The 70,946-nt window shown below is 50.9% G+C and overlaps 1 protein-coding gene across 1 annotated transcript; it reads right to left on the bottom strand.

The window, feature by feature from the left end:
- Positions 1-22,765: 22,765 nt before the first annotated feature.
- On the bottom strand, positions 22,766-48,853 carry LOC135460863 (hydrocephalus-inducing protein-like). The gene is made up of 11 exons (XM_064737817.1): positions 48,722-48,853; positions 45,557-45,789; positions 43,652-43,752; positions 42,268-42,403; positions 41,656-41,820; positions 40,700-40,791; positions 40,020-40,182; positions 38,501-38,727; positions 36,558-36,669; positions 24,065-24,353; positions 22,766-22,803 (listed from the first exon to the last, which is right to left on the bottom strand). Exons 1-11 carry the CDS (start codon positions 48,732-48,734, stop codon positions 22,766-22,768), a joined length of 1,569 nt encoding a protein of 522 aa, XP_064593887.1. The 5' UTR covers positions 48,735-48,853.
- Positions 48,854-70,946: the final 22,093 nt, after the last annotated feature.

The raw sequence follows: 70,946 nt of genomic DNA, 5'->3' as shown, positions 1-70,946 counted from the left end.
TATGAATAAAATCTAATTTATTCTGAGAATTGTGCTATGTAAATATATACAGACATCAACTTCAGTGAAAAAAAAAATATTGCAACCCTCTGCAACAACTCACTGTACACAAATATTGAAGTTACTGAGTTGAAGTTTAACAATCAAATTTATTACATATTACTACAACCGTACAGCCCATATACAAATACAGAAACATCAATATCCCTCTCTAAAGAATCTCAGATCCAGAACTAAATAAATAGAATTTTAGAACTATACAACTCCATACATAATAAATAGAAGTAAATACATATATAGGCATAACAATATAGAGATGTAAACATGCATTACATATTTCATGACATATAACATGACAATATAATACAAACATAACAAACCTGTCCATAAATACACAAATATCAATGGACCAATAAAACAATCCATACAACCCCAGCAACAGAAATGCACAGCTACAGAGCTGTACAAGTATGTAAACAGATGAATATACACGCATCAACATAACAATATACATACATAATATCCCTATACAAATATCAGTCAGTGTATGTAAATATCCCTATACTTGTAACTATCCAAATCTAACTACACATCCATAAACAGCGCTAGATCAGGAGGGATTGCAGCCGCCGATGTTCCCAGGCTCTCGCTCGGTCTCCTCCTCCCGAGCAGAGCAGCTCTCCTGGACAGGGACAGCCGATGGGACACCTGGCAAGCAAAGGGAACGCTGAGTGAGTGTGGGGACGTTTCCCTTGGCAGCAGCTGCGCTTCCATCAGGGAAGAGGAAATGTCAGAGCCTCCCCAGGAGGGTCAGAAGGAAAAGCAGCCGAGCGGGCCAGGCTGTGGTGAGCTGTTCACTTCTTTCTGGCATCCCAGTTGCTCTGAGGGAACTCCCTCATGTCAGGTTATTGAACCACCTCTGCACTTATCAAGACTGTGGCCCCCAAATCAATCAGCATTTATGTCTCCAGCTGCTTGCACCAATGACAGGGAATGTCCTCTAACAGTGCTGGGGCACAAAGTTACCTTGCACAGGTCATCTGACAGGGCCTTGTTCTTTCTGTGCTTCCTGTGTTTCTCCTTACCTTCCACTTGGAATTGTTACAGCATTTCTTTTTCTTTCCCCTTGATCAGTGCTGAAATGCATGTTTCTCTTCCAAGTTTCAATTTGTTCAGTGATCCTGTCAAGCCTTTTCTCAGAAGCTTTTATCAGGGAATTGAGTGTTAATTTCAGCAATTTTGGTGATTTTCTGTGAGATTTATGCAAGTGTCCTGTTCATTGGGCGCCATTTAGGAAGGTACGAAGAGAAAAGGATGTTCTGTATGTCAGTTCACTAGTGGAATATTCATGGATAGAGAGAGTGATTTGCTGAATTTTACATCTACTCCTAACCTGAAAGTACAACAGGTAATTTGGGGAGAAATTAAAGCCCGATTTCTCCTTCTACCAGCCTGTATTCAAATGTAAAGTAAATAGAGCAGGGTGAGAGAGAATGTCAGTGTTCAGCTCCTGAAGTGCCTTATTAAGGTGTTCCTAAAGTAATGGAGATAAAAGCTGGGTGGGCATTCTTAATTTCCAGACACTCATTGTAAGTTTCATTGACTCTGAAAACAGCAGAGATGTGCACATCATACCTTATCAATCCATTTGGGGATGTTTTAGGTACAGATTCTCTGATGCTTTAGATTTTTAGATCTCTAGACAATGCTTCCAGAAATCTAAATAGCTTTCAGAAATTCAACTTTTCTCCTTTTTTCCTCAGTCTTTGCACTCATGTGCACCAGAGACCTTCAGAGAATGGATTCCTCTCTAATCCATCTCCAAGCTGAATCTCCCAGCTGTGTTCACACTGGTGGTTTGTGTGTCTCTTCTTCACAGTGCAATTTGAAAATCTTTGTTCCTTATTACCTCTGCCTTTTTTTTCTGTTTTAGCTTGCAAATGCATGCAGATGTATCAGAAATGATACACCTAATTTCTGATGCATCAGTTCCTGTCTAGCAATTTCATTTTATCCTGTTCTGATGTTATGCTAGCCTTATATGTTTTATTCTAAGTGGACTCCTGTTTTCTTGCATGTGGAAGTTTTACAATGCAATGCTCTCATTCACCTGCTTTCATGAAACCCTTCATTAACATTAGCACAAGTAATTGTGCTAAAAAAAAAAAGTGTGATTCCCTTCTGCTTTGTAGAAGATTTGGGAAACTCAAGTCCTGCTCAGCTACAGAAAAACATACATGGTGCTTGGTCATTCCCCTAAGAGCTTAAGTTAATGGTAAACAACTGCAGCTTATTAATTTCACAGAAATTGGGAGAAAAGACATTGCAAATATTGAGGAATGTAGTGCAATATTGATGGGCATCCCTCAGTTATCCAGACAGACTGATGTCACTGGCAAAATTCCCTCTTTTCCAAAGGTTTTCATTTGCTTTGGCTGTACTTCGTATGGCTGCACGTCACATTTCCCTTGATTTAAGGAAGTATCTTGGCAGGTATTCTTGGTGATATGTCTTGCTAATTCTGCCCTTGGAGGAATTACTCAGTTTTGCAGTCCTTATTACATGCCCAGTTCTAAAATACTTTTATGCTATTTTCCCACTTTGTGTTTTCACACTTGTTCAACAAGGTTTTCTTTCTAAGAATATCAGTGACAATATCCCAAAGGAGTAAAAAATGCTTAGGTATTTTTTCCCTAAATATTTACTAAAGAAAAATAATAATAAAAAAAAACCCTGTATGCATGCTGGATGTAAAATACAAACAGAAATAAACTTGAGAGTTCTCCCAAAAACCTGAAGAAAAAAACCCCACGTATTCTATAAAACCCAGAGTATTCATCTACAGTATACAAAAATGGGCGTGTTCTAGAAGACAACATTTGTGCAACGGTTCTGCAGAGAATTCTATGCTTTCAAGCTTTTTGCCCTTCAGGGGCAGTGCCATTCTCTGAACTGTAATGCTCTGAGCACGTTCTGCTCACCATGGCAGCTTTCTGCTCTGCCCTGGTACACATCATCCTCCCAGCAGAGGGGCAGTGCTGCCACCACAACTCGCAGCACCTTCCCACAGAGCAAGAACCTGAAGGGGAGAAATGGCTTTCACCAGCTGCTGCGGGTTCTAATAGTACCACGTCTCAGCTGCTTAAAGCCTGAATTTCTGTGTTGCAGTGTGTTAGTTTATTGAGCCAAATGTTCTGTTATATAGTGGTATGTTCAAGTGTTCCACGAGTTATTACAGTTAGTCTCTCCCCTATGTTATCCCCTCCTACCCAAGTGTCCCTCAAGGAATCCCATCCCTCCTCACCAGATTTTTCCCTGTCTGTCAAGACAACCCAGCCCCTTTGCCCCATCCCTCAACCCAATCCCTACCCTTTGTTCCAGAAAGTTCCCTGTCCCTCACCCTAACATCCAATCCCTATGCCAATGCTCTCTCTTCTCCTTGTTCTGATTTGTTGTGGCCCTCAAAACCACATCCCAAGAGTCGTTTATTGGTTACTATATGGTGTCCACCTCTTGTTTTGAAAGATTTTAAAAACCCATGCACAGGAGTGTTGGGGCTTCTTTCAACATCTGTTCTCTTTGGGAATTCTCCCCTGCAGAACTTTCCCCTTTCCTCTCCTGATGAATTTGCTGCACTTCACACCGCAGAAGAGCCTCCTCTGCTTCCTTCAGTCGGCCCTCCAGGGATCTTTGCTGCTGGGCATTTGGGCTAGAGGTTCTGGCTCAGGCAAAACCCTAACCTAGCCAGTTCCCCACTCTTGCCTTTTTCCCTGGAGCATCACAGAGATAGACAGGGCTGCGGAGGGCAGTGACAGTGACCCACGTCCAGGCAAGTGACCCACGTCCAGGCATGTCACAGCCCCCAGAGCCACACCTGCCAGGCCACAAGCCCCAGCCCTGGTCCCCACTGCGGCCTCAGTGGTTCCTGGGCATCCTCACCCTGAGTGCAAAGGCAGCCTCAGGAGCCCCCCAGGGCGCTCTGGATCCAGGCTGCAGACACCCTAAAGCCAGCACTGAAAGGGACATGGATGGGGACTGCAGCTGGATCTTGCAGTGCTCACCACTCCTGACTACTCTCTAAGTGAACCCAAACCTCATTTGCAGCACCTTGAGCACATTGACCCTGCTTGCCCCTCCTGGAACGTGGTGTTCTCGCATCATACACCAGCCCTTTGCAGGGAGTGACCAGCTCCCAGCTGCTCTGCTACCCTGGCCTTACTTTCTCTTTGCCAGCAATGAACTTAACGGATACACTCCTGAGAAACATAGCACAACATTTGCCTCTCAAGAGCTCTGTGGCAAAAAAACTCCACTAATTCCTAGTTTTTGCACAGAGAAGGAGGTCCTGACATAAGGCACAGGCAGGGCTCTGGCATACGAATTACTGAGCCGCAGGATTCCACCCGTTGTTCCCAGCTGCTTTGCTGATATTTTAGAGCCAGTTCTGGACAGGGGCTGCTGCTGACAGGGTAGGAAAATTTGAAGAAAAAAGGTGTAGGAGACAACCAAAAAAAAACCAAGGGGGGAAACCCTTAGGAACGCAGAGCACAACAGAAGTCCTTGGAGATGGTTCAATAGAAAATGCCACCAGCAGTGAGCAGAGCCCGAGGTTGCTCACTGCCACCCCAGGGACTCCTCAGTCCCCTGCTGGTTTGTGTCTGATGCAGCCCTGCCTGGAAAGGGCTCCAGGCTCTGGTGTTCCCAGCCTGCTCCAGGCTACATTCTTAGCAGCGCTGAAAGAAGAGATGAAACAAAGAGCCATTTACTGTCCCACCTGCAAACTCTTCTCCTTCAGTGCCACTGCCAGAAATCATCCCTCTGTCAGCTTAGCACTGTGCACAGCATCCTTGTCCCTGACCCTTGCATCAGCTCCTGCACATCATCATCACTCACTGTCCCACATCATGAACAGAGAGAGCTGTGTCAGAAGAGCAAGGATTGCATTTTCTTGGCCTTTCTAACAGACACAAGAAGCATGAGTCCAAATAACTTTTTTATGTGTTCCTGCCCTCCTTTTCGCTAAGTCTTTTCTGCTTTAATGCAAAAGCCTCTTTTCCTATATGCATGGAATGATCTGGAATTGGCAGTTGCTTGAGTCTGTCAGGCACCATGGAAGTTTTCTCTTGTCTCGGATGAGGATTTGGTGAATTTTCCATTGGTCACTTGGTGGTGTCACCATGGGCTGAGCTCAGCGGCCGACCCTGCTGTCCCCAGGGGATACATTGGGACGCCAAGCCCCTCAGGGCTGGAATTCGGGGTTGGGCGGGCTCGGAGCGCCCGGAGCCTGGGCCCGTGAGGAGCTGCTGCTGGCGCTGGCTTTGCTCAGCCCGCTGTGCCGAGCAGCCGCGGTCGTGGAGACACAGGCGGGAGCTGTGGCCGAGGCCGCCAGGCGGCCCGGGCCGGCTCGCAGCTGCGAGGACGCCGGCAGCCTGTGCCCTGGGGCCGGGGCCGTGGCGGGCGGTTTGCGGGCAGGGCTTTTCCGAGCCGGCCGCAATGTGCTGCCTCCCGTGTGGGCCCGGCTGCGGCAGAGGCCGGCGGGAGCGCGGCGGGGCCGGCAGCGGCGGGCAGAGGCCGCAGAGAGCAGCAGCCCGGCCGGGCCCGCTGCGGAGCGGCAGGGAGCTGCCGGGCAGCCCTCGGCCGTGTCTGTGCGCACAGGGCAGGAGCAGAGCCCGGAGCAGAGGCAGGAGCCGCGGCAGGAGCCGGCCATAGCGGCAGCTCGCCGTGCCCAGGGCCGCAGCCGCAGCTCTCCCCTGCCGGCCACAGCAGCCGCCGCTCGCCTCCGAGGCTCCGGCGCTTCCCGAAGACGAGGGGCCCGGCCCCCAGCACGCCCTGGAGGCCCGCAGCGAGAGGAGCCGCCGGCGCCGCAAAGGGCAGTGCAGAGGGCGCAGGGTGAGGAGGAGGACCTGAGGCTCGCTCTGGGCCGCGCTGGAGCAGCTGTGCCCTGTCAGTCTTTGCCTTGACCCCTTTGCTGCTTTTTCCATGAGCCCTGATCCCCGTCCTTGGCCAAGGGCCCCCGCCGCCCTTTCCAGGGCTGCAGGAAAAGCTGCCTCAGTCTCAGAATCACAGAATCACTGGCTTGGAAGATACTTTCAAGATGACCAAGTCCAATCTATGGCCTAACACCTCAACTAGAGCACGGCACTGAGTGCCACATCCAGTCTTCTTTTAAAGGCTTGCAGGGATGGTGAGTCCACCAGCTCTTCCTGGGACAGAGGGGTCTGTCCCAGGAAGAACCAAGATAACACTGGAGCCTTCTATCCCCTGGCGCTTGGAGCTCTGGAAGTTTGTCTTTCTGCTTAGGCAAAGGCCATGAAAAAGGACTGGGAAAAGTAGTCACAAATCGAGTAGCCTGCAGAGCTCTAAATGGATGTGCAAGGAATACAGAAAAGACAGAAAAGAAAATAGGCAAAACCCAAATGGCATCAACCAAGTCTTAGGCATGAACACATAGCTGCAAAGGGTCTTCTCCGCCCTATTTCTTTGTATTTCTGGGAACCAGAGGAATCCTGCTTGAGCCTCTGGGGAGATGGGTTTGGGAGGTAAAAGTTCATGCCTTGTTTCTCCTTGGGGCAGCTCCTGTTGCTAGCATCAGCTGAGCCTTTCTCCAGCCTGATGCCTGTTCTGATTGTTGCAGCAAAACCACTCATGGCAGACAGAAGAGACTGACACTTGCAGAGACGTGACTTTTTCCAGTGCCAGCTGGGAGTGGGAGTCAGAAGAAAAACTGAAAGCACAACTCCTTGGAAGATTGCCTTCCTTTTCATTGCATAAAGAAGCTCTAAATCCACTTGTGAATTGTCAGTTGTTCGTTAAGGATGGGAAGTTCTCTTTCATGATTTTTTTCATGTGGTTTGAAAGTGGATGAGACTCTCGTTCATTCACAAACTCCACACCAAAGTGCCTTTGGAAGATGGCCCACGTGGCAGTTTTTGCCCAGCCATGGTACTTGTGGATATAAGAAAGCAAGGGCAATGGTATTTGCAGCCAAAACCCAGCAAAGCTTGGCTCAGCCAAAATATCCTGGAGAGATAGAGGCCTCCAGCTGTCCCTAGAAATCAGCAGAGTTCCAGCCAAATGGTTGTGTAGCACTAAGGGCAAATCTCTTTGCCTGGATCAGAGCCTTGCTCAGCTGAAGAAGCAGAAATATCAGCAAGGAGCTCCCAAAGGCCCATCACATCATTTTGATTTTGCTCATCTTGTGTAAGTTTGCAACTAAACATGTGGTTGCAGTTGAGCTAATGAGACAAAAAAAAAAGTAAATAGAGGCTTTATGGTAGGGCCATGATATTCCACAAGAGGAATCATTGATGTGCATTTCATTGGACCTCTCTAAATCCTATAAAAGTATTGTAGCCCTGATTTAAAATAGGCCGATATGAACCAACTTGGAGAGGCAGAGACTAAAATGGCATATGGTTTTTTTTTAAAGAGAAAAACTACCCAAAAGGTGTTGTTTTGTTACATTTTAAAATATACTACCTCAAAATTGCCAACTGCAATAAATCAAGAGTTTAAAATGGAGTGTTTAGGTATATGAATAATTAAAACCACAAAAATGTGCAGATATGAATGCATGTTTTCATAAAAATCATGAAATTATAGACAAAAAAATACATGCCCTGAACTACAATGCAAAGGCAGGTAGAACTGTACTTGAATGATCTCTTTTTAGATTGCTGGAGTTTTTCCTTGTGAAGAGGAGCTAGGGTATTGCTGAAGAAAAGTGACACAAGCAGGAGGGGGCAGCGTGCTGTGCTCCGTGCAGAGGCTGCCGGGGCTGCTCGAAGAGCGCCCTGCTGCAGCCAGAGCCCTCCTGGCCTGGGGCCCGGGAGCAAAGGGCCAGGGCAGGCACCTCCTCCTCGTCCTGACCCTGCCACCGCTCCCTGCTGCTGCTGCTGCTGCTGCTGCTGCTGCTGCTGCTGCTGCTGCTGCTGCTGAGGGAAAGAGAAGACTCTCCTAAGGCCCCATGAACAAATGCACTTACACAGCCCTGGGGATGCCAGTGAAGGAAACCATGTGTCACATAATGCATGTGTGACCAGTCTCTCCAAACACCACCTAAACATGGAATTGTTGCACCTCTCTAGGACAAGCAGAAATTTAAAGAAATAACTGGGGACTTGAGGGCAGAAGAGGCCGGAGGAGGAAAACAACTCTGAGGGGAAAAAACCCACCATATCTGGAGGGAAAAACATCTCCAACTGCTCACAATTGGTCAAGGGAACATGTCTCTAATCCTCTCCTGAAAAGGATGCTTTCGTAGAGCTTTGCACCAACAGCTGCCTTGGACCAGAGCCAGGAAGATGCAATTATGTAAATGTTACATAGATAGATTAGATAGATAGATAGATAGATAGATAGATAGATAGATAGATAGATAGATAGATCTCATTACTGAAATCTCTCTTTACTGTCCTCTCTGTTGCTACACACATCAGAACTTGGTAGCCAGTGCCCCGCTCAACTACAATCCTGAGATTGCTCTCCTGTTGCCTCAAAAAAACACACTCTTGGAGAATCTGGAGTATGTAGGTCCTTAAGGAATGCAGACAGACCCAGAGCATTGCACTGGGTACTGGACTCTTTGTGCATCTGTGCTCAGGCAAGTTCTTTTCCTTGACTCGACCACACTGATGGTGCTGAAGTGGCTGGAATCAGAAATGCAGCCCAGCCCCTCCCAGCTCCTCTAATCTCTGAGCACCAGCTGGAATGCAAGGGCATTGATTTCCTGGTCAATTCCCAAACAAAACACACACTGATTCCCTGGGCTGCAAAAAGGCACAAGCACTACTAAGCTCAGAGTGATCTCTAAGGCCATACTGGCTGGCCTGGAACCACAACAGCTCCTTCTGCACCAAGGTCCCTGCACAGAATGATGTGTTCTCATGCAAAAATACTGTATTCTCCAGAAGTGACACCTTGGAAATTAAAATTCTAGCAGACCCAGTCCCAGTGCTATAAAAGGGCAGAAAATAATGATGAAAAGAGCCTTAGTTGGGAGAAAAAGAAAATTAATAAGCCTCTTCCTCCAAGCAAACAAAAAAAACTCAAGGTAAAAAAGGGGGTAAAGTCGCTTCCAAAAGTGGCTCAAATATTTGGATGTACTGAGGAGATGCTGAAGGTCCCTCATGAGCCCCCATTGTCCAGGCTAAAGCTCCCTCAGCACCTCCTCCCTGGCCTTGTGCTGCACCCCTTGCCCAGCTCCCCTGTCCTTCTGTGCACACGCTGCAGCCCCTCCATGACTTTCTGCTTCCCAGGGCCCACAGCTGCACACAGCACTCCAGCTGTGGCCGCAGCGCTGCCCAGCACAGGCCACGCTCACTGCCCTGCTCCTGCTGCCCCACTGCTGCTGGCACAGCCACCGTGCCCTTGGCCTTCTTGGCCCCTGGCCCCACGCTGCCTCATCTTCAGCTGCTCACGGCCGCCAGCCCTGCGTCCTTTTGGCCCACGCAGCTCCCCAGCCACAAAGGTGCCCATTTCACTTCAGATCCAGCAGGCACCATTGCAAGATGGCCTTCCTGTTCTACCACCTCATGTTCCAAGTAGATATCATAAAGTTTGATAGGAATAGGATTCTAAGTCCCTCTGTTTAAATTAAAATGATCCAATTCAACTGTACAGGAAATTGCTCTTAATTAAATTTTCCCTTTCTGCTGTCAGTAAGCATTGTTCTCTTTTCAAAATTAGGTTTTTAGTTCTTCAAACTCTGAGAAGGAAATTTACAAATATCTATCACTGCCTTTGTTACTTTTGTCTCAGGCATGGAAATGGATTTTCTTTCGGCCTTCCTATAGCTGGCCCTCTATACTCTACTGCTACTGGCCAAGCTCACTTCTTCCCCTGCAATTCTTAAACACCAGGAACATGAAATGTTACTTTCTAACTCACCTCAGGATCTTCAGCACTGCTGAGTACACGCTTCAGATGTTCTGTAGTGGGAAGGGAAAATGAACCAGATGCTGTCAGAAAACTGCCTGGGCTGCTGAATCCCACAGAACAAGTCAACCCAAACAGAGATGATTTCCCGTTTCACAACGTCCCTCCAGGAGACACATTTCATTCACACAGCCAGCAAGAGACAAGGACAATCTTCTTGCTTGTGCCTACAATTTGGCCTGTTTTGCCAGTAAATGAATACAAATATGACCAAAAAAATGCAAATTGTTCTTTAACACTCAATGCTCCTGTTCTACCAAACACATAAGACAGCTTCTGAAATCCTCTCCTTGAGGTACGTTTTTTTTTTTTTTTTCACTCAGTGTCATGCACTAATTCTGATTAACTTGCAGCAAACAGTTGCCCAGAAAAGCTTCCCCACACTCCCCCTGCAGGTGGTGCAGTTCTATTGTGGAGGAGCACAGCAGCACTTCCTTTCAAAGGGAACAACTATTTTAGCACTCAGTAAAAGGTCAAGTTAGTCAAATCCTTTCATGACAAAATTTAAAAAGAAATAATCTTTGTCTGAATTCTGGGAACAACTGCAGAGTTTTTGGAAGGCCTTAAAGAAGCTCTGCCAGTCTACATTTTCAAAGATGTCCTGCTTGTCCCAGCAAACTGAGGAAATGACAGACTCTGCTGCCACAGACTCTCCTGTGGAGGGAACGGAAGCCCTTCAGGTTCCCTTGCAAATGCTGCCCCTGTGGCTACAGACATCCCCTTTTTAGCTGAACGTCATGACAGGAGCTTTACCAAACCAGAGGCATCCTAATGCTCTTTCTGTTTCAAAATCAGAAACTCAGCCACCAAGAAAGAGCAGGAAGACATACAAAAGCCAGGTTAGGATACACCCTAAGCTAAGCAGAAGAGAAGCCTCTATTTACGTGCGAAATTCGTAAAATAATAAATGGAATAAGTAATGCCATATGCAGCAAAAGCTGCAGTGGCCAGATGGTTAATTATTGGCATTTCTGCAATTTTTCTAAAAGCTAAAAAAACAAGCCTCTTGTCAGTGGGCAGCTGCCTACTGACAGATGCTTTGACCAGGAAGGTTCTCCTGATCTGAGCAAGGCCTAGGGCTGCTCTGACCCTCAGGCCTTCTGTGCACCAAGGCAACATTCTGATGCCACTTGGACGACGTGGCAACCATGCCCTGACATCACAAAGGGACAGCTCTGTGTTGGTCTGTGAGTTTATGCAAAGCAATACCCAACCTTCCCTACAGCAAACACAACAGAGCCTGGGAAATTCTCATCTGTCACAAAGAAGCACAAATTCCCCTCATGGGCCAAACCCTGTTGTTCAGGGGATCCAAGAGGAACTCCAGGAGTGCCCCAAGCACCTACAGCCTGTACCCCAGCTGAGCACTCAGATGGGACACAAGAAAAGGAAACCAGACCGAGAAAATGGCCCATAGCATTGCACATTTGAGAAATTACTTTCATTTTTAACATTTTAAAAGGTATATTAAACATTAACAAAGGACTGAATAAGGAAAAGTTGCAGCATTGGGAGTCTCTGTGACTAGTAGCCATGTACTCATCTACAAAAAGGATGCTCTGCCTTTTATACCCTCAGCCCCTCTAAAAGTTTTGTCAGTCAACTCTTTCTCTGCTGTTCCATTACTTTCTTGCACCTTGACTGGAGGTCAGGTGTTGTTACACCCTGCCTGCTGGTAACAAGCCAGCCCTCCCCAAATGCCCTGACTACCAAGGCTATTACAAGGGGGATGGGAAAGAGGACTATGGGAGGATATATTACAATTCCATCACTACATATTTGAACATCCACATAACATCTACTTCTTAATTTTCAGAGCCAAATGTTGCATTACTCGTCTGGAACACACAGAACCAGGAGAGAAGCCACTGTTGGCATCACAGCTGAAATGCTTCCTAACAAATCTCCCCACATATTTGCACCTTTATTCGACATGCCCAGGGCTCCGGTGCGTGTACATCTCTGTCTTTCTTCCCCTTTGGCAGCAGTCGAACTGGCAGCATCTGCCCGCCAGCAGCAGCTGCTCCAAGCTGGGAACGCCACTGGCGGCGCTGATTTCCAGAGGTTTCTGTGTGCCAGGGGAAGCCAAGGCAGGAGCGGTTGAACGGTGCTGGCACTGCTGCTGCTCTGTGCCAGAGAGCCCCGGCTGGGCAGGGCACGGTGCCCACTGCGCTGCGGGCTCCTTCTGCTGCCACAGCTGGGCACACCTGGCAACAAGGCATGACAACTTGTGGGCAAGCCAAGGGGTTTCTGGGGCTGCACTGCTCTGCACACACCCAGGACACCTGCAGCACAGAATTTTAACCCTCAAACAGGTAAACCAAAGGGAAACAGCTGGAAAAGATTTCATTTCAACCATTCTTTATGCTTCAATAGAAATTACCAAAATGAAAGTTACCGAGCGGGGCCCGATCCACACTGCCAGCTCAGTGTGAGAAAAGAGGCATTACTTTATTTCAGTGCTGGGTGTGTGAGGAATCACTTCCCTAAACATGCACATCCACGTGTTAGTATCCATGGAACTAAGACATTACTTTCATTACTTTTATTCATTACTTTGCTGAAACTCACAGGCAGAACATTCTCACAAAGTATTTGACATGTTTAAATCACTTCCCCAGAATTACTGACATTTAGAGTAGGGGTCTCTTGAGGGTCTCTGGTGGTCATGTGGTGAACATCCCATTCCTCAAATTCTCCTTCCATGGTTAAGAGCCTTCTTCTCCTTGAATGCATTGCAGCTACCTCCTCAGTAGGCCCACTGTCTTTATTCTCAAGGCTAAGACATCCACTTGCACACATTAACCACTGGTGTGAGGGAAGGTACAACTAAGCACTGCCTGTTAAAGCTTAACAAATTCACAATTTGTTGCAGGTCAACACTTCCCCAACATCTCTCGTTCCTTCTCTGGGAATCAAACACAAGCATTTTGTGATCACTGAGCCCAAGAACGCCTCCAACCCTCCTGTCACCCAGCAGCCCTTCTCTCCTCACAAACAGCAGGTCCAGCAGTGCCTTCCCTCACTGGCTCAGTCACCAGCTGTGTCAGGAGTTCTCTATCACACACTCCAGGACCATCCTGGACTGTTTGCTCTCCGCTGCACTCTGTTGCCAGCAGACATCCCCACCCTGTTCCGTGCCCCTTGCAGAACCCTGCACCTGCTGTCCATGGGCACCTGGAAGGGCAGGCACTCACGGCAGAGATGCACCAGCTGCACTGGGCAGGAACCAAAACCTTCTGGCGGCACAGCTGCTGGCCTGTGTCTGGCACAACTCTGCGCGCCCCACTCCTCATGGGCTTTGGGCTGGAAATGCAATTGCACTTTCTGCCTCATGGAGAAACACCAGGGCTGCACAAACAACGGCCAGCAGGCCACATCCCAAAGGCACTGCAGTTGGAGTTGAGAAGGAAGAAGACTCTTCCCCAATTCCTAACCATACCAAAACCACCATCATTGGGACTTTTAATCCTCTGAATGTAGAGTTGATTCACAGGGTGACAAGAAAATCTTCCAATGGAGTTGAAGGTTGATAGAGTTTTTATTCGGAGTCCTACTCAGACTGTTGATTTGAAAATTTATTTGACAATATTTTTTAAAAGGCTGTGCAGTCATATGGTTTTGTACTAGTACCAAAATGGCTAGATGAAATGTACTGGCATTTTAATTACATCCAAACTGATTAGTCTGTAAAAGCTTTCCTGCAGAATACCCACTAAACAAGAAATGAAAATCTGTGGACTGTTGACTTTGCAAATTTCTGCTAAACTTATCAGACAATGTGGCATTTTTAGGTAGATCATAGAGCAAATAATTCCTATGGATAACTTGATTTGGATAAACTTGTTGATTTCAAATTAAAACTGCCAGCCTAACTAAGTGGAAATCTGAATACTCACTTCTATGAGCTCTGAAGTATTAGATAGTCATTGTTCGCCATATTAACAAAAATTAACATTCTGGCTGTTTTTTTTACTTACAGCCAGCTCTTCAACACTCTTTGTAACATCAGAAAGAGAGTTTGTAGCAATGTGAACCATGGGTTGGTGGAGCATTGCAGAAGGCTCCTATGCCAGGACTAAACGTTCACATTTTATCGTGACATCACTTCTTGCCTTTAATTCCAAGCTACAGCTCACTTCCTGCAGTATAGATTCACACTTGTAGTCTGTATTTGCAGCTGGTTCTTACTTCCCTGTCCAGAAAAAAATCATGCTGAGATCTCAAATCAAAATAAAACGAGGAGAGAGTCAGGTTCTGGATAGGTATAGCAAGAACTAAGAGATTTTTTTGCAAATATGTTGAAAAGTTGTTTGTACATGCTGCAAAAATGGCAGATTAAAGACTTGCACTCTAACTTGCAAGCTGAGGTTTGCCTGTTCTTTCTGGACTGATTTCTTGAGGCCAGACACTGAACCCAATCAGTAAGAAAATCAAAACCATAATAGTAGTTTGGAGAATATTGTAAATTATTCTGTCATGATGCTTTTTGCCTATAAGTTCTGGCCATCATCCAGTTGGAGTAATTAGAGGAGATCAAAGCCATCATATTGTGCCTGTGCACACAATTCCTTCCCAGGAGTAATCCACGAAGCAACGCTGACAAATCCACACCAGCAGCTGCTGCCACACAGTCATGAAGCAGAGAATATGTATTTCTGCTACACTTGGACAGCTGAAGATGCCTCTGCTGAGCTAATTTTAGTGACTGCTCACCACAGATGAGACTTTGTGGTCAGTCTCCAACAAGTCAGGGCAGTTAATATTCTGCCTAAATGAAGTAAGTCTAGCAATACATAGACCATGGGGCCTGAGGAAAGCCATCAGCTGTGAGAAATTTAATTTGTTTCCATATCTTTCTTTTTACTAATTTATTGCAGTCTATTATTTCAAGAATGGAAACTTTTGGCATACCATTGGCTGGAAGTTTGGTCAGTCTTCCATTCATGACTCCTCTGAAAGCTTCACCCCAATGTTTTTATCAGTAGCTCTTCCATCATCATGGCTCACACAGCATTTCCTTCCACAGCAGCTCTTGCTGGAGTCAGGGAAAGGCACCAGGAGAAGGGTGAGAAAGCTGGGTACAGAGACTGTGTCAGCTACAGAGACATTTGTTTCCTCTGATTTGGCTGAATGGCTGCAGGAACCTTGCTGGCACTGCTGGCGGGGTGGCCTTTTGCAGGGCTGGGCAGAGTTTGGGGCACAGGATCCCTCCTCTTGGTGGGACACCAGAGTGAGCAGCCCCTGTCCCAGGCACGAGCAGAGGTTCTGTGGCTCTGCCCTGGGCACAGGGACCTGCCACTGCCATGAGCTCCTGCCGCGGCTCCTCTGGGGCAGCTCCTGCTCTGCAGTGATGATGGGCGCAGCTGGGGGTGGCTGCAATGGAGGATGGCTTCCAGTGGGCTCTGTTGTTCTGCCACACTGGAGCCAGCAGAGCTTCTGGAAGGAGTCTCCTCTTGTGAGCTGCTGGAGCTGGAGCTGGCACTGGCCACAGAGCCGCTGTGCTCATCCCTGACAGGAGCAGAGCTCAGTAGCCTCTCGGCCTCCTTCTGCACGATGGCAGTGAGGAGGCCATGGACCAGAGGTTCAGTAGGTGTGACTCAGCTTACTGATAAACTGCTAAGAAAACCCTGCATCCCTCCTGCCAGATCTAAGACACTCCAAGAAATCTGTTGGCACATTGGGAACTCAGAACTGTTTCCATTTTGAACAATTGTCTTATGAGTGCTTTTGATTGTTTTTGTCATTTTGTGTTGATTCAGTTGATCCTTCAGGGAAGCTTTCCTAATAATATAAAACACCGGGAATTGTGGAGACCCTGGGGGTATTCCCTGGTCTAGGGAGACACAAGAAGGTTCCCTCAAAAAGCTGTTAGACCCCATTGGCTCCTTCCCCTGTTCCTATGTCTGTTCCTGTGTTCCTGAGTCACACCTTCCCTATTCCCTGATTGGCCCCCTTATCTTTGTACTGCCCTGAGATCAGGATCAGCCCCCAGGCCCCTGTGGAGACAAAGTAAGACTCTCTGTTTGTGGGTGCTGGGACCTGAAAATCTCCCTGCACAGCTGAATAAAACATCTGTGGAGATTATGCAAAGGCCCTTTTTGCTTCTTTACCCTGGACTATGCTAGCAGCAATTCAGACTGCTACAGAGGAGAAGCTGCAGTACTGGCACCAAGATTTTGGCAACTTGACCATAGGCACAGAGGGCGTGCAGGATGCTGCTCTATGAATTCCTTAACCAGCCATCTCTGGTGCTGGCATATTCCCTCCAGCTTCTGCTGCAGCCAGGGCCACCTTGGGTCCAGTAGATGACATTGTTATTTGAAAAATTCGGCCCAGTCCTTGGGCAGGAGGCCATCCACAGGCTCTGGTCCTGCAGCCCCTGCTCAGCTGGGGACAGTGTTCCCTGTGGGGAAGATGGAGCAGCCATCACAGGGTCTGGGGGGCTGTTTTCAGCAAGGTGGCCAGGCTCTCTCCCTGCTGGACTCCAGCAATTGTTTGGGGGAGCTGATGGCAAATTGTATGTAGTCCTGTTCATCCTACTCAGAAAACCTGACAGCTTCTATCATTCCTCTGCAGAGTGGGCACGCTGGATTTCTTTTTGCCCACTGCAGGATGCAGCCCAGGCAGAACTGATGGTGACAGGGCAGAGAAAAATTCAAATCCTTCTTAGTGACCTGGCAGATGGGGCAGCTCCATTCTGTCCCCATGGCCATGTCTGTCTGTCCCAGCAGCAGGGAAGAGCTGAGGACCATGAGCTGTTCTCATTGGCAATCTTGCTTGGCCAGAGCCCAAGCTCCAGCCGGAGAGCTCCAGGCTCTGTCAGTGCCCAAACATAAGCAGAAAGGGATGTTGTATCACAATCCATTCCTTGGTGAAGGAGGTCCATAGCAGCCTCAAGAGGCACCTCAGACACTCAACAGTCAAGGCAGTAACATATGGACAGGACACAGATGGCAGTTCATGGCTGGGAGAGCATTCATAAATATATCCAAGGACAAATTTCCCAGGAACTCTCCACAGCTCTGGGATCTGCCCATCAGCTCTGTCAAAAGCTTCAGCAGAACAACCAAAGTCCTAAAAAGCAGCTTCCAGACACTTTTCCTACCATCCTGCCTGAGTAGCCTGGTTGCTTGCTGCAAAACACTCTTTTTCTCCTCTTCCCCAATGCCCTGTGGACACTTGCAGCCAAAATAAAAAGCTTGTGGTCCTCTGTGTGATGTGATAATACAGTTTTAATATTTCCATGCTGGGATTAAAGAAAGCTGTGCTGTGGGTCAGGAGAGGCCAGGGCCCACTTGGCCTTCCTGCAGGCTGAGGTGGTCCCAGCAGACATCCTGCTGCTTTTTGGGGAATGTGTGAGGGGGAGTGGAGGGGGTGACAGGGAGGCCGAGATCATAGAGTGGAAACTCAGCTCCAGAGTGGCATTGCAGACTCTCCCTGCTGAATGCCTGTTGGGGCTGGCAAAGAAGGAAAATGCCCCAATAACAACCCGATGGCACTGTGTCTCAGGAACAGGTACAGGGAGGTGACAACAAACAGCAGCATGGCCCGTTCTCACAGCTTCTAGGAAGCAGTGACAGAGGGGCCTCATGTGCCAGAGATTTCAGAAAGGCTGTCTTCTCAAATGGCCACTCTGAAACCCCTCTCTTTGCCTCTTGAGTTTGTGAATGCTTTTGACAACCACAGGTGTCACATCTTTTCATAAAAATCCTTTCTTTAGGATATTTCTCCCCTCTGAGAAGCTGTGGCCTCAGCGACAAAATGTAAACAATGGTTATCTGCTGCTTTGGAATGTAACAGGTAGATCCGTCATTGGTGTCCTGTGCATGTTTGGATTTACTGACCACTCATGGCAGAGCTGATCTTGCTTTCTGCCGGGACACAGATCTTTGTTATTCATTCTTTTCTATTCTTAGCTGAGCTAGCCTTCTGAGAACCTTCTCTTCTATTCTTTTTAGTATAGTCATAATGTAATATATATATTGTAAAATAATAAATCAAGCCTTCTGAACATGAGGTCAACATTCTCGTCTCTCTCTTCACCTCAAAACCCTTGTGACCACTGTCACAATTGGTGAAGCCTGAGTGACTGAACGACAAATCATCAGTTGGGGACCCCTCGTCTGAAGAGCAAATCATCACTTGATGATACCTCAGAGGAGCAATGGCTGCACTGGGTAAACCCGAATGTGTGGCATTGATGGTTGCTTCACAAGTGACCACAGAAGTGGATTCTAGCCAGGAGCTGAAGAACTGAAGATCCGGATTTGGACAGAGTTCACAGCAAGGCTGACCACAAAGAGAACCTTCTGAAAAGCCTCCAGGAAGATGTTCGGACAGCCTAGCAGCACCATGCAGATGGCCAGAGCATGCTGGACTCTGTCGAAAGGTACTGTTGGCATTTCCCTTCCCGATGATCCTGGCCTTCGCAGATTATGGCTGCAAAGGTGGTGGGACATTCCCACCAGGACTGAGGTTCGATTCTCCCCTTCAGAGGAGAAGTTTATTGCCCTCTGGCAAAAAAAGGGTGAAGAGGATTGAATTCTGTGAATCTTCCTGACAGAAAGACATTTCTATGAGTTTTTCCGATGGGCAAGGATTTTGGGTTTTTTACGAATGTGCTGTATGCCCTGGATGTGTTTGTATGGCAGTGCATGGAATCCATTTTCCAAGTCCTTTTGGACCGTGGATTCGGACACCCCAGAATTTACCTAACATTTAAGGCACTCTTTCCGGTCTTGGAACGAAGAGCAGCTGTTTTTCCCTGGATTGCTAACTGCAACGGGCTCGCCCCATTTCCCCCAACTCCTGCAGGAGAAGACCCTTTGGAGGGAGATGATCTGCTGCCTCCCAGCCCCCCTGCATCCCGGCGGGGGGCCGGGAGATCTTGTCCGGAGCTGAAGTTTTATTTCTCTGCGTTTTTGGAGCATGCTCAGATGAAGCTGTCTTCTCCCCCCCACTTGTCTCTCTCCGGGGGTTGATGAGTTGCTGGCCTCCTGGACCCCACCCCACTCAGAGATGGGGGCGGCACCGGTCTCCGAGGCCCGGCCTGCCGGGCCGGCACGGCCACCTCCCGGACCCACCCCGCAGCCACCTCCCCGGGCGGCCCTGCCCGGGCCTGCGCTGGCTTCCCCGCCTGTGCCTGAGTCAGAAACACCGCTCCCTGCGGCTGTGCCAATGTTGCTGGGCAACAGCGATCCTCCACCGCTGTTTCCCCCAGCTGTTTCACCACTGCTCGTGCCGGCCCCGCCGCTGCCCGTGCGCACTCCGGCGGCTTCTGCAACTGCATCTTCCACTGAGCTGACCCCAGAGCCAGGGGCAGGAGACGCTGCCGACCCTGTGCCGTGCCCACCAGCCTCTCCCACAGAGGCAGACCGCGTGCCGGCGCTGCCGCTCCCAGAGCCGAGTGACACAGCAGCGGCGTGTTCCCGGGCACCCTCGCCGCCTCAAACCAAGCAAGTCCCTATTCAGGATGATGCTTAAAACAACGCTGAATCCGCGGGACCCTCGGAGCAGCCCGCAGCGGCTCCTGCACCCAGCGTGATTTCTCCCCCAAGTTTTTCAGGCTGTCCCGGGGCTGCCCCTGCGGGGGGAGCTGGGACAGGGGAAGAGGGCGCCAGCCTCTCCTTCCGTGGAGCTGGCTGTGAGTGCAGCCCTGTTGCTGGCGTTCCAAATCAGCGTTCTCGGCGGGTTGGGGGGTGTTTGGTCAGTTGCTGCCCCTTGGGGGGTGCGAATCTCTCCGCCGCCCCTCGCACACACCAGCGGCGAGGGGCAGGTGGGTCCCGAAAGTTCTGCCTTTGGTCCCCAGCCTGGTGGGGGTGGTGCCTTGAGGCAGATGGGAGACACACCTGTTGCATTTGCATTGCAGAGGAGAGGGCACAGCGGGAAGCGATCATGGCTTGCTTGCTGTGGGGAACAAACATCCCCAGACCCGAGATGAAGATTTTTGGTAAGGCTTCTATTTCCCTTATGCTGGCATGCCTTGGTGATTTTGGGTCATCACTCGTTCTGCCATTGTACTGGCAGCAGAGTGCACACCTGTGGCAAGGCAGAGCCTGCCTCGGGGGCTGGGCCTGAGCCGTTGGGCTTGGGTCCCTGGGCCAGTGCCACCTCCCAGCCTCCTGCTGGGTTTGGGGGTTTTGCTTCCCCCTTCCGGTCCTGGGCCACCTTTCTGATTGGCCAGGGCCCCCCAGGGCCTTTCTCTGGCTGCTCTGCTGCTGCTGGTCTTCCCAAAAAAAAACCCCAAAAAAACAACAAACAAACAAAAAAACCCTTAAATAGCTAGCAGCAGGTCTGAAGCATTGAAGGGCCAAAAATTAGCTTCAGCCCAAGTTGTTCAATAAAGGGCTCTGGCAAGAATTTCCAGGAATTGTCTGAAATTGTTTGAAATTGTTTGATGATTGTCAATAGACTTTTGATAACTATTGATGGACTTTTCTGCAGCAAGCCTGTTTCAGGACCAAAAGGATTTTTCAGAGATGGCAAAGAGGAACATCTTCAGGCCATGGACTTTTCCTGAAGCTCAGCTGCTTGGACTTAGACTTTCTTTGTATTGTTTTTGCATTTTCTGTTGCCTTCTGATGCAAGGCAAGGAGACTTGGTTCTGAGGAAACGGCACAGCGACCCACTCTCCAGGGTCGCTCAGGCCTATGAAGCATGCAGACACCAATGTGGTGGACGGTCAAAAGGCCTTTATTATCTCATCTCGTGGGGTTTTATAATCTAGGGGTTTTTCTACGTCAGAGGGGGTCTGTCTTTACCATCTATGGTTAGTAAGGAGTGGAAAGTTACTGGGTAGGGAATGGAAAGTTACTGGCACTCGGTTTAGGGAGGCTACATTCCTATGATAATTTCTTATCGAAGAGGAACAGGGGTCCTGCCTTCCTGTTACATCGCGTGATCTTCCGACCGCCTGTCCCTATCTACCACAATTTTCTTATATTGTAAGATTGTTTTAGTGATTTGATAGAATTGTAAGTTCTACAGGTGAACAAATTCCCTGTTCATTCCACACCAGCACTTGAGTGAGGTTTTGATTGGCAACAGATAACCTGTCAAGTGTTTGTTCTTTCCTCGGCATGTGCCCAGCAGAGAAAATTGCAAACACTTTTCTTTTTAATTAAACTAAACTTAAAAGGGTGACATGTCACAGACATCTTTTGTGAAAAATCCTTTCCTGGGATTTTTTTCCCTTCTGAGAAGCTGTGGCCTTAGCAACAAAATGTAAACAATGGTTATCTGCTGCTGTGGAATGCAACAGGTGGGTCCATGATTGGTCTCTTGTGGATGTTTGGATTTACTGACCACTCACAGCAGAGCTGCTCTTGCTTTCTGAAGGAACACAGATCTTTGTTATTCATTCTTTCTCTTCTATTCTTAGTTTTGCTAGCCTTCTGAGAACTTTTCCTTCTATTTCTTTTTAGTATAGTTATAATGTAGTATATATATCATAAAATAATAAATCAAGCCTTCTGAACATGAGATCAGCATTCTCACCTCTCTCTTCATCCTGCAACCCTTGTGACCACTGTCACAGAAAAGGGCAGAGGAGGGGCGGGAAAGTCGCCATTTTGGGGTGGAGGGTGGAAAAAAACTTGGATCAGGAGGGGACAAAATGTCTGGGCTGCCACATTGCCGGCACCATTTTGTGGGGTAATGGCCACTGGGGGAGATGAAAGAGGGTATGCGGGCATAGGAAGAAGGTTGAGGGGAAGGTCCAGAGCAGCATGGCCAGTGCCATCCTGGTAAGGGGAGAGTGGAGATCGGGAGGCATCAGGGAGACAGCAGAAACCCTGTGCTGAATAGCGATATCCACCTGCTGATTGCTCCCCAGCCAGGGAAGAGGGTCTAGAGGCTTGGGGAGAGGATGAAGGGAAGGGGTTTGGAACGGGAGACCCAAAACTTTTCCCAAATTTTCCCCTGATTTTTAAATTGAATCATAAATAGAACAAAAAAGAAGAGAAAACATTTTGCCATAAATGGAATGAAAAAGACAATAAAACTTCTCTACTTTAAAATTTCCCTCCATTTATAAAACAAATATCTTGATCCCAACCGTACCCCAAATCTCAAGTGATTAAACTGATTCCCTTGTAACATAAAATATTTGAAAAGATGAACAAAAGCTTTCAAATTCCCCTTTGAAAAATGAATTTCCCGAGCAACTAGGGCTAATGTAACTTGGATATAAATGTCCCATTGTGGAACGAGTTTTGTGCCCATTCTGCAGTCTTTCCACACACAAGTTAAAATGAGAAAACAAAAGTAAAGGGTGACTCTGATTGAAACATACTCACCCAGCAGTGCATCAACAAAGGGTCTCGTGGGGGTGTGTCAAGGAAAGCAATCCTCCAGCTGACGACTTTGGGAGGGTTCCAGGTCTCTCCCTTCAGCGTGCCCAGATAAAATTCAGAGGTTGTCTTAGGCTAGTGGCTGACTCAAAGGCAACTTAGATTGCAGCCATGCTGGAGATGCTCTCCAGGGGTACCAGACGAAGGTCCCTGTTTGGGCGCCACTGTTGTGGTCTGCAGTGGTGGTAGATGCAACTTCCCTGAGAGCATCTTGCACCAACAGGCAGGAGCCATGAGAGCCCCAGCACACACTCACACACTCAGACACAGACACACACACACAGAGACACAGACACACACATGGACCAGGTCGGCAGTGAAGACACCGGAGGTTCCAGGCATGGAGTTCCAATGTGCTTTATTCAGGCAACGCTGAAGAGGTCCAGGGCCAAAGACAAAGCCAAAGGAGGGTGTAGGTTATAAATGAGGAAAAGAGAGGGTGGAGAAGAGCATCAGGGATCCAGTGGTCTGAGGGCTCACGGGTGGTACACACGGAAGGGACCAATAGGAAATGCTAGAGTGGATAGCCAGAGACGTAAACCAATAGGATTACAGGGAAGGGAGAACTCACCAGAACATGAACGTATAAGGGTAAAAGGGGTGGGAAAGGCCAACGGGCCAATAGGGAGGAAAGAATTGGGATAAATTAATATAGTGGTGCAAGGCACCATGGGGGAAGCTTCTTTCCTCACCCTGAGCTGTGAGGAATGCTCGGAGTCTAAGGTGCATCTCTCCAGGGGATTGCTGTTGACCTCTCCTCAGTAAGCTCACAGGTCTGCAAACACACACTGGAGATGTCTGGGGCCATTCATCATTTCTCTGCTCTTCAGCACCGAGGCTACAGACTCTGGCTACAGCTCTGAGCTGGTGCCCATGGCAACCACCCCTGGAAATGGGGCTCCATGGAGCTGCTCTCAGGAAACCCCCAAGAGCTGGGGAGTGCCCCAAAACCACCTCAGAAACGTGAGATACCCCAGCATCTCCTCATGAACATGGAATATCCAAAAACTCACTCAGTAACAGGCTTCCCATCCCTTCATCATCCCCAAACTTTGGCCGTCTCATTCCAGACTCCAACCCACCTCCCCTGTCCCAACCCCAACCTTTCCCAGCAATCCTGGACATCAAGACCCCCTTCCCAAGCTGTATTTCCCCCATTTCACACCTCCCAAACCACATCCCACCAATCCTGCCCCACCCAATGCCCATCTCATCCCTCCTGATCTGCATCCCACTTCACCCAATCTACTTTCAACCCCATTTCACCCCAAGGGGATGTGGAATCGAGGAATTCTAGGGTGGGATTGAGTAGTTTTCAGTAGCATTGAGTAGTTTTGAGCTGTCAGATCAATGCCTCTCATCTTTTGGAGTGCCAAGAAACAAAGAAAACCAAACTAAATACCCCCAAAACCCCCCATATCCTCCCAGATATCTCTCAGAATCCAAGTTTCCCTCAAAACACAAGTAAAACGTGAGGCTTTTGGTGCCTTTGATGAATTGGGTCGATTTCTACCCTGATTATTGGTGTTTTGAAGGAAAGGAGATAAATCAAAAGATAATAAGAGGCAAAGAAAAAGCAACAAAAATCACTTCCCACTGTGTATCACAAGGAATGTGGGTCACCAGGGCTCTGACCATTGTGGGTCCTCCACTGGGGGTGGAGATGGAGCAGTGCATGAAGCTCCACCTGCAGGCAGGGCTCTCATAAGGCCTCCCTAACCGGTGCCTCTGTTGGTGTCGGTTAAAGAATGAGCAGTGAGAGAAGCTCTTCCCACACTGGGGACACTCATAGGGCCTCTCCCCAGTGTGGATGCGCTGGTGGGTGACGAGGGTGGATTTGTGGTTGAAGCCCTTCCCACAATCAGAGCAGCGGAAGGGCCTCTCATCCGTGTGAATCCGCTCATGCAGAAGGAGATTGGAGCTGGTGTGAAACCTCTTCTGACACGTGGGACACTGGTAGGGCCTCTCTCCAGTGTGGATGCGCTGGTGGATGATGAGCTTGGAGTAGCAGTTGAAGCCCTTCCCACAGTCAGGGCAGCAGAAGGGCTTCTCCTTGGTGGGAATCTGCTGGTGGTTTACAAGGGCAGAGCAGCAGCTGAAGCCCTTCCTACACTCCCCACACTCACAAGCCCATTTCCCAGTGTGGATCATATGGTGGCTGAAGAGGGTATTGCCCTGCCTGAAAATCTTCCCACACTCCAAGCATTTGTGGGGCTTCTCCCCATCATGAAGCTGCTCATGGGCCACCAGCTCCGAGCTCTGGCTGAAGCTCTGCCCACCTTCCTGGCTCAGGGTGGGTCTTTCCTCCACAGAGCACACTGGGCTGGGTTTGGAGCCCCTCCTCCTGTGGGATCTCTGGGACTTTTCCTCCCTGTTGGATTCCTGTGCTGTGGAGCTGCTCAAAACAGCCTCTTCCACGAGTTTCTGCTGTGGGGATTTTTCACCCCTGGTCTCCATTCTCAGCTCCTTCTCTGGGGGAGGAAGGACAAGGAGAGGATGGGATTTGCCTCCATGCAAGAGGGAAGGAGAAGGAGATCCCCCCAGTGCATTCCCGGCAGGACGGCGTTGACCCCGGGTTTGTCCTGGAACCAGGGGCCGTGCTGGGCTGGGAGATGGAGCAGGAGAGAGGGGGAAAGGGGCACTGACTTCCTCCTCACCTGCCTGGGCATCCCGGGGAATGTTCCTTTTCCTTGCAGCCTCCTCTTCCATCCAGTCAAGACTTGGGAATGGGAAATCCTGTTTTTGGTGAAAAAAACCAGATGAGCACATTGTTTTTTGTACTGGTTTGAAGGCAAACTGGGGTAACGGTCTAAGCCAGAAAAGCAATTTAAGAGGAAAATGAAGATCAAGGAAATGAGACAGAAAAACTGCCTTAAGCTGACAAAGTCAGGATATAATCTGACACTATATTGGCAAGGGTGGCACCTGCAGTCCAATTAAATGGTGGCTGCAGTCCTGTTGGAGTGATGAACATGATTCTGTCAGAGCAGTGATCCTGTAGAAGGGTCTGGTCTTCCTCTTGATGTGCAGTGGTGGTTCTGGAGCTCTTGTCCTCTGGGAATCCAGTAGGCAAGCTGATCCTGGTGTTGCCAGCCTCAGCTTATATCCAGGTAGGAATGCTTGTATCCTCCCCCTGGGTGGAGCATCCCACAATGGGATGATGGAATTTTATCAGTCCTGCAGTGACACTCAATGGCCCATTCACAGAAGATATCTCCCCTGGAGGGCGTTATCAGGGCTGAGTCATGGAAGAGATAAAGAACACTGCCCCACCTGTTTATAGCAGTTGATGAAGATGGGGATTGAAAACATGCATTTGGTTGCATCTTGCATTGCAAACTAAAACAGTGGGGTAATCCCTGCTCAGGGAGTGAACGCCACCCCCCTTACCCATACTGGCTCAGGTGTAAAACCCCCATCCTGGGAAGGGCACACACACAGGGGACAATGTCACACTTGCCCTGCCCCAGGGGAGGTCTCTGTCCCTGTCACTCAGTTTTTCTCCCCCCCTTTTCTCTTTCTTTTCATCTCTCTCTCTACCTCACATTTAGTGTTCCTCCCCAAGAGGAGCTTTTTTAGGGGGAGAGGAGCCGCGATCACCCCTCGGAAGGGTCCTGGGGGCTCCACGTGGGGATGGCCCGGTACCGACGGGGCAGGACATTGGTTTTGGGGATCCCTGTGAGAGCCGGGGCTGTGTAATGGGGGACCCCCGGGGTGGGGAGAGGGGAAGGGGCGATACTGGAGGTGGGGGAACCCGTGGCAGCCCGGAAATGAGGCGGGGACAGGACCCCCTGACCCTGACAGGGGTGTCCTGGGGTGACTTCATGGTGCTCGTACCCCACCGGTCTCTTTAGCCCAGAAATGAGTTCTGCACATTTAAGGCTGGTTCTGAGAGCAAAGGGAAGGAGGAAGAAGCTGCAGTTTGTTTTCGGAAACTGCAGTCACTCCTCTGCGTTCTGGCTCCTGGATGGACTAATATCAGGACAGAGGTCTCCTTTGATTTGAAACAGTTTTTAGGTCTCTGAGGCAGAGAAGTTCCCTGGATTTGATTCTTCTTTTTCTTTGGAGCTGTTTAAACCTGCTCTGGACTGAACAACCAGAATACCACCGGCAGCTCCCACCTGAGGCCCACCGGATGGGCCTGGGCCTAGGCATTTCCAGCGCTGGACAGACTGATAAGAGACAGATAATAGACTGAGAAGAGAGTGATAAGACACTGACAAGCCACTGATAAGACGCTGAGTGTGCGGAGCTACAACCCAAGGAGGGACTTTCGGAGTTTGTCATCTATTTTGGAGCAGCAGGAAGTTTTATTGCTTAATATTGTTCAATTTTTGTGCTGGTGAATGCTTTTCCTGTAAAGTAAAGTTTTTTCATACTTTTCTCCCCGGAAATATTTTCCCGCACTGGCTGAGGGTGGGGCTGCTGAATCGGCATTCAAGAGGAAACTCCTTTTGGAGGGTTTCTCCCAAATTTGCCCTAAACCAGGATAGGGTGGTGGAAAGAAGAGGGAACCCCAAGTGGCTGGATTGAGGGGAGGCTGGAGAGGGGGACCTTGGGACCCCAGAACCTCCCAGAATCCAAAAGCAGGACCCTGGAGAGGAGGGATCCCCAGGACCCATGGGATCCCCACCAGCCCTGAGATGGGGGACCAACCATAACCCAAGAGGGATGAGACTGGAAATGGGAAACTCCTGGTGGCTTTTTTTGATTCACTCTTGATTTTTGGACATCAGGTGACTTCTAGAAATGGACATGGGTTGGAGGAGTCCGCAGCCCAAGGCATTCACACCTTGTTTTTCCCCAAACCAAGATTTTCCCCAAACCTTCCCACTGTGACATCCCCCCTGTCCCGCTCTGGGTGAGCTCAATCCCAAACCTGACCCCAATCCTGGTCTCAGTCTCACTCCATGTTTAGACACACTCACAGTTCTGTATTATTCTCATCCATGTTCAGACACACTCACAGTTCTGTATTATTCTCTATGCCAACCACAGCCCAAAAGTTAATCCCATGTCTAGCCTTAACCCCCATCAAGTTCTAATCCAATCTCAGCCCCAACTCCAAGCCCAGCCCCAATTCCAGCCCTTTCCAAAATCCTCAGCCCCAAACCAAATCCCAGGTTCAGCCCTTCTGAGGGTTTGGGGGTATCTCTGTCCCTCTGACCCCGATGATGTTTGGGTGGGGTCACAGCAGGGCTGAGAGGGACAGAGACCCCCCCGACCTCCCCAGGTGTGAGAAGGTTGGAGAGCACCCCCAGCCCCGAGCACCCTCAGCGGTGAGAGGGACACAGAGCCCCTGGTCCCCAGCCCTGCACAGGCATTGCCTGAGGCCAGAGGGATGGAGACCCCCCGAGCATCCACCAGGGTGAGGGGACAGAGACCCCTGAACATCCCCTGGGCTGAGAGGGACAGAGACTGCCCCAAGCACCCCCTGGCACAGGGGTGAGAGGGAGGGAGACCCCCAAGGCATTTCCTGGGTGAAAATGATGGAGACCCCCTGGGGAATGGCCTGGGGTGACAGGGAGAGAGACACCCCTGGGAAATGCCCTGGGGTGACAGGGACAGGGAAACCCCCTGGGGAATGGCCTGGTGTGACAGGGACAGGGACACCCCTGGGAAATGGCCTGGCATGATAGGGACAGCAAAAACCCCCCCCAAACCCCTCCCAAGCATCTCCCAGTGCGAGAGGTACAGAAACCCCTTGAGCATCCTCTGGGCACTGGACAAAATAAACTTGGCAGAAATCAAACTTGACTCTGCAAAACCACTTTGAAGAATATAGGGTCTTTCCACAAGTAACTTGGGATGAAAGCGCAAACAAATCCCAAACATGAATAAACTGACAATCCAAGCAGTGATGTGGAAATTCCAATATTCATTGCTTCCTGCACAGCTCCAGCTCAGCTACTGGCCAGTTCCGATAACAGGAAAGTGGAAATTTGGCCCAATACAGATTTTTAAAAGGAAGGGAATGCTCTGTGTAGATGTCACAAAGGTGACAGGGATAAAGAGAAAAATGATTCTCACATTTGGTAAAGCTCCCAAACCTGGGAATTTAGGACTTATTCAGAAATTTTGCTACTTGAGCAAGGCTTCTTGTGGCACTTTTAGCTGCGTTGCGTTCCTCACCATGGGGTGAATGAACCTTGTCAGTCTCACTGGTAACGTTTGCTCTCTTTCCTCCAGTGATTTTAACAACTTTATAAGGAAAGACAACAAATTATTTTCTTTACACTGGCCACCCATAAAAGCCATTTTCCTCATCATTTCTCCCATAAGTTCCACAAGAGGAAGCAGGAACTGTGTCCAAGTTTCCAAGAGTTCTTCCAGAAAGAACCACAACCTGCTCTTTGGAGGGAACCATGCTGTTGTCAAAGGCACTGGGGGTCAGAGAACAGTGCCCTGAACTCACTGTGCCAAAATAATATTGCAATATGGTCAAGAAAATTTTTGGAGAGATGCCTCTGCCCCAATTATAGTGCTAATGAGGCCAAATCCAAGGTGGATTTTACTGAACACTAAATGTGAGGTAGAGAGAGAGATGAAAAGAAAGAGAAAAGATGAGAGAGGAAGGGAGTGACAGGGACAGAGACCTCCCGTGGAGGGGGCCAAGTGTGACATTGTCCCCTGTGTGCGTGGTCTTCTCAGAGTGGGGGTTTTACAGCTGAGCCAGTTTGGGTAAGGGGATGGTGTTCACCCCCTGAGCAGGGATTACCCCACTGTTTCAGGTTGCAATGCAAGATGCAACCAAATGCATGTTTTCAATCCCCATCTTCATCAACTGCTATAAACAGGTGGGGCAGTGTTCTTTATCTCTTCCATGACTCAGCCCTGATAACGCCCTGCAGGGGAGATATCTTCTGTGAATGGGCCATTGAGTGTCACTGCAGGACTGATAAAATTCCATCATCCCATTGTGGGATGCTCTGACCAGGGGGAGGATCCAAGCATTCCTACCTGGATATAAGTTGATTCTTGCAACACCAGGAGCAGCTTGCCTACTGGGTTCCCAGAGGACAAGAGCTCCAGAACCACCACTGGACATCAAGAGGAAGACCAGACCCTTCTACAGGATCACTGCTCTGACAGAACCACATTCATCTCTCCAACAGGACTGCAGTCACCATTTAATTGGACTGCTGCCTCCACCCTGACCAGCAGGGTGTCAGGTTATATCCTGACTCTGTGAGTTTAAGGCAGTTTTTCTGTATCATTGCTTTGATCTTCATTTTCCTCTTAAATTGTGATTCTGGTTTAGACCCTTTCCCAGGTTTGCCTTCAAACCAGTACAAAACTCAACGTGCTCATCCCTTGTTATTCTCCTAAAACAGGATTTCTCATTCCCAAACCTTTGCAAGATGGAAAAGGAGGCTGTGAGGAACAGGAAAGATCCCCAGGACACCCAGGCAGGTGAGGAGGAAGTCAGTGCCCCTTTCCCCCTCTCTCCTGCTCCATCTCCCAGCCCAGTACGGCCCCTGGCTGCAGGACAACCCTCCTGCCAACACCATCCTATCGGAGATGCGCTGGGGGGATCTCCTTCCCCTTCCCTCTGGCACGGAGCCAAATCCCATCCTCTCCTTGTCTTTCCTCCCCCAAACAAGAAGCTGAGAATGGAAACCAGGGAGGAAAAATCCCTGCGGAAGAATCTCGGAAGAACCGAGGAAGGGGCTATTATGAGTGACTCCAGGGCACAGGAATGCAACGGGGAGGAAAATCCCCAGAGATTCCACAGGAGGAGGGGCTCCAAACCCAGTCTGGGGTGCTCTGAGGAGGAAAGACCCACCCTGAGTCAGGAAGGTGGACAGAGCTCAAGCCAGGGCTCAGAGCTGGTGGCCCATGAGCAGCTTCATGATGGGGAGAATCCGCACAAGTTCTTGGAGTGTGGGAAGTGCTTCAGGCAGAGCAACCACCTGATCAGCCACCAGATGATCCACACCATAGCAACAGGGGGCTGGTGATGGTTGCCATGGAAACTGATCAGAGCAACAGGGGGTTTGTGATGGTTGCCATGGAAACTGACCATAGCAACAGGGAGCTGGTGAGGCTTGCCATGGAAACTGACCATAGCAACAGGGTCCTGGCCATGGTTGGCTGTTAAGGATCAGATTTGTCACAGGCCCTCAGAGGGATTCCATGGGGACTTTCCAGGAGTCTCCAGGCTGTTCCAGAGCTGGAATGTCACAGGCACAGAGAGGGGCTCAATGGACACCTCCCAGGACTTTCTGGGGATGGTAAGGAGCCCTGTGGTCAGAGGCAGTCACAGACATTCCATGGGGACATCCCAGGGCACCTTGGGCTGCAAAGGCACCGATCTGTCACAGGCACTCACGGGGGCTCCATGGTGACATCCCAGGAGTTCCCAGGCTGCCAAAGAGCCGGGATGTCCTAGACTGTCACAGGGGTTCCTGTCATGGGCACAGTGGGAGCTTCAGTCAAAAGCTTCATTTCTTTATTGAAGAAATTACTGCTGAAACCTGAGGTGCAGAAAGTACACCCAACAGCCACCATGGATCCTCAAACCTTTGCAAGGCTCCTAGACTGTTAACATTTCTTCTAAGAGAGGAGACTGGGAAGAGCTGGATCCAATCCCAGCTCAAGAATTTGCCAAAGGTTTATGTGTAAAAGATTGGACAGGTGGAATTGAACTTTAACCCAATTTGTCCCAGAGGATTAATGATGGAATACCAGATATATATATTTAAATACAGGTCTGATTGATTCTGATCATGATCGGACAGAAAGATTTTAACCCGAGTTATTTACTCTACAGTTCAGGAGCTTTATCAATTATTAGAATATAGTGCTCTAGGAAGCAATTTTGAAGTCAACAGTTTGGTCTATGACATCAGAGAGTTTGTTGTGGAAGTCAACAGCATCATAGAGGGGATTCTGTGACATCACAGAGCAGGCTGTGGCACCATGGCATGGCTGGATAACATCATAGAGCTGGCTGTGAGGTTCAAAGTATGTGCTGTGATATTAAAGAGTGCCAGTATGACATCACAGAAAAGGTCTCGTGGCATCACTGAGGGGTTTGTGACATCACAAAGCTGTCTGTGACATCACAGTGTGAGGCAATAGAGCAGACATTGCCATCATCGAGGGTGGCTCGGTGACATCAGAGAGTGGGTTGTGACATCACTGGGTGGCTGTGTAACATCATAGAGCAGGTTGTGAAATCACAGAGACTTCTGTGACATCACAAAGCAGATGTAGCACATCATAGGGTGACATCTCATAGTTAGCTGTGTGAGATCACAGGGGCTGTGTGACAACCTAGAGTGGGCTGTGACATCACTGGTGGCTGTGTGACATTGCAAAAGAGCTGTGTGGCATCATAGGGGCTGTGACATCACAGGGGGTTGAGTGACATCACAGGTGACTGTGTGACATCACAGGAGCTGTGTGAGGTTACTGGGGAGGTCACTCTGCCCCGGCCCCCCTCACAGTTCCCCCCCAGAGCAGTCCAACCCTGCTCGTGCACAGCGGGGTCCCCTGTCCCCCCTGTCCCCCTGCCCCCGGCCCCACAGCCTCCCCCAGAGGATGTTCCACGAGATCGACCCCAGAGCCTGACACGGGGATGGGGGCCCGGGGCCCAGTGCCCTGGGAGTGGCACAGGGGGACAGGGACCCCCCGGCAGCATCCCCATGTCCCCCAGGGCCAGAGCCTGGGCCAGGGCTCCTTCACCCTGATACCAATGAGGCCTTGAGAGCGCTGAAAAAATCCCCAGCAAGGGAGCAGCAAAAACCAGATTTAATATTAAGGGACAGCAGCACAAAGTTCCTTGGCAAGAGTCACTCTGCTCCTGACCACACACTTCAGGCACACCAAAGAAACAAAGCAGCAACAAAACCAAACAGAATCCAGGCAATCAAACCAGAAATGAGCTGAGAACTGTCCCAGTGTGTGTGAGACACAAGGACAGTGGGGGCAAGGATAAAATGAATAAAGAAATAAAAGCTTGACAGAGGTCAGTCAAACTTAACAGGACTTCACTGATACCTTAACCTTAACTGATACCTTCAACTTCACAATTTAGGAAAAGAACAGAGCTTAACAGTATTTAACCTCACTTACAACCAATGACTTAAGGATTTAATAGTGGAATAACATTAAACAATATTCAACTTAGCTTATAATATAGTAAACTTTGCAAAAAAAACCCTCTTAATACCATTTAACTGAAATTATTTGTCATGATGTAACCTCACTTACAGGCCTGACTGACTCAGCTATCCAAGGCACTCCAAGCCCTCAGAGAGCAGCATTTCTGCCACATTTCCCCAGCACAGGCACTCCTGTGTGCACACAGACACAAAGAGTCAGTGCAAGGCACCTGTGAGAATTCCCCTGAGGGCAGGAAATTGCTCCTGTGGATGCTTTGGCATCTCCCCAGCGGAAAAGGGTTGAGCCTGGAGGATGGGGGATCGGCCCAGGCTCCATCGTTGTTCAGGATCCCGAGTGCAGCAAACGGGAGAGTTCCTGCTGGGAGAGGCCCCACTCAGAGGGAGTCGCTGGCCCAGGAGAGCTCCAAGGGCTCCTTTTGGAGCGCTGTTTGCAGGGCCCCAAGAGAGGGGCTTCAGTCCCAGCAATGGTTCATCCTGGCTGCACTTGGCACCAACAGCTTTCTTTGGCAGTGTGAGAACAGGGATGTTGTGCCACTGAGGGAACAAAAACAGTTCCCAGGGCTGCTCCTACAGAAACCAGGAGCTGGTTGGGCAGCAGCAGTGCTGGAGCAGACAGTGTTTGTGATGAGCTGCAGAGGAGCTGAGCCCAGGGGCTGTTGGCCAAGGCTGAGGCCCAAGGAGCATTTCTCAGCTGGCAGGGCGGCCTGAGAAGGGGAGGGGGGAATGCAGCAGCACAGGGCCATGGAACCAAGGGACCATTGTGACACTGTGGGGCCTTGTGAGACCAAGGGACCAGTGTGACACTGTGGGGCCTCATGGAATCATGGAGAGCACTGTGACATTGCAGAGCCTCATGGATCCAAGGGGACTGTACTGACGCTGTGCGGGCTCCATGGAATGCAGGGATCATTGGGACACTGAGAGGCCCCGTCAAACCAAGGTCCATTGTGACACCTGGGGCCTCATGGAACCATGGAGACCATTATGACACTTTGTGGTGTCATGGAACCAAGCGGCCATTGTGACACTGTGGGACTCCATGGAACCAAAGGTTCATTGTGACATTGCAAGGCCTCGTGGAACCATGCAAAGACAATTAAGACACTTTACAGCCTCATGGAACCAAGGGGCCACTGTGACACTGAGGGTCACCATGGAATCACAGAGACCATTGTGACACTCAGGGCACTCATGGAGACCATTGTGACACGATAAGGCCCCATGGAATAAGTCAAGCGTTGTGATACTGTGAGGCCTCAAGGAACCAGTGAGATCATTGTGACCCTGGGAGGATATTGTGGGGCCTCGTGAAACCAAGAGGCCTTTGTGACACTGCAGGGCTGCATGGAACTAAAGGTCCACTGCAGGGCCTCATGTCATCAGTGGTCCATTGTGACACTGGGCAACCAAAGGAGACCATTGTGACACTGCAGGGCTGCATGGAACCAAAGCTCCAGGGCGACACAGAGTGGTCTCCTGTCATCAATGGTCCATTGTGGCACTGTGGAGCCAAAGGAGACCATTGTGACACAGCAAAGCCCCAGGGTCCAAAGGTCCATTGTGACATTGCAGACCTCATGGAACAGAGGAGTCCCATGACATTGTGGGGCCTGGGGAGCCACAGAGACCATTGTGACACTGCAAGGGCTCATGGAATCCTTGGGACCATTGTGACACTGTAGGGCCATCTGACACCTGGGGGCACTGTGACACTGTGGGACCCCATGGATCCAACGCACCAGTGTGACACTATGGAGCCCCATAAAACCAAGGGAACACAGAACAGGTCTGACTGGTTTGGCTTCCCATGGACTGCCTGACTGGTCCAGGTGACCTTTGCACGTTGAGGTTCACTTCTCATGTGCTGCTGAAACACTGGGGCTCTGTGCTTTCCTTCCCAATGGAAAAGCACTGTCCTTCTACTCCAGGTACCCATGGCCAGAACTGGGATTTCACCTCCAAAGTTCCTTATATCCAGGAATTCTTCCCATCGGAATATTGCCAGGACAAGTCTGGCTGGCAGTAGTTTCACAAGGGTCACCTCTCATCTGTCCCCAAAACACTGGGGGAGCCTCTATGCTCTTCTTCTCATGGGAGAGAACTGTCCTGCTTCTCCAGGTGCCCATGGCCTGAGATTGCGTTTCCACCTCCAAAATTCCCTAAATCCAAAATCTGCTATTACTGACATGTCTAGCTGACCTTGGCCTAGTGAGGCTCTCACCTGCCTTCCAAACCTTGAGGCTCTGTGCTTTCCTTCCCATGGAAAAGGACTAAAGAACTGTCCTCCTCAGCCAGGTGCCAATGGCCACAATTGGGAATTCACCTCCAACACTGCCTCTTGTGACAGACTGGAGGAGATTGTTGGCTCTAAACATTTTGTGTGTGGGGGAGGAAGGGGCAGGTCCAGCCTTGCCCTGCCCTGTAAGCCCAGCCCTGCCCTGCCCTGTGACCCCAATCCCCCCAGGGGCCTCCAGTGGGTTTACGGTTTCTACCTGACCCACGGCACACCGAACCCCCAGCACCGCCGTCCCACCCTGGGCACTGGGGCCCTCTTGGGTGTATTCAGTGCTGCTGCTGTACTCGGGGCACCGTAAACCCTGCTAGGGACCCGTGTCCCCCCACTGCAGGGATTGTGCAGGACTCACACCGCCCCGATTCTCCACGCACCCGGAGCTCCGTTCGGGGTTTGTGTGCCAACTCACCAATTCATCTGCCACCTTTACTCGAGTTTGGTGCACAGGAAAAACACCAAGCAGATATTCGTAAGAGGTCAAAATGACACAAAATTCTACTGGCAAAGTGCAAAAAATCAAGAACTTTGGAAGAGGATTTAATGCAACATCAAATTACACATAAAACACTTATCATAGCAGTAACTTCATTAACTTAGCCCATTTATCCTGGAAACATTAAAACACGTAAGCTGTTAGGGTATCCAAAAATGTTCCATATAAAGAGCATTAGAAGGAGAAGAAGGAGAGAGAGACAGAAAGACAGAAGCTCTATAGAAAGACACACATATGACTAACAGCTCCTAGGGTTCCAGTGTGGGTGAGACACAAACCCCAGGAGAAGGCAGAGTCCATACCAGGGGCTCACCTTGTGCTCTGTGTTTTTAAGCCCCCGGGCCCTTGTGAGCCTCCCCCAGGTGGGATTTCTGATCGCACAGGCAATCAGGGCTGGGTTAGTGCTGTCCCCACTGTGTGACTGAGTGACAGCTCATCCCACGGTGTCTCAGGACATTGATCTCATCCAGCCTCTGACAGTGACCATGGTGACACAGGGGAACCTCATGGAACCTTGGGTCAGTTGTGACAATGTGGGTCCAAGGACACCACGGTGACACTGGGGAACCTCATGGAACCATGGGTCAGTTGTGACAATGTGGGTCCAAGGACACCACGGGAGATGTCATAGACAGGTAGAATAATGATAAAAGAAAAGCCTTTTGAAATGAAGCCTTGTTCGGCCATATCAATAGCTGGCCTATCATCTCTTCTGAGTGCAACTAAGCAGTTACAAGTTCCATGTGAAGCTATTGCGAGAATGAGACTTTGTGACCAGTCTATTCTGAGGGTGAAAAACAAATGCACCTGCAACAAGGGATTTCTCCCATGAGACTCAGTGAAGAGAACAGGTAAACAATACAATATAGAGATTTGATGCACAAGTAAAATCTCTTTTATTAACCAATAATCGACTAACTATAAGAAATCTATGAACAAACTAAAGGTGCACACAAGGTCTGTTAAACTGTGTAAAATGAGTTGTATGAATAAAGAATAAAGAGTTCTTCTCCATCTTAGCTTAGTCCTTTGGGATTTCAGTTCCCCCCTTCTTGACGGCTTTGGGTTCCCCCTTCTTTGGGTCTTTGGCTTCCTTCTTCTCTGAGATTTTGGCTTCCTTCTTCTCTGGGATTTTGGTTTCCTTCCTCTCTGATGCTTTGGTGTCCTTCTTCTCTGAGATTTCTTCCCTTCTATGTTTGCTTTCCTCTCTCTGGATTGCTTGATTTCCTCTTCTCTGGGATTTTGATTTCCTTCCTCTCTAGGATTTTGGTTTCCTTTTTTGGGATTTCGGTTTCCATATTCTCTCGGGTCTTGGTTTTCCCCTTTGCTGGTATTGGAGGTTGCTTCCCAACAGAGACACTCTTCTTTCCCTTCTTCTGCCTCTCTTCCTCCTTCCTCCTCTCTTCTTCCTCTATGGCTTTTGCCTCCTCCTTGACCTTTTGAGCTGGCTCCTTCAGCTCCCTTCTGCAGACAAAATAGGAAACATGGCTGAGTCCCACCAGAACCTTGGGCTCCCTAGTCCTGGCTGGCCCTGCACTTCATTCCTTGACCCTGAGGCCATTTCCGTGAATTCTCCTCAACCCACAGAGGCTGGGAACATCCCAAGTGAGGGCATTGGTGGAAGGGGACCTCCAGGACCAGCCAAACCTGAGCTTTGCCATCATAAGGTGTTGGACTGTGCAAGCTCCCTCTGAAGGCACAGCCAGACCCCTCCAGCCCCTGCCAAAGGCTGATCCAGCAGCTCTCTGCGCTGGTGCCTGGAAACGCCCTTTGTCTCTTGGCTTCCCAGTTTAAAGCAGAGCACAGATTGCTGACATCTGCTTAGCTCTCCTACAGTTCTTACTCAGCTCATTCAGCCCCCTTCTCCCTGGGCATAGCTGAGGCATGATTTTAAAGAGTTCAGATTTCAGCTGAGGGTTAGAAGCAATTCCCATTGATCAGGATGTAAGTTAGATAGGCAGACCATAGGTTAATGATTATGAGATGCTTAAGCTGGAGCTGATTGTTCTATTGTTTACCATTAGGAGCATCTTTCTAGAGGGAAGTGGAGGAAGTGAACTGTTATAAGAACATCTTGAAACCAGTAGAACAATGGTTAGCACCTGGGCTTGATGTCAATCAATCACTAAGTTGGGGACCTTGGATGGTGCCAGAGGGTCACAGAGACCTGATAAAGACCACTGACCCACTTCGAGACCATTGACCCAGTTCAAGGGAAGAATTGCACAGGAGTGAAGGACCAATGACCTCATTTGAATACAGAGCAGGGATGGGAGGTGCTGGGGTTGTGCAGATGTATTGTATGTAAGATCTTGGGAAATAAAGAGAGGGCAAAGAACCTTGGACAGCGCGGTCACGCCTTTTAGGGACGGCTCTGGTGCCACCCGCTGGTGTTAATAAACATCCCACAATCTAACTTTAATTAGTTAGAGAGTCTCTGTCCGTGATCTTCAGTTTTAACGACTCCTAGCCTGCTCCTTCATGAGAACAATCCTATCAGTCAGAAAGCAAAGGCTGCAGGAACTCCTTCCTGCAAGACAGGCTCTTGTCCAGCGCGAGTTTCCTGCTGGAACCCAGCTGGGACCAAGCAAACCAGTGCTGGCTGCCATGGAAACCATTGGAAGCAGCCTCGTCCATCTCCTCCCCATGAAACCAACTTCAGCCTGGCCTGAAGAAGTCCTGCTGCACAGGCTTGCTTTAAGCAGCCTCCACTCCCAGCTCCACACTTGGCCTGTGTGTCCTGAGCTGGGCTGCCTTGCTGGAGCTGAGCTTCTCCTGTGCTGCCTGATAGGGCTGCAGCTGCAGGGGAGCCTAAAGGACAGGAGCCTTTCTGGCTGCTGTCCCACCATAAGGAGAACCCTGGCAGGTCAGCATTGCAAGGACTTCATCTGTGGCAGGAGCAGGACCCAAAGCAAGGTTTGCTCTGTGCCCCACGCCTGCCCATACCACAGTCCCACTGTTCTGGTGAAGAAGGCAGATGATGAAGAAGATGCCACTCAACACCATGGACTTCAAGACACCTCTAGAGGTGGTGCCAAGGCAAGCCCAGAGCCCAGCTCCCTGCAGGCAGCAGCTAAGCCAGCAGGGCTCAGCACTCAAATAGAGAAGAAGATGTTCTGTCTCAACAGAAGAAGGTCCTTCCTCTCTTGGCAGCCAGGGAGCTCAGAGTGGCCATCCCTGTGTTGCTGCTGGCCTTTGCTCTGCAGCTCCTCTGAGCTCAGAGGCCTTGGAGCAGGGAAGCCCTGCAGGGACAATAACCCATCGCAGAGCAGGAACCCATGGAAGGCTGACTCACCTGTCCCTGAGAGGGGCATGAGAGCCACAGTTGATCTCCTGGGGGCTCAGGGAGGAGCTGACACATGAGGCCACTCTGGGCACCAGCACGTCGGAGGTGGAGCCTCCCTCCATGTGGCACAGGTCTGGGATATTGCAGGTGGTGTTGAGGTGGCCAGAGAGGGTGGAGGAGACCTGCTCGCTCTGTCCTGGCTGCAGCATACCTGGCAGTGGCAGGATACTGAAAGCCTGGATGGAAGACAGGAGAGATTGAGGTGTTGAGCATGGAAATGGAGGCAGAAGAGCATCTTGGAGCAAAGTGCAGCTGTAGCCAGAGGGGCCTATTCCCCAAACACTGCCAGAATCACCCTCACCTCATCCTGCATCCATGCCATTTGGCCAGTGCAGGGACCAGGGGAAAATCTTCTCCCATACTCATGGGTCAATGCATTAATTAGTACATGACATGAAAGTGAACTGGGATGGCTCCTGGCAGTAGAAATTCTCTCTGATGCCCAACTTGCCCTTAAAAAGTTTCAAAACTTCCTGCTTTTAGAAAAGGAGGAGACTCAGAGTGAGAGCTCTTGGAGCTGAGGGAAGGAGTCCAGCCCAGCTCATCTGACTCCTGAGGCTCTTCCCCTCTCTCTCTGATTTAAATGCTTCTTTCTCAAGGTGCTACAGCAAAAACTCCTGCAAAAATTTCCTATGGAGCACCTGAGGAGTTCCAGAGGGAGCAGTGCCCTCCACAGGTGCTGCACAGCATCCTTGGGCAGCCCTACAACGTGTCCTGCACGGCCTCTCCAACAAGCAGCTGCTCCAGCAGCACCTTGCGATGGCCTGCAGGGATGGGAGACCCCTCTGTGGCCAATGCTGAGGGCCCCCAGTGGCACTGGCAGCTCCAGCCCTGCTTGCCACACTGACAATGGGCAAGGGAGACAGATTCCCTCTTGCCTTCTCCGCTCCCAGGGCAGTGTGCGCCACGCCCAGGGAGCACCTGAATCCCTCCAAGCCTCGAGGGAGGCGAGGGTGCTCAGGAGTTGGTGCTGGCACCCAAAAAACAAGCCATTTTCTATGCTGGGAAGAAGAGACAGCCCCTCTGCAAAGTCTCCCTTTGTCAGACAGCTCCAGGGCCAGCAGTGCAATAGCAGCTCTGGGTGAAAGCAGAGCCCTGCAAACAGGGAGTCTGGCTGCCTTGGGAAGAGGCTCCATGGAGATCAGGATCATCCCAGCTTGCTCTGGGAGGGAAGCTGGAGGTGTTACCATGATAATGCAGAGAAAAGCCTCATCTTACATGGGGAAGGAAAGAAGGCAAAAAAATCCCATACTCAGCACAGGCCTGTAGGATCTGAGCCAGCTTCTCCAAGGAAAACTCTCCTATTTCTCCCTCCCACACAGCCCATGTCCAGCCACTGGCCCTGCTGCCCAGCCCACTGTCAGGGCACAGCAGAGCAGGGCAGCAAAAAGGGAGCTCAGCATGAGCAGGACTTGGTGCTGGCAGGCTGGGGAGGCAAAGCAAGCAGTAGGTGTACAAGAAAATCTACCTCTGCTCCTGAAGATTGGCTAAAATCCTGCACTTCTTTCAGGGCTCTGGCTGCCTCCTCCTTTCCAGTCCTGAAGTGCCTCCATCGAGTTGCTGGGCAATCCAGACTGATTCTCCTCTCCTTCGGTGGCTGGGGTTTGAATTTAGGTGGGTGGAGCTCATCTCTGAAAAATAAATAACTATGAACAGGGACCTGCAGTGGGAGGGAGGGAGGGACACCTGCACGAGCAGCTCCTGGCCAGGATGCAGCCCCTGGGTGGGTGCTGGCACGTTGAACTGAGAAATGGTTTAATCCAGCCCTTCCCAATCCAGGCTGGGGCAGGTCTGTTCTAAAGGCAGCCCAGGGATGACACTGAGGTGCTGCAGCAGCTGCAACTGCTTGCACTGAGCAACTACAGAGGACAGGCATTAACACCTGGTGGGGATGCAAAAAGCACAGTGGGAGAGGGAAAGACAGAGAAGACAGCAAAAAGGTGAGATTTGAGACACCGAGGGGCAGACCCAGCCAGTGCCCAGCCAGCACAGCCCACCCAGTGCCCAAGGCCAGAAACTCTGCAGCTCCACCAGGGATTTATCAGGAATGTTCCCCTGACACCGTTGGGGGGTTGGTTGACATATTCTAACACTCCCAAGTGACTCAGGTCGCATTCCCCATCCATCCATCCTTCCGTCCATACATACACAGGCTGTGGTGCTGGGATCCTGCCAAGCTCTGCCAGCCTTGGGCTTGGGGAGATTTCCGCCAGCCGTCCTGAGCTCCGTAATTGTGCTCTCTGTTCCAGGAAGCAAGCAAGAAAGATTTTAAGATCCCCAAAACAAACCACAACAGAGAAAACCTAAAAAACCTTCAACAGCTCAACCCTGCTCAAGTAATTTCTTTAGGGACAGCTACCACTCTCCAGCTGAAATGCTGGGCTTTTGGGGAAAAAGAAAATTACATGTTCACCTCCAAATCGAAAAGGATTAAGAGAACCTTTCAAACTAAAAATTATTGGCCCAAAGCTTTTATTTTTGCAAGAAATCTCTAGGTAAGACCAGCCTGACAGTTAAACAACTGGTTCTTCTGGTGGGGAGAAACCCTCCTCTTTAAGGGAAGCAGCCTGATAGTTAAAAGCAACTGTTTGGTCAAACTTCAGGCTCCCTGGCACAGCCTGCATTGCCTTTCCTTCCTGTTCACTGATTTACAGGCAGTGCCACGATGGCCCGGGTTCAGATGTTTGGTGCCATCCAAGGAATTTGGCATTCCCATTTCCATATGTTTTAATCGAAGTTTCAATCCTTTCAACCAGTCTTCAAATGCCAGCTTTCCTTTCTTTTACAGAAAGCTCAAGGTTCCTAGAAGACTTCTGACATCCTCTTTTGTGCTCAGAGAGATGACATTTTCAAACAGATGTTTCCAAAGTTAACAGCATTTGAAAGAATAATGAACTCAAATGCCCCTGGATTCCAGCTTATCCCAGCTCCATTCTGTGTCAGACAATGAGATTCCCACCTCTAAGGCAGGAGCTGTTTGTGCCCCCCATCCCTCCTGTCCTTCTCCCCAGCAGCCTGTGTCTGTTTTCCCCAGCAGAATCCCTGTCCCTGTGCACCCTGCCAGGAGCAGCTGCACACAGGCTCACATCTCCCCTTGCCCTCACCAGGGGGTTTCTCTCATCCCCGAACACGCCGATGAGAACGTCGGTGCGATGAGTGCCCAGGGCCTGCACTGCCACCACAACTGGGATCTCTGCTGTGCTCTGGGGCTGCACAATCCCACAGGGCTTGGGGCTGGAGTAGAGCACAGCAGAGTCCTCCTTGCGTTTCTGGAAGGGACACAATGAAATGCAGATTCAGAGGGACCTCTCAAGAAACTTTAGGCTCCTTAACATCCACCACAACAGCAACTTACACACACCTTTAAAACTCCCCAGGACAAAGGTCAAAGGCACAAACAAGATGCAAGAATTGTAGGCTTAGCACTCCCAGGGGATCCTGCAAGGAGGCTGCCAGCACAGGCAGTGGTGTCTGTGGGTGCAGCAGCTTTTCACAACCCTCTAAGATCTCCCACAGGAAAACACCCTGAGGACTAGAACATCAGCTGTTTCCTCAGGAGCTTCAACTGCCTCCTAAAGTTTACAGTTGGGTAGGATCCTGTTCTCAGCAGATCTTTAAGACTGAATAGAAAGCAGCAAGGTCTTATCCAAACCCTTTTTTCCCCTAATAGTCTCCTCAGGAATATTTGACAGGAGGAGGTGGATGTGATGCCAAACCTGGGGAATAAGCCCGTAGCAGCCAGGAAGGTGGCTGGGATTCCTAATGAGGATCTTCCTCTCATAAGGCACCTTCAGGTGGCACTCATCACACAGCAGCACTGGGGAGGACACTTGGAGCTCAGGAACGAGACATCTGGACAAAGAGATGACCCCAGGACAATCAGAGATACTGAGAGAATGGAGAATGCCTACCCCCAAAGATTGTGAAATGGAGCAGAACACATTGGTCACTGTCAAATTCACATTGAAGAGCCCTACAGGGATAAATTGCCTTCTACCTCTTCCCACTCCAACATGTCTTGTCAAGGAGGGGCAAACCCTGAGAGGCAGCACCGAGACGCTGCCAAGTGCCCCAGGCAGAGCACTTTGCCCCACAGCTGCCTCAGCCCCTCCTTTGCCCAAGAAGGGTTGCAAGGACTCCTGGAACAGTCCCAGTGACCCACGAGCTCTGGGGGAGCCTTCCCAACAAGGATCAGTGCTCGCTAAGGCTCAAGGAACACACAGCTCCCGTGTCTCAGTAAAAATGACTCCCTTCTCTGCCATGAACACAGCTCCCTGCCGTAAAAACCTCAGCATCTTTGCCCGCCAGCCCTGAGGCACGAGACCAGCAGCTGCCCCACAGAGGGGCTGATCAGCCCCTGCCAGGCCCTGCAGCTCCCTGGCTCCTTCACTGCACAGCTCCAGGCACTGCCTGGCCCCAGCTCCACCTGCTGTACACAATGGCAGCCCAGGCACTGCCTGGATGGCTCTGCCTGGCACAGGGAACAGCACCAGGGAGCTGCATCCCTCTGGGCATCACACTGACACCCACAGCAGCACAGCAGCATGGAATTCTGCTGCAGCAACAACCACTTTTGCTCTCAACTCTGACAACATTAAAGCTCAAAATGGGATGCACAGGGAAGGACAAAAACTGGAGCTGACCTGCCACATCAAGGGCTGCTTTCCCCTTGTCAGACCTTGCCCTCCCCACTCTTGCTGGGAGCCATTCCCCCTGCCATGTGCCCTCATGGACAGAGCCAGAGCCTGACTCTCAGCAGCTGCTTGGTGTGGCCCAAACCAGTGCACGGTGCTCACAACCAGCACAACTCCACCTCTTGCAGCCAGAAGGAGAGGAGGCCCTCGGGAAATTTGTTCCACCTCAAGCACCAAAAACAAGGCCAATCAATGATATCTTTCCTGGTGCCTTTAGAAGAGGGCCCAGGACCGTGCTGGGCTGTGAGCAAACGTGCTTTTCACCACGGGCTGCTGCCCAAGCACTGCTGTTCTCGTGTCCAGCTGGCACAACATGAGGGCATTCAGCAGCACTTCTCCTTGGCAGCTGCAGCCAGCACAGCCTGGGCAAGGCAGTGCCTGGGGGAGGCCAGGCAAGGGTTGGTACCTGGCTGTGATGATCAGGGCTGCCACTCCCTTGCCAATACTGTCCAGGTCCACCAGCAATCTCCGGCAGAACTCCATCACCGTGTTGGAGCACAGGGTCACCTGGTGGAAGAGAAGAACAGTCAATTCTTCCTTACAAAAGATCATTATCCATGGGTGATATCCTCCAGTTCCTGAGGGAGGATTTGCCCTTAATTCTTCTGCTGCTCCATGTGTAGAGCACAGTCTCAGAGTAACAAAAGCCTTCTGGCAATACCAGTTTTGTTAAACACACCTTGCTATCAGGGCACAGGTCAGCTACATTAAAACATTAGACTACAGCTCCATGCACCACTGCATTCAAATTAAGGGGCCAATTTCTCATCTGACTACAAAGACATCCATGCAGAGGAAATCTGACTTGACCACAATGAGTTCAGCTTTACAGCAGGAGGCTGAGGGCAAAGTGTGGCCCAGCAGCTGCTGGGCAGTTCATGGCTGCCCTGGGAGCCTGAGCCCGGCTCCCTAGGAACTCCAGCCCACACCAGAGGAGTAGAACTGCCCCAGGGTGGGCATTGACCAGAGGCAGAACCCTCAGCACTGCCCCAGGGTGGGCATTGACCACAGGCAGAACCCTCAGCACTGCCCCAGGGTGGGCATTGACCACAGGCAGAACCCTCAGAGCCTCTTGCTCTACACTAGAGACAAGCCCAGTGCCAGGGGCAGGACAGAGGAGAACCTCGCACTTGAGTCCACAAGGAGGGTTTACCAAGCAAAGGGATCAGAGCCAAAAGAGCCCTCAGCACTGCCTGCAAGGGTTTGGCATGACCAAAGCAGGGGTGGATACAGAGCAAACCAAGAATGCCCCAGGGTGGGCATTGACCACAGGCAGAACCCTCAGAACTGCCCCAGGGTGGGCACTGACCAGAGGCAGAGCCCTCACAGCCTCTTGCTCTACACTGCAAGAGACAAGCCACCACAGGGACCAAGCAGAGGAGAAAGGAGAAGGATCTCTGTCTTGAAGTTCCACAAGAAAGGGTTTTATTCCAAGCAAAAGGATCAGAGCCAAAAGAGCCCTGCACACTCCTGTGTAAGGAATTTTGTACAGACACAAAGCAGGGGGTGGATACAAACAGCAAACCAAAAGGGAATCCTCAGGGGAGCACTGAGGGGATTACATCAAGTGTCTGGAGCCACTTTGGGTAGGAGGGTGGGGAGGATGGCTCACATGGGTTAATGGGGCCTCCAGGAATAGGGGAATTCCAAAGGGGTGTTGCAGACAGGGATTGGCTCCAGGTTAAATTGGCAAAGAAGGTTGGGGAACAAAAGGGGCTGGGTTTGACAGGCAGGGAAAGAGCTGGAACAAGGGGCAGGGAATGGCATGAGGGACAGCTTTGAGGGAGGGTAAAACCCAGGGGTAAACCCACTCGGGGAGAACACGGGGTACAATTCAACAAACCACTGAACAAGGAATCAATACAATAAATTTGAACCGCTACACATGGCTGCAGATGTTTTGTCTCCACTGGAGCTTCCTGCAGTGAACACAAATCATTCTGCTCCCCAGGAGGGGGGAAATGAGACCAAGAAGAAAAGCTCACTGCTTGATACAATGACATCTCTCTAACAGCCACCTTCTGCCCTCATCCTTGCTCTGCCCCATTGCAATCAAATCAATCGCTCTCAAAAACACAAGAATGGCTTCAGGCCTTGACCATAAGGTCTGTGAGCTCAGCATATGATTTTGGAAAGCAAACAGTGCTCCTTGAGGAACATCTCGAGTAAGCCAGCTAGCAGAGGCCTCCCAGCAGTGCAGATCTCTCAGTGCCAGGATGCTCCAAGCTGGCACCAGAGCTAAAGCCCTCCCACCCTGCAGTGCAGCTCCAGCCCTGGTGCTGCAGCGACTGTGGCCAGGCTCTTGCCGTACCTCGATGTCCTGGTGTCCCTGGGGGAGGATGGTGCCTTGGCTGGGATTGATGCTGAACTCCCTGGGCTCCACATGGAAATGGATTCCCTTGCTCCAGGCCGGGTCGGTGTCCCTGCGGATCTGATCCACGCTGTCCACAGCCGGCTGCGTGCCATCGTCCGACATGCGGAGCTGGAACGTCAGGGGCACCGCGGAGCTGTTGGTGAGGCGGCAGCGCTGCGTGTAGGGAAAGCCTGGGCAAGGACACAAATATCCATTCAGGCACCCAGCAGGGCATGATCCTGGGGGCAAGATCCTGGCAGGATCAAAGTGGGATTGGAGTTGAGCTCTTTATTATCTGAACTACAGCTCACCTAGAAGCTGCGTGAGGAATTAATCGTCACTTAGTTCCCTTTGACACAGATTCCAGACTGCAGCCTTGAAAATGCCCACTCCTAGCCCTGCTGAACGCTGCTAGATTCTCTCTTCGTGATGGGGACGAGCTCCCTCACCTGCCCCAAACCAGCATCAGTTCTCTCTCAGTGATGAGTGTGCACCCAGACCCAGCATTTACTCTGAGAATTCAAGCTGTCCAATTCCCTGCTCAGCCTGCCAACACTCCCACCTTTTTCAAGACATATAAAGAGTGAGCTGTCAGTGAGAAGAAGCTACAGCAAAAGAAAGTGAGGATGGAATCAGGAACTAGAACGTGATGCAAAGCACCCTAATGCAGCTTCTCTCTGCAGGATCCTTAAGGCATCTCTTGCTTTGGGCCAAACAGACTGAGCACGTGACAGCTCAGAGCCCACTCAACTGGGGCACAGCCAAGCCTTGCTTTGAGATTAGCAATTAGGAACCAGGTCCCACCTCACCCAACAAACAGGGACATCACAGCCATGATGCTCACTGAGAGTGCTGCCTGCAAGGGTTTACCCCACTTTGGCTCTGAGATTTGCTTTCCATCCTGCAAAGCCAGAGATACAGCCACTCATGGTGGGGATGTCCTGCAGAGCGCACAGAGCAGCCACAGCCTGCTCTGCACTGCACATCTGGCTGGGCTGGCCAGCTCTGTGGGGAGGAGACTTCTCCCCAGGCCTGCTCACCAAGAGCATCTGGGACACAGATGGGGAGAAAAAACAACTGCAGCTGCAGCCCAGAGCTTCTCTGTGCCCATCCAAGTGACCACTGCCAGCTCCAGCAGGGACTCCAGCAGGGAGGCAAGAGAGGCACAAAAAGGACAAACCCAGATGTCAAAACCTCCAACGAGACTGAGGCCAGCACATGCAGACAACAGTCAACAGTTACAAAGAAGCAAAGATACAACAGCTGCCTTCAGCCTAAGAGCCCTTAGGAATGAAATTGGATTCAGCTAGATCTATCTCCTGCTTCAGAACCATATTTCCATCTCTTGCCTTTCTTGTTTCATTCCTTCCAAAGTCAACTTGACAAGCGCCTCCGTGGTGATGCAGGCTGGGGAAGAAGCAGCTCAAAAAAGGCAATGACTTTCCTTCAGAAGTTCATGAACTTCATTGCTCTGGGTTTAGGCTTGGCAGTGAATGTTGCCCTTGGTCTGGGAAGGGGGATAGGGGTTCTGGGGGGTTTTGGCCCTGGGCTGGGCTTTTCCCTTGGGGGTTTTTGGGAGTTGTGGCGTGATGCCGTGGGCGGCTGTGCAGTGGGAGCTGAGGCTGGGCAGGGAGCGGAGCTTCCCTTCCTCCCGCTCGGGGATCGCAGCTCGGCCGCTGCTGCTGCGGGAGGTTTGTGCTCGGCCGGGGCTGCCCTGGCTGCAGCTCAGCGCTGGCACCGACCCTGCCTGCCTGCCCCGCTGCTGCTGCTGCTGCTGGGCACTGCCCACATCCCCTGCCCTCTGGGGCTCTGCAAAAGGAGCATTTCCTCCTTCCCTTCCCTTCCCGCACCGGCTGGGGGGGATCACTGCCCTGCCAGAGCCCACAGCTCCTCCTGCTGTGACCAGAACTCCACCAAAGGGGAAAAACAGGACTTGGCATCTGGGAAATGTCTGTTCTTGCCTTCTTGTCTGTGCTCTCCTGAGATAGTCTAGCAAAGAACTGTTATTTCTTTTCACGTTTTCCTGGACCCCATTAAGAATAAGCATTTAAGAGGGACTCCATGCATGAAGATCCAGCTATCTTTGGCAGAGACGATCCTACGTCCTTTGCAACATCGCTAGCAGCACAGAGACACCAGAAAATACTGCCTTTCTATTCCTTGCTTCCATTGGATCTCACAATGGCAAAATGCCCCCTGAGGCAGCAGCAGCAGCAGCAGCAGCCCTGCAGTTCACAGCCTGAAGAGGCTGCTGGGGCAGGGCAGGAGTGAGGGATGCTTTTCTGTTGGAAGGCACAGATCCCTGAGGCTGTGTCCCAGCCCAGGGAACACTCACCAAAGGAGATGTCCCCGAAGTCGAGCTCAGCGAGGTCGAAGTGTAAACTCGGTGCACTGACGCTGCCCCTGCAGGCCGAGGACAGAGCAGGCAATGGCTCGGTTAAAGGCATTGCAAAGGTCAGGCCGTCGTGGCTCGGGGGCAGAAAACCCGGGCTCAGGGCACCCTGGGTTTCCAACCAACACAGCCCCGTGTGCTCAGCACAGGGCCCTGGGCACAGGAGGCAGCTCAAGCCAAGGGGCAGCAGCCAACAGCCCCTGATGGGCTCTGGGCACAGGGCAGGCAGGAGAAGCCCCTGGGTTGCTGGGGGTCCCATGAAGGACCCTGAACACACACCCAGACATGGCTCCGTGCCTCAGTTTCCCCATCTGCAATGGCATGGACATAAGGTGTCCCCACAAACTTCTGTAAGCAGCCCTTCCAGCCACAGCTTCCCTGCTTTGCTCCTTCTGAGCAGCAACTGCTGTTCCCATGGAGGAGCTTTCTCAAGACAGTTTGACCCACACAATCATTACAGACACTCTTCTGAGACACGAATGCAGGGCATTCCCAAACATCCTCTGAAAAGAGCAGCAACAGTTCTACCCAGGGCACAGATGAATCCTAGAGGTAAGGACCAGCTTGTCAGCAGTGCACCAGCTGGCACAGCCAAGAGCAAGAGCTTCAACAACCAAACTTGGCTGTCCTGAATCAAGCACAGCACCTCACCTGTCCTTCCACTCAGCAGACACACTCCAAAAGCCACCAAAATCCACTGAAATCAGCACTTGAAGCTGCACAACATTCACCAGTTGATTTCATGATTGATGCCAATCAGTGCCCACTCTGCCTTTTGGTTCAAAATCAAGAACCAGTGAACTGTGTCCTCTATTGTATTCACAGGACTGCCCCTGGCCCTGCTCTGCACATCTCAACAAGAGACACCTGCCCTTGCTCAAGGAGAAAGCTGCTTATGCAGAAACACCCCATGGCCACTTTGGGGGAGGGACAGAGGAGAATCAATTATTTGATGGTGAAAGGTTCCCTCTTGATTTCCAAATGAAAAAAGCAGTACTTTTCCTCCAAAAACAAAGGCAGCGTCATTGTTTCTCCACTATGGGCGCACCTGCTCACCACTTTTCTCTTGCTAAGAAATAACTTCCTTGTTCTTCTTTACCCATCTCCCTTATCTCATTGGTATCATCCAGTGCAGATTGCTTTCATTTCTTCACTGCCTTGAGCCAGTGCCTCCCAAGAGCAGCAGCCCAGCTCCAAAGCTGCAGAGCAGGCAGCACCAGCTCTCCTGCTTCCACTGCATTATCCTGGCAGCACATGGCTCAGGCTGGCAGGGACAAGGCCTCACGCTGCTGTGGTGCTGAGCACTGAGCTCTGCCTCCCCTATGATCAGCCCTTCTCCCTTTGGCTGGGCCAGGATGGTTTCTTGCCATGGCACCAGCCCACGGGATGGTGCCCCAGTCCTTGGCACAGTTCCTGCTGCACAGTTCCTGACTCCCACATCAGCCCTTTGCTGGCTGTGCAAAGGAGGCACCAGAGCCCTCTGTGCACAGGAGCTGGGAGCACAGCTTGTGCCCCACAGGATGGCCATGAGAGGTGAGCTGAGGCTGCTGCTGCCCATCTGGCATGGATTATTCACACAAGGTTTTACAAACACTGCTGCTGCTGCAGAATCAGCCAGGCTGGCCCATCTGCAAAGCCCTGGGGGCCTTGCTGGGTGTTCAGGTGGGACATCCCAGAGCAGCTGCTGCCCAAAGCTGATCCATCCCACTGCCTGCCATGGCCCAAGGCACAGGGAGATCCCTGCAGGGAGGAGTCATTCCAGCTCCCAGCTACCACACAGGGCAGGAGGCAGCCTCACACTAAAGCAATGCCAGCAGCAGAGCAGAGATTCAGACCTCAGGAAACACCTTTTTTCTCTGCTCCACCCCAAAAGGAGGCAGATGGGGGATGTCCCAGAGACAGCCACAGATGTGCCCACCCAGCTCCCAGGGTCCTTACTTGATGGTCAGGATGGCAGGCACAGGAGATCCAGCCACACTGAACTGGAACTCCTCCTCAAAGCTCCCCAGCACGGTGGCACTGAAGGAGATCTGCACACTCTGGCTTCCACCTGCTGCAATGATGCCCTCCTCGGGGGCAAACTTGAAACACAAGCCCAGGTTGGTGTCTGAAGGGAGACAGGTGAAGGGAGCATCAATAGCTCCTTGGTTCATCAGTTTCACCTGTAGCAGCAAGAAAGCAAAATGGAAATACGTGTGGAATCTTCCCTTCTTGTGAGTTATTGTCTAATGATGCAATGAACACCCAGAAAAGGCAGAAGATGCTTTGTGCTGCTGAATGGCAGAAGTCAAAAGATACAACAGGACAAGTTCTGCCTTTGGGTTTTCATGCAGAGCAGTGGCAACTCCACAGAACTGCAGTCACCCTGGCTTATCCCATGGACACAGAGCAGTGCCCCTCTGCTCAGCAGCACCAAGCGCATTGAGAGCTGGTGCTGAGAGCAACGTGGGCTGATTGCAGCTGCGTAGGGAATCACCCCGGAGCTGCTGCTGCCCCAGTGAGCACAGCTCCAACAGCACCATCTGCTCATTCACCTTTTCCCAGACCATGAAAACAATACATTGAGAATGAGGCATCAGCATCAAAACATACAGACAGCACCATCTTTTGGTGAGAAAACCCAGCATGTCTTTCCCTTCCACAGCCAAGATTTTGAAAGTGTCTGCCATGATGCAGTGCCTCATGAAGTTTTTGCAAGCTTGACTCTACTGGGGGGGAGGCAAATAGGTAGAAAAACCCTTTGCTTTATTCCCAGGAACACTTCTCTCTTTCTAGAGACAGAGATGCACCGAGGCTGAAGTGTGGTAAGGAACTGGTCAGCAAGGGAGAGAACTCCCAAGGATTTCCTGTGATTGCAGCAATAAGAAGAAGACACTTGGCTGGGAGTTGTTGGCAGTGGGCTGAAGCTCAAAGGCAGCCAGTTTGTTGCAGCTGCTTCTGCAGAGCCCAGTCCAAAGGTGCTGTGTGTCTGGCACTACCACAAAAGCCTCTGAACATGCAGCTTTTTGACCCAGGCTTGGTTTCATGTGCCAAGGGGTGTTTTTGCAGGAAGCCTCCCAGCTGATCCCTAAGGAAGGCTGCCCAAAAGCAGGGACTGGGGCTTCAGGAACAACAGACACACCTTTGTGACCCCCCAGATTTCAGCAGTCCATCAAATATTCCCTGCTCACAGCTGCCCAGGTTGGCAGCAAGTCCACAGCTGCACCAGGCTTGCTGCTGCCTCAGGAGCCATCAGGATCCACCCCAAGTCATGCTGCTCACCTCATAGACATGGAGGGTTGTCATGGTTTGAGCCTGGCACAGAGCCAGTGCCCCCCCATGAAAATGCCTCACCCTGGTGTCTGCTGTGAGATGTGACCAGGAATAAGCAAAACAGGCTCTAACTTAAACATAAAGGACACTTTATTACTTAAACTACAGGAAAATAGGGAGAGACTATAAGGAAAAAAGAAGAAAAGAATTGAAAACCTTACAAAAAAACCATTTTCCTCCCCCCCACCACCTGACTTTCCCAATCCAATACATTCTCCCAAAACACCCGGTACGACACTTTAGTATACTCAAACATCAGTTCATGAAGAGGAAAGGAGTCCTTCTCGTTCCATAGGCTTCTCCTGGAAACACACTGAAACCTCGTGTGCTTCTCTGTTACTTCGGCACCGCCCGGGAAAAAAAAAGTCCTTCTGCCGCTTGTAACATCGTCCTTCCATGCCCAGGGCTCTCACCACTGAGACATGGACCAGAGCTGCTTTTAGGGTTGTCTTTCAAGGATGCCTTGTCTCACTCCAAAAAGGCACAGTCTCTGCTTTTGGGACATCTGTCCCTGTCCTGGGTTGACTATATGATGCTTTTATCCCCAATCGTCTCATTCTGTTTATGTTGAATAATAATAAGTTTTGTACCTTTAAGAGTGTTACAGAGAGTGAAGGGGGAGAGAGAAGAAGCGCGCAGTTTGTTTTTCAGACACTGCACTCCACTCCTCCACATTCCTGCTCCTGACTGTGTTGTCTGCAGACAGACAGCGGGACAGAGAGCTCTTCTTTTGCTTTTTAGTTAGTGTTAGCTAGCTGAGGCAAAGAAGTTCCCTGGACTGTTTTTTCCCTTTTTCTTTGGACCTCTTGGAACTGCTCTGGACTGAACACCCAGGAGAGCACCGGCAGCTGCAGCTGTGGCCCACCGGGCCGGCCCTGGCCTGCGACAATTCCAGCACTGAGAGACTGATCAGAGACTGAGTGAGCTGCTGCTTGAACCCGGGGTTTTCTCAGTTTGTCATCTCTTTTAGAGTGGCAAGGGGTCTCATTGTTTTGATACTGTTTTGGTCGTATTGTTTAATAAACAGGGGTTTTTTTTCCACCTTTCTCCAAGGAGGTATTTTTTTCTTTCCTCCCGGACCAGTTGAGGGGGGAGGGGCCGATTGGATCTGCTTTTCCCACCGGAGCTCCTTTGGGGGGATTCTTCCCCAAACTTGCTCTAAACCTGGACAAATACATGAATTGGCGCCCAACGCGCGGCTGGAAAATGTGGAAAAAAGCCCTATTAATTGTGTGTCTGTTGTTGTTAAAGCAGTTAGTAGACATGATGCTTGGACCCCTGATGTCTCTGGTTGTGAAAGCCTCTGTATGGCTCTGGGCTCTAGACCTTTTTGAGGTTTCAATACCTTTCTGGTCATTAGGATTATTGTCCTTAACAAGTAATTTTTTCGGTAGAGGGGTACGGATTGGAATAGCTGTTGTGCTGCCCCTGGTGATAATGATTTATAAAGCGTTCAAAAAGATACTGACCTCTGTTTACAGCATGTATGGTTTATGGTTTCTTCATCCTACCCTGCATCCCGATTCCAGTGGTATGTTTTGGGAATTTATTAGTAACTATACTCAGTCTGTTAGAGGTGGAGCTAAGAATGAGACTTTCCAGCCTTCCCTTTCCCTCTTCTCCTTTGGATCGGTTATGTCACTTTTTGAGAATGTTCAGTTTCCCCTGAATGTTAAAGAGACCATCTTTCTGGTATTTAATTTGGTAAGTCTTCTCTATATGGTCTGCAGCTTCTCTAGATTGAGGGCTGAGATTTCTAGACGGGCTGATGAGACCCCTGACTCAGGAGTAAACCCTGGTGTGGAAAATCCTAAGTGGTGTGGGAAATGGGAGGATATGGGCGAAATCCTGAAGGAATTCTCTGACCCTATAGTGTGGGATTTTCCCCATGAACAAATTCAGAACCCAGCTGAGGTGGGGAAATATCTGAAAGAGAAGTACCAGGATGAGCCTAAGGAGAGGAAGGTCATTGCAGTGAGCTGGGCCCTGGCATATGCTTATCGCACACTGCTAGATAGTGTCGGGCAGCAGACAGAGGCAGGGGGGCAGGGAGATAAATCAGCAACTGTCCCGGTGACTCAGGCTGCAGCTAACACTCCAGGCTCGAAGCCAGCAGCCAAACCCATGGCTGTTGCTACCAGCACTAGAAGTGGGAAATGCACAGCCAAGACCAATCGACCAGTGGATGATGATGATGATGATGATGAAGGAGAAGGAACCTCAGTGCCCCCTGACGTAAAGTCAGGAGTCAAAGCAGCAGATGCAAGATCAGATGCCAATACTGAGTCCTTCTCCCTGAAGGACCTTCGTGGCCTACGGAAGGATTACACTCGAAGGTCTGATGAATCCATAATTAGTTGGCTGGTCCGTCTCTGGGATGCTGCAGGCGAGGCTACCGTTTTGGATGGCACTGAAGCCAGGCATTTGGGATCCCTGTCACAGGATACTGTCATAGACCAAGGAATGATGAGGGGGGCTAACTCTCAGAGCCTCTGGGAACGAGTCCTAAGAAGTGTAGCAGAAAGATACCTGTGTGCAGACGATCTCTATATGCAGCAGACTCAGTGGAAGACAATAGAGCAAGGGATCCAACGCCTGAGAGAAATGGCCGTGGTTGAGATTATCTTCTCAGATGATGTAACAACTAGGAACCCAGACTTAGTACCATGCACGTCTGTGATGTGGCGAAAACTCGTACGACTCGGGCCACAAGAATATGCCTCTGCCTTAGCCATCATGAAGAGGGATGAGAGGGGTGAGACTGTGCTTGACATGGCAAGGAAGCTCCGAGCATATGCAGATGCTGTACATGGCCCAACACATGCCAGAATCGCAGCGGTGGAAACACGTCTTCAAAAATTAGAGGACAAGATAGAGGAGGGTCACAAGAAACTGAGGGAGGAGATTAAAGAGAGCTTTCTCCAAATCTCGGCGGTACAGATCAGAGGTTCTGGTACCCAACGCAGACGTTCCCCAGACGGCGAGAGAAGGTACATCCCACGAGCTGAGCTGTGGTTCTATTTGCGTGATTGTGGAGAAGACATGAGGAGATGGCATAGACAACCTACCTCTGCTCTGGCACAACGGGTGAGACAATTGAAGATTCAGAGAGGAAGTTCCAAAAGGGAAGCAGCTCCAGTGGCCAGTAACCAAACTGTCACATATGATGATAATGACAATATTTTTGATCCCCTTGAAGGAACCTCCAAGACATATGCCCAGGGAAAGAAGGATAACCAGGTTTAGAGGGGCCCTGCCTCTAGCCAGGTAGAGGCTGGGGAAAACCGTGTTTTTTGGACTGTGTGGATTCGTTGGCCTGGCACATATGAACCACAAGAATACAAAGCTTTGGTTGACACTGATGCACAATGCACATTAATCCCATCAAGACATGTGGGGACAGAGTCTGTTTCTATTGCTGGTGTGACAGGGGGATCCCAGGATTTCACTTTGGTAGAAGCTGAGGAGAGCCTGACTGGAAATGAGTGGAAGAAACACTCTATTGTGACTGGCCCAGAGACCCCATGTATTTTGGCCATAGACTACCTTCGAAGTGGGTATTTCAAAGACCCAAAGGGACTCAGATGGGCATTTGGAATAGCTGCTGTAGAGACAGAGGGTGTCAAGCAGTTGAACAGCTTGCCTGGACTGTCAGACAGCCCATCTGCAGTAGGTCTCCTGAAGGTGGAAGAGCAACGAGTGCCAATTGCCACCTCAACAGTGCACCGCCGACAGTACCGAACGAATCGAGATGCTGTGATCCCCATCCATAAGATGATCCGAGAGCTGGAGAGCCAAGGGGTGGTCAGCAAGACCCACTCACCCTTCAACAGCCCCATCTGGCCTGTGAGAAAATCTGAAGGAGAATGGAGATTGACTGTGGACTATCGTGCATTGAATGAAGTGACCCCACCCCTGAGCGCTGCTGTGCCGGACATGCTGGAACTCCAGTACGAGCTGGAGTCCAAGGCAGCAAGGTGGTACGCCACTATAGACATTGCCAATGCATTTTTCTCCATTCCTCTGGCAGCAGAATGCAGGCCTCAGTTTGCTTTCACCTGGAGAGGCGTGCAGTACACCTGGAACCGATTGCCCCAGGGGTGGAAGCACAGCCCCACCATCTGCCATGGACTGATCCAGGCTGCACTGGAAAAGGGTGAGGCTCCAGAACATCTGCAATATATTGATGACATCATTGTGTGGGGGAAGACAGCAGCAGAGGTGTTCGAGAAAGGGGAGAAAATTATCCAGATTCTCCTAAAAGCTGGCTTCGCCATCAAGAAGAACAAAGTCAAGGGACCTGCTCAAGAGATCCAGTTTCTGGGAGTGAAGTGGCAAGACGGACGGCGTCAGATTCCCACCGATGTCATCAACAAGATCACAGCAATGTCTCCACCCACCAATAAGAAAGAGACACAAGCTTTCCTAGGCGCCATAGGTTTTTGGAGGATGCATATTCCCGAATACAGTCAGATCGTGAGCCCTCTCTACCTGGTCACCCGTAAGAAGAACACTTTCCACTGGGGCCCAGAGCAGCAACAAGCCTTTGCACAGATCAAGCAGGAGATTGCTCATGCAGTAGCCCTTGGCCCAGTCAGGACAGGACCAGAGGTGAAGAATGTGCTCTACTCTGCAGCCGGGAACCATGGCTTGTCCTGGAGCCTTTGGCAGAAGGTGCCTGAGGAGACTCGGGGTCGACCACTGGGATTTTGGAGTCGAAGCTACAGAGGGTCTGAAGCCAACTATACTCCAACAGAGAAAGAAATCCTGGCTGCCTATGAAGGAGTCCAGGCTGCTTCGGAGGTAATAGGCACTGAAGCACAACTCCTCCTGGCACCCCGACTACCCGTGCTGGGGTGGATGTTCAAAGGCAAGGTTCCTTCCACTCACCATGCCACCAGTGCTACGTGGAGCAAGTGGATTGCTCTCATCACTCAGCGCGCCCATATAGGTAAACTGAATCGCCCTGGGATTTTGGAGGTCATTACAAATTGGCCCGAAGGTGAAAACTTTGGTCTCTCTGATGAAGGGGAACAAGAAGAGACACGAGCTGAAGAAGCTCCACCATACAACCAACTGCCAGCAGAAGATACACAATACGCTCTCTTTACTGATGGGTCGTGCCGCATTGTGGGAATGAACCGGAAGTGGAAAGCAGCTGTATGGAGCCCCACACGGCAGGTGGCAGAGGCCACTGAAGGAGAAGGTGGATCAAGCCAACTTGCTGAACTCAAAGCTGTTCAACTGGCCCTGGACATTGCTGAGAGAGAGAAGTGGCCAAAGCTCTACCTTTATACTGATTCATGGATGGTAGCCAATGCTCTGTGGGGATGGCTGGAGAGGTGGAAAAAGGCTAACTGGCAACGTAGAGGAAAGCCAATTTGGGCTGCTGAAGAGTGGAAAGACATTGCTACCAGGGTAGGGAAGCTGCCTGTGAAGGTCCGCCATGTAGATGCCCATGTACCCAAGAGTAGAGCTAATGAGGAGCACCAAAACAATGATCAGGTAGACCAAGCCGCAAAGATAGCGGTGTCCAAAATAGACCTAGATTGGGAACATAAAGGAGAGTTATTCTTAGCTCGGTGGGCCCATGATGCCTCAGGCCACCAGGGCAGAGATGCCACCTATAAGTGGGCACGAGACCGAGGGGTGGATCTAACCATGGACAGTATCTCTCAGGTTATCCATGACTGTGAGACGTGTGCTGCCATCAAGCAGGCCAAGCGACTGAAGCCCCTCTGGTACGGTGGGCGGTGGTCCAAGTACAAGTATGGGGAGGCCTGGCAGATTGACTACATCACACTGCCCCAGACACGCCAGGGCAAGCGCTACGTGCTGACCATGGTGGAGGCCACCACTGGATGGCTGGAAACCTACCCTGTGCCTCATGCTACAGCCTGGAACACCATCCTGGGCCTGGAAAAGCAAGTTCTGTGGAGACATGGCACCCCTGAGAGGATTGAGTCAGACAATGGGACTCATTTCAAGAACAGCCTTGTCAACACCTGGGCTAGGGAGCATGGCATTGAGTGGGTGTACCATATCCCCTACCATGCACCAGCTGCAGGCAAAGTGGAGAGGTACAATGGACTGTTAAAAACCACATTGAAAGCATTAGGTGGGGGATCTTTCAAGAACTGGGATCAGCATCTGGCAAAAGCCACCTGGTTAGTTAACACCCGAGGCTCTACTAACCGAGTCGGCCCTGCCCAATCTGAGCCTTTGCAGAGAGTAGATGGAGACAAAGTCCCAGTGGTACATGTCAGAGGTTTGTTAGGGAAGACTGTGTGGATCAATTCTGCCTCGAGTACAGACAAACCCATTCGTGGGGTTGTCTTTGCTCAGGGACCAGGTTGCACGTGGTGGATAATGCAAAAAGATGGAAGAACACGATGTGTACCTCAGGGAGACCTGATTGTTGCATAAAACCTGTATAAATATCACTGTTTCCTGAATGTTATTACCATTGTCTGTGTATAGTTGTATAATGGATGTATCATGTATGTACTTGTAGAGTTAGAATTTATATTAGTTTTAGTAGTAAGCAGACGATATGGGGATAAGGGGTGGAATGTCCTGGGTTGACTATATGATGCTTTTATCCCCAATCGTCTCATTCTGTTTATGTTAAATAATAATAAGTTTTGTACCTTTAAGAGTGTTACAGAGAGTGAAGGGGGAGAGAGAAGAAGCGCGCAGTTTGTTTTTCAGACACTGCACTCCACTCCTCCACATTCCTGCTCCTGACTGTGTTGTCTGCAGACAGACAGCGGGACAGAGAGCTCTTCTTTTGCTTTTTAGTTAGTGTTAGCTAGCTGAGGCAAAGAAGTTCCCTGGACTGTTTTTTCCCTTTTTCTTTGGACCTCTTGGAACTGCTCTGGACTGAACACCCAGGAGAGCACCGGCAGCTGCAGCTGTGGCCCACCGGGCCGGCCCTGGCCTGCGACAATTCCAGCACTGAGAGACTGATCAGAGACTGAGTGAGCTGCTGCTTGAACCCGGGGTTTTCTCAGTTTGTCATCTCTTTTAGAGTGGCAAGGGGTCTCATTGTTTTGATACTGTTTTGGTCGTATTGTTTAATAAACAGGGGTTTTTTTTCCACCTTTCTCCAAGGAGGTATTTTTTTCTTTCCTCCGGACCAGTTGAGGGGGGAGGGGCCGATTGGATCTGCTTTTCCCACCGGAGCTCCTTTGGGGGGATTCTTCCCCAAACTTGCTCTAAACCTGGACAGTCCCCCCCATATTTTTCCAACCCCCTGGGGCCGGGGGGTCCTCACGAAGAACCTTCCTGGTTTTGAGGCACTGCCTCCCCCTAAATGCAGTCTGTGTCACAGGAACAACTGAGTCCATAGCCACGAGAAAAGTCCAGCCAAAAGGCCACTCCAAATCATCTCTCCCCATCCAATCATCTCCACATCTCATCTCTTATCTCCCTTCTTATTCAGCTTCGAGGAGGATTAGCATTTTTGCAAGGCCCCAATCATGCAAGAAAGGGTTAAAAGTTTTCAGTCTCTGTCGGTCCGGAGCGACTCCCACGCACGCTGCCCACACGCTGCCGCTCCGGCCGGGCACTCTCCCTCCTTCTCCTCCTGGCTGGCTGCTCTCCTGGGGGGGGCTGGCTGCCCGAGGGCTGACTCTCTGGGATCTTCCACCCTTCCATCCTCGAAGCCCCCCCCCGAAGCCCCCTCAACCCCACCTCTGTCCAGGCCCCGGGCCTACCGCATGGCCAGCCCCTCCCCCGCCCAGCAGCAAGGCCGGACGGGGGGGAGATCTGACTTCCTCGCCGCCGATGTCCCAAGAGAGAGTGCCAAGGGCAGTGCCCTGCTTTTAACCCCTGTGTATTCTCGGAGGTGTGTCCAAACCCCACTGGCCACACCGGACGCCAGTCTCAAACCCAAAACCTTCATTGGTTTGACCACAGCTTCCCAGAATTCCCACTCCTTCCTGGTCAAACCACGACAAGGGTGTTGCCAAAAACGTTCCAAATGTTCAGAGTAGGAGAGCTGAGTTCAACCAAGGGTCCTTGACCTTCCCCTCTGAGCTGCAGGGGCAGCCTGCTCTCACGGCCTGGGGAGAGATGTCCATTGCAGTACAATCATTCCCTCTGCTCCACTGCATTTTCCAGGCTGCCTCAGTGCTAGTCCCCGACTCTGAGCTGGATGCAACCAGCTCCTGATGCTGCAGGAGAAGATATGGACCCTTCTCTTCCCTCAGGACATATCCCCTGAGGCTGACTTGCAATTTCTAACCCATTCCCTGGGCTGCTTTCCAATTTGAGCCACCAGTTTGCTGAGTTTAAAACATTTCTGGTGCCTGTAGTGACAGGTCAAGGAGTAATGGGTAGAAATGGAAAGAAAGGAGATTTAGGTGAGATATTAGGGAAGAAATTTTTCCTGTGAGGGTGGTGAGGCACTGGAGCAGGTTCCCCAGGGATGTTGTGGAGCTTCCAGCCCTGCAAGTGTTCCAAGCCAGGCTGGATGGGGCTTGGAGCTACCTGCTCTAGGGGGAGTTGTCCCTGCCCATGGCAGGGGCCTTGGGACTAGATGATCTTTAAGGTCCATTCCATCCTTACCATACTGTGATTCTGTGGTTTCCTTCCCATGCACCTAGAGGAGCTTTGAAATCCATTCAGTGCAGGCACAAAGCTCCTACAGAGTTTGGCAATTCCCAAACTCCCTGGCCCAGGAGCACAGGACTTTGTTGCCCAAGTGCTCCCCTTGTGACACTCAGCACTGTGTTCTATTGGCACAGACTGAGAGCTGCAAGGTGACAACTGGCACACAGGGAGAGCAGCAGCTGCTGGCCAAGGCTGCTCCCTCTACCAACAGCCCGGGCTCAGTGGGGCTCAGGCCCCTCTGCTCTGCTGCTGTCTGGGCACTGGGAGGTGGTCCAGGCTCAGGGAACCCATTTCTAACTCAGCTCCTGCTTCCTGATGATGGATCCATGGCAAATGGAGCCATCCTGGAGGCCAGGGGCCTGCAGGGGCTGAGTGCTTGTTCACTAAAGCTGTTCTGCTCTGGAGCTCTCTGGCCTTTGAGGGAATGCTGGCAAAGCCGTGGCATGAAAACCTCTCCCTGCACTGCCTGGGCTGTTCTGGGATCAGTCAGGCACACACAGCATTCTGAGCCCTGGCCTGGCACGGGAGACTCCCTGGCAGCTGCAGGGCCAGGGGGGATGTGTCAGCACTGCCCTGCTGATCAGGGACTCTTCCCAGCACTTCCATGGGAGCCCAGTGGGCTCAGGCTGGCACCATGGCTTCACTGAGGGGGAGAGAGGCAGGGCAAAGGAGCTGCACCTGAGATGCTGCAGTAAGCCACACTTCCATACTCCAGTGCTTCCAGGGGTTTGAAGGTCACCTTGATTTCAGCTGAATAATTTGGCCCGATTTCTCCCTCCTACAGCAGAAAGAGACAGCAAAACATTGCTCTGCAAACTTCACATTGCTTGTTTTCAACACCCTCCTGTAAGCCTTTGTTTAGAGCATCAGTGATGAGTGAACAACACAAGGAGACAAGGAAACACTCCAAACCCAGCCCAACACAGCTCTCAATGCTCAGCTGATCAGCTCCCACTCTCCACAATATTCCTGCTGCTCTGACACAAGCTCTTGGGCACATCATGCTGCTGTCAGCTACAGTGGGATGCAACTGCCACTGTGCCCTGCTGGCTCTTGGCCTTAGATGGGCCATAGCTGTAACCAAGAAGAGAACATGATCCCCTTCCTTGGAAATAAAAATATTAGTTTAACCTGTACTGAAAGAAAGCAGAGGCTGGCATTATTCTAGGGTTTACTCCAAGATGAGAAGGGATGTTGCACTGTGCACACACCAGGCATTCATCATCTCTCACAATGCCAGTACTCAGAATCAAGGCTCTGGTTGATGGGAGCACGTGGCAGTTTGCTTGCATCACCAGAAAAGGAAAAGGTTTTCTGTCCCTGTGTGCAGGACAACTCCAAAGGCCCATTTCAGTCTTCCACCCTTGTGTCCAGGCTCACAGATGACGCTGGAAGGGACACTCAGAAATAGTGCAAGGCATGGTTAAAGGAGGGGATTGGCATTTCTGTCATTAACCTTGGGCTGAATTTGGCCTCCTTTTGCCAGGGAACAATTGCAAGCTTCAGGTCAGTGTGTGAGCTGGCAGTGCTCCAACAGCCTCTGCTGAGCCCCACGTGTGGGGGGAGCCCCTGCCTACAAGAACTGCTCCCAGGGACACTGACAGGACACGCAGACAGTGCCCTGAGCTTGAGCCTGGCAGCAGAGCTGGGCTTTGTCAGGCTCCCAGCCCTGCCTGGAGCCTGCAGGGCACAAATGCTTTCAGCAGCGAGCCCTGCAACCTCACCAGAAACTCCATGTCCTCCCTGCCAGCACATGGAGCCAGCTGAGGATCTGCCCAGTGACCGCAGCCGGGGAAGGGGTGGGTGTAGGGAGTAGGGTGGGTGGGAGGAGGACGAGGAGGAGGAGGGGGAAGGAGGAAGGAGAATGTTCTCAGCCATCACTTACCATTGGCTCAATGAAAAAAATGTCATCAGAGAACAGCATGGGGTCTTCTTGCACCTTTACCATCTTCTCCTCGACCATGCTGCTCAGGAGGGCACTGTGATCTCCCTTCACCTTCTCTGTTTCTTTCTCCTTTGGGAAGTTTTCCTGGGACAGCTCTTTGGGCAGCCGCAGCAAGCACTGCCTGCAGCCCCAGGGAGAGACAAGGCCAGCAGATGGTTTCATGAGCCACAGATTTGCAGAGAGAAGTGTGAGCACAGGAGAGCAAAGCACTTGGGGAGGAGCAGCAGCAGCTCGCCAGCAAAGGCTGAGCCCAAGCCACGAGGGTCCCACAGGGATCAGAGGACAACTTGCTGTTCCCTGTCCCAGCAGGGAGTTTCACTCCACACTTGCAAGCTCAGCAGAAGTTTCCAAAGCCAGCATCCCTCCACAGAACCTCCTGACTCAAAGCCTCTGCCACAGCTGAGTGAGAATCAACCAGCCATTTCAAGTGGCTTTTCCTCCCACTGAGCTGCTCGGTGGGGCACAGAAAGATCACAGAGCACCCACTGCAGCACTTCCCTGGCAAGGGGAGACAAAGCTGGCCTGCAGCTACGTGTTACCAAGCATCACTCTTTGTTCCTTCCATTTTGGACCTCTCTCCTTCCCTACTCTGCCTTTCACATGAGCATCCCAGAGCACTTCCACAGGAAATTGATGAATTCAGGCACCGAATCCCTTCAGGAACATTCAAGTTTTTATATGTAATATGCATGAAAACAGAGGCTCTGAGAGGGGAAGGAACTTTGTTGTGCAGGAGGGAGACAGGAAACTCCTGGAGAGACCTTTTCATGAGCCAGAGCTTTTTGGATCTCATCCCAGTGCATGGCACTAGAATGTCCTGAGAGGGAAAGGATCCTGCACTATCTTCTCTCACAAAAAATCCTCTCTGCTCTGAGAGCTCAAAACCTCTCTGACAGCAGCACAGGGACACACAGCCAGCTCGCATGGGCAAGGAGCTTTTGAAAGGAACTAAAGGGAATAAAGAGGGTGTATCACCTTTGGAAAGAGGGACTGGCAACTCAGGAAATCTTTAAGGATGTTGCCAGGTCATGTAGAAAGAAGATTAGAGAGACAAGAGCCCAATTAGGACCTGAGGAAATCCAGTCATCACAATCAACCTTTCCTTCCCAAAGTGCCATCCCTGGTTCGAGTATAAATTACCTGTAATGCTGAGTGCTGAGCTCCTGAAGCCCAGGGATACACACCCCAGTGCCAGGCATGGTTTACTTGGCCTAAACCATTCAAAAGCACCAACATCCCCTGAGGCCACATGTTAGGTCAGTCTTGGGCCTGTATCTCACTGAAATGCATCTTTCAAACCAACCTCCTCTTCTCTTCATTCTCTTCTTCCTCAGTAGCAAAAGCCTTCCACTGGAAGTGGGCTGTGATGTTACTCCTGTTTTCAATGAACAGGGTTCTGTGGCTTGACATGCTGGTGAAAGTCTTGTCAAGCTCCACGGAATTTGTGCTCAGCCCAGCGTGGACATCTACAGCTTCTCCCTGGAGCTTTGTGTGGATTCTTTCTTCACCTGGAACAAAGCAAAGGGGAGTCTTTGCTCAGCTCACTGGCTGATGGAAGCACAAGGAACAGGGCAAAGCACAGGGCACAGAAGAAAGTGTCCCAGTTTTGCGCTGAAGGAGCAGTTCTGTGGACCACTCCATTGATCACATCCTTCAGCTCTGTGTGTACAGCGTGAGGATGTCCTGGGCACCTCCTAAAACACCTTATTTCTGAGGGTGTTTGTAGAGATTTGGCCCCAAGGTGACAAGATGGACAGGGAGATTGGTCCATGTGCTCTGGTGACCCACTCAGATCACCGTGATTTCTGCATCCAAGTCCTTCAGGTGACAGGGCTGAGGAGCCCTGCTCAGTCCTGCCTTGCCCAGGCTTTCCCCGGGCATCCCAGGAGACTCCTGTCTCTCCTGATCCCTTGGATCCCTTCTTGCTGACCAGCAAATATGCCTGGGGGCAGGTGGGCAGCAAAAGGAAGCCCAGAGGAACAAGTGAAGTGACAGCCCAGAGAAGGAGGGGACACAAGTGAGGAAACACAACCAGCCTGGCTCTGCAATGTGACAAACCACTACAGAATGAGCACCATGAAAATCATCTCCCTGTCCAAACCCACAGCCACACCAGTCTTTAAATATTTTATATTGTTCTGATCTGAAAACCAAGCTGGAACATTGCAAATCAAATAAGAAAGGGACAAAGGAAAGATTAGTGAGTACAGAGCAGTTTCTACATTAAGACTGGATGGGATCCCTCAGTCTAGAAATCAAATGGGAGATAGATGTGAGAGGTTTGCAACAGCGTGAACAGCCTGAGAAATGGGGAAAACACGGAAAAAATTGTTTTGATTTGTGACAAAAAAGGAACTTGAGGGTCTGAAAATGTTGTTAGGCAGAAACTACATCTATGTGTAAGCGCCACATAGAAAAAGGGTCTGTGGCAAGCCAATGAAAAAGCAGCATATGGGACAGACGTGTGCAAGAAATCCATTGCATTGGAGAGAGTCTGATGGAGACCTCACCTACAGCACTGCCCAGGAATTAAATACAATTTCACCCAGGCATAGCCACACGGTAGTGGAGAATAAGAGTTCCTCCTTCCTCCACTCAGCAAGTCCCAGCAAAACAGCAGTCAAAAATCTTTGCCTTTCTCAAGCTCCTAAACACCAAGGAGTTCTCAGTTTGCTTTGGGGTAAAGGTGAACAGGGGAGGCACCTCTGGAGGGAATGCAGGAATGGGACAGCAGGGAGCCATGTGCAGAACTGTCCTGTGCCCTGCACGGCCCAGCACTCACCTGAGCTGCAGCACACGGCCAGGGAGCTGCTGGCCAGCGGGTGAAATGCCACTGTCACCTGCATGGTGTCACCAGTGCCCAGAGCTCCTGTGGCCGGCACCACGGAGAAAGGACTGCAACACAGAGAGAGGGGTCAGGCCTGGGGACACCTGGCCATGAGATTCCTGCTGCACTGCAGCTCCCTGAAGCTCCCTTGGCCAAGCAGGGAGCAAACCAAGCACAGGCAGCACAAGAGACAGAACAGACAGGATCACAAACAGCCACTGAGCCACTGCTGAGGAGATCCAGCTCTCACAAGATCCTGGGGGTAAAATGACCTCAGCTCCCCATACTCTGCATCCAGCTGTCTGCAATGAGGCTCAAGGCTCCCACTGCCAGCAATCCCATCAGAGAATGCTTTGTGAAAAGCACAGAGAGGCTTCAGAGCTATTTGCATGCACAACTTGACACTGACTGCCTCAGGAATTTCTCTTTTCCTGCTGCCTATAAACCTCATCTCAAGAGATGCAAACGGTAGGGCACTCCCTGTCCTGGGAGATTACAGCCTAGGAATCAGACAGGGAGAAGGAACTTTTCCCTGAAGACCAAGTAATAGTTCCTGTTGAATTGGCAGTGTGCTTCTTTGGTTTATTTTCCCTTGAAAACATCATGATTTAGCCTAAAAAGGGCAACTTTTATAAACATTTCAATGAAAGCTGCTCTAAGAAAAGGAGCAATCAAAACTCGGAAAGAGTGCAAATACAGATTAGAGCAATACAGTGACATGGAAACCCAAAAGGACGATGCCATTTACAGTCTGACGGGTCCAATCCCAGCTAAATGAAGCACCATGAGCAGGAGCACATCAAGGAAGCAGAACCGGAGGTTTCTGTGTGTTTACCAGCAGTGCAGTCTGGGACTCTGGGCTGTCATGCAGGCTGGTAACTGTTTGCTTGGCCCAGCAGAGAAACTCTGTGCAATGTGTTGGAAATAATGATGCAGATGCGTTGCTGCACTTTGGATTTAACAGGAGCAATCAGGATTTAGTCACCAGGTAAACAGCTCTTGCCTGACAAACACAAGACTCTGTGCTTTGATGCTCAGGGACAGCTCAGGGGGAATGTGCTTCTGCCCAGCAGCTGCTGGGCTTTGTGCTCTTCTACAGCCCCAGTGAGGAAACAAAAGTTCCTGGCCTTGGTGCTTTGTTGCTGGTCAATCTGTCACTTCAAATGTGTTCTGGGGACTTTGCTGATGAATGCATCACACACAAAAACAAAGAGAACATCTGGCAAGCTGAACTTTGTTCATGTCAGTAGTAACAGCTGATGAACTCACTTCAGGTTCTGCTCATTAACGACCTCTTGCTGTAATTATGGGCTGACCTGTTCCCATTGCCACTGGTGAGAACATCACTGCTGGCTGATGGAGAAGCCTTGGGCCAGCAATGTTCATGTGCTGGACGTGAGACTTTGGAGGGAGGGGAGGAAGGACAAGGCCCCAGCAGCCCCAGAGCCAGATCAGTGCTCGTGCTCCTGCATCTGCCCCGGGGCTGATGCCAGCACTGCTGCAGCTCTGCTGGGGCTGGGGGGATCAGGGCCTGCTGGGGGCAAGGCACAGCATTCTGTTCTTAGTCTTTGGCCAGAAATTTCACCGCAATAGAGAAGCTGCCAGTTAGGGGAATCCCTGGCCAGGCTTCAGCACTACCTTCCATTCCATTCCATTCCATTCCATTCCATTCCATTCCATTCCATTCCATTCCATTCCATTCCATTCCATTCCATTCCATTCCCACTCCTGCCCCATGTTACATGCTCCTGCCTTCAGGTGGCACGATGGGAATAACATTCCAGGGATGACTTCAGGGCTTGCCTGAGAAAGGTGGTGTCCTCTTCTTCTCAAATTACTTAGAGAAGAGTATCTAGCCAAGTTCAGGACTCAGCTGTCAGGACCGAAAAACTGAGTGCAAATCAGCCCCTGCATCTCCTCCATCCCTGGGCTGTACCCACCAGACTCCTCTGTTCCTGCTGCAGCAGTCATCTCTCACACACACCTGGCTCCCCAAGACCCAAAGACACAAGCTCCACAGCTAAACTTAACTCCTCTGAATTTCAGCCAACACCACTAAACTGTTCCCTGAGCCCACAGCTAGAAGGAGACATCCCTGACACTGTAATAACCAAAGGAAAATCACTGCCAAGAGATGGGCCTGGAAAGCTAAATTTTGGGCTTTTCTCTGTTAATTGTGAGCTGCTCCTTAAGACACTTCTCATCCTGTTAGATCCATCCTCTCAATGAATCACTACTGCACCTGACAGGCAGAAAAGATAAGGTATGGAGGGGGTTTTAAAAGGTTGTTTTCTTCTGCTTTTATAACTAGGTCCATTGACATGTTTGTTTTCTTGTATGGCATCTAAAGACAGGTCCATGTCTCCCAATGGCACCTTGCAACCCTCAGACACTGCTCTTGCTTTGAGCAGCGTGTTTCCTCAGATGATTTCCAGAGGTCGCCTCCAAGACCACTGAAAAGCCACGTGCCTGTGGCCTCCCAGAGAATGGCTCTGCTTGGCTGACAGTGCTGAGGAAGCATTTCAGAAGCTGCTTGTGCTCAGCAGGGTGCAAGCCAGCTCCCAGCATGTTCCAGTGCCCTCCAGGAAATCTGGGACAGAGAAAGCTCCAAGGCCACTGAAAGCAAGAGCAGATGACTTCCATCCTGCTCACTTGGAGCCAGGCTGCAGGGCAGCAGATCCAATGCTTGGTTCCTTCTGTAGCTCGTTCCAAACTCCACTCTCCCCCAAAGGTGTTTGCCTTTCCTTGAGTTTTGTTTGCCAGGGTAAAGGGCCGTAGTTTGCATATGGGGGCCAATGGCTGCGAGTAGTTGGCTGGCTTCTGAACATCCACGTTACACAGGATAGTTCCAAAACCCGAGGTGGCACCAGTGCTAAGTCAGGCTGGTTTGATAGCACCAAGTGCCTCCTGCAAGCTGCCATCCAGAAGCGGGGCATGTGAGTTTTGTTTTCCAGGGAAAATGGCCGTGGTGTGTGTTTGCGGGCCTGTGCCTGCGAGTGGCCGGCTGGCTCCTTAAAATCCACGATACGCAGGATAGTTGCGAAACCCGAGGTGGCACCAGTGCTAAGTCAGGCTGGTTTGATAGTACCAAGTGGCTTGTGCATTCTGCCATCCAGAAGGTGGGCATGTGAGTTTTGTTTTCCAGGGAAAATGGCCGTGGTGTGTGTTTGCGGGCCTGTGCCAGCGAGTGGCCGGCTGGCTCCTTAAAATCCACGATACGCAGGATAGTTCCGAAACCCGAGGTGGCACCAGTGCTAAGTCAGGCTGGTTTGATAGCACCAAGTGGCTCCTGAAAGCTACCATCAAGAAGCGGGGTGGGTGAGTTTTGTTTGCCAGGGAAAATGCCCGTGGTGTGTGTTTGCGGGCCTGTGCCTGCAAGTGGCCGGCTGCCTCCTTAAAATCCACGATACGCAGGATAGTTGCGAAACCCGAGGTGGCACCAGTGCTAAGTCAGGCTGGTTTGATAGTACCAAGTGGCTTGTGCATTCTGCCATCCAGAAGGTGGGCATGTGAGTTTTGTTTGCCAGGGAAAAGGGCCGTGGTTTGTGTTTGGCGGCCTATGGCTGGGAGTGGCAGGCTGGCTCCTGAAACTCCACTATACGCAGGATGGTTCCCAGACTCAAGGTGGCACCAAAGCCCAGTCGGGCTGGTTTGATAGTTCCAAGTGGCTTTTCCAATCTGCCATCAAGACACGGGACAGGTGAGTTTTGTTTGCCAGGGAAAAGGGCACTGGTGTCTGTTTGGGGCCTGTGTCTCGGGGTGGCCATCTGGCTCCTTAAAATCCACATTAAGCAGGATGGTTCCAAGAGCCACGGTGGCACCAACACCAAATTGGGCTGGTTTGACAGCACCAAGTGGCTCTTGCAACCTGCCATCCAGAAGCTGGGAGGGTGAGTATAGTTTGCGAGGGAAAAGGGCCGTGGTTTGTGTTTGGGGGCCTGTGGCTGGGAGCGGACGGCTGGCTCCTGAAAATCCACATTACGCAGGATGGTTCCCACATCCAAGGTTGCATCAGTGCCAAGTCGGCCTGCTTTGATAGTACAAAGTGGCTCCTGCAATCTGCCATCCAGAAGGTGGGCAGGTGAGTTTTGTTTGAAAGGGAAAACGGCTGTGGTTTGTGTTTGGGGCCTGTGGATTGGAGTGGCTGTCTGCCTCTTGAAATTTTTTGATAACGCAGGATGGTTCCCTGACCGAAGGTGGCAACACTGCCAAGTCGGGCTGGTTTCACAGTGCCAAGTGGCTCCTGCAATCTGCCATCCAGAAGCGGGGCAGGTGAGTTTTGTTTGCCAGGGAAAATGGCCGAGGTTTGTGTTTGCGGGCATATAGCGGGAAGTGGCTGGCTGGCTCCAGAAAATCCAGTATACGCCGGATTGTTATCAGACTCAAGGTGGCACCTGTGCCTTGTCGGGCAGTTTTGAAAGTACCAAGTGTCTCCTGCAATCTGCCATCCAGAAGCGGGCAAGGTGAGTTTTGTTTGCCAGGGAAAAGAGCCGTGGTTTGTGTTTGCGGGCATGTGGCTGGGAGTGGCCGGCTGACTCCTTAAAACCCATGGTACACTGGATAGTTCCTAGACCCAGAGTGGCACGAGTCCGAAGTCAGGCTGGTTTGATACTGCCATCTGGCTTTTGCAATCTGCTATCCATAAGCGGGGCTGGTGAGTTTTTTTTGCCAGGGAAAACGGCACTGGTGTGTGTTTGGGGGCCTGTGGCTGGGAGTGGCCGGCTGGCTCCTTAAAATCCACATTACGCAGGATGGTTCCCAGACCCAAGGTGGCACCAATGCTAAGTCGGGCTGGTTTCACAGTACCAAGTGGTTCCTGCAGTCTGCTATCCAGAAGTGGGGCTGATGAGTTTTGTTTTCCAGGGAAAAAGGCCGTGGTTTGTGTTTCGGGGACTGTGGCTGGGAGTGGCCGGCTGGCTCCTGAAAATCCACGATCAGCTGGATGGTTCCCAGATGAAAGGTGGCACCAGTGCCAAGTCGGGCTGGTTTAATAGAGCCAAGTGGCTCCTGCAATCTGCCAGCCAGAACATGGGCAGGTCAGTTTTACTTCCAGGGAAAAGGGCCGTAGTTTGTGTTTGGTTTGATAGTACCAAGGGGCTGGTGAGTTTTGTTTGTAAGGGAAAAGGGCCGTGGTTTGTGTTCGGGGGCCTGTGGGTGTGAGTGGCCGGCTGGGTCCTGAAAATCCACGGTACGCAGAATGATTCCCAGACCCAAGGTGGCAATGATGCCAAGTCGGACTGGTATGATAGTAAAAAGTGGCTCCTGCAATCTACCATCCAGCAGTGGGGCAGCTGTGTTTTTTTTCCAGGGAAAAGGGCCGTGGTTTGTGTGGCCTGTGGCTGGGAGTGCCTGCCCGGCTCCTGAAAATCCACGCCGCGCAGGGTGGTTCCCAGATGAAAGGTGGCACCAGTGCCAAGTCGGTCTGGTTTGATAGAGGCAAGTGGCTCCTGCAATTTGCCAGGCAGAAGCGGGACGGGTGAGTTTTGTTCGCCAGGGAAAAGGGCCGTGGTTTGTGTTCGGGGGCCTGTGGCTGGGAGTGGCCGGCTGGCTCCTGAAAATCCACAATACGCAGTATGGTTCCCAGATGAAAGGTGGCACCAGTGCCAAGTCGGGCTGGTTTGATAGAGCCATGTGTCTCCCGCAATCTGCCAGCCAGATGATGTGCAGGTCTGTTTTACTTCCAGGGAAAAGGGCAGTAGTTTGTGTTTGGGGGCCTGAGGCTGGGGGTGGCCGGCTGGCTCCTGAAAATCCACAATACGCAGGATGGTTTTCAGATGAAAGGTGGCACCAGTGCCAAGTCGAGCTGGTTTGATAGTACCAAGTGGCTCCTGCAATCTGCCAGCAAGATGATGGGCAGGTCAGTTTTACTTCCAGGGAAAAGGGCCGTGGTTTGTGTTTGGGGGCCTGAGGCTGTTAGTGGCCGGCTGGCTCCTGAAAATCCACGATACGCAGGATGGTTCCCAGATAAAAGGTGGCACCAGTGCCGAGTCGGGCTGGTGTGATAGAACCAAGTGGCTCCTGCAATCTGCCAGCCAGAAGCGGGGTGGGAGAGTTTTGTTTACCAGGGAAAAGGGCCGTGGTTTGTGTTCGGGGGCCTGTGGCTGGGAGTGGCCGGCTGGCTCCTGAAAATCCACGATACGCAGATGATTCCCAGACCCAAGGGGCAATTTGCCAGTCGACTGGAATGATAGTAAAATGTGGCTCCTGCAATCTACCATCCAGAAGTGGGCAGCTGTGTTTTTTTTCCAGGGAAAAG

Source organism: Zonotrichia leucophrys, unplaced genomic scaffold, assembly GCF_028769735.1.
Source record: "Zonotrichia leucophrys gambelii isolate GWCS_2022_RI unplaced genomic scaffold, RI_Zleu_2.0 Scaffold_113_145235, whole genome shotgun sequence".
Taxonomy (NCBI): Eukaryota; Metazoa; Chordata; class Aves; order Passeriformes; family Passerellidae; genus Zonotrichia; species Zonotrichia leucophrys.
The sequence above is the reverse complement of the archived record's forward strand: the minus strand, read 5'-3'. Positions and strand labels throughout refer to the sequence as shown.

Coding starts and splice junctions, on each gene's coding strand:
- LOC135460863 (XM_064737817.1), bottom strand. Junction 43,753..45,556: donor AGGGACACCAGGACATCGAG/GTACGGCAAGAG, acceptor CTCTTCCACCAG/GTGACCCTGTGCTCCAACAC. Junction 40,183..40,699: donor ATCCCAGCACCACAGCCTGT/GTATGTATGGAC, acceptor TTTATTTTTCAG/AGATGAGCTCCACCCACCTA.